We start from the raw sequence: 72,089 nt of genomic DNA on the forward strand, positions 1-72,089 counted from the left end.
TGAGGAAGACTTGTGTTTAAAGATTTTCAAATCAAAACTATCTCAAGCATATTCCTTTGATCTGTCAGTAGGAATTACCCAACATCTTTGGAGAGTCTTTCCTAATATAGCAATACAAAGCAGAAAGAAAATGCAAATCTTCCCAAAAGTTTCAGAAGTGAAAATGCAAATTAGAGCATAAGAGTGAAGGCCTAGAAGATAATTTCTAATGATGAAGTGAATGTTAGATTTATTAGACAATTACATGTTATGGTAAAAAAGGAAAAGAAAATTCGGATTATGTTTCATAATGCTAAAGATGAAAAGAAACACTAAAAGCAATTTAAAGTATAAGATATACAAGAGGCTTCTTTCAACAATAGAGTAATATTAACAATAACAAAGGAAAAATAAAAGTTCATTGATAACTCTTCTAATATCTTCCTTTGTTATTTGACACACTAAGATTTTCTACTTCTTCTTTATAACTTTAAAGTTCTCTTTACTTTTTTCTCTTCCAAGTACAGTTTTTAAAACAGCATTTTAGATACAGAATGACTAACTGAACACAAGGCAGTGCTGGACCATTTCACAAAGGCTATTTCTTTAGCGCTTTACAAGAAGTCCAGAGCTTTGGGGGGTTCACTGAAAGGGAGAGACTTTCCAGCCTTCTTCAGTGAAACAACATAATTCTTTAGAAACAGATATTTCAATTTTGTGCTCTTTGCTGTCATATGCTCAGATAGTGCTTTAGCAGAAGCAACAGTGTTGTCTAAGGAATAACTTTTCATATGGAAGGATATGCTTCTTCCTCCTAGTTAATTCAGATTTTCATTCTAATAAAATCTCACCTTTGATCTCTAAGAACATCTACTACAGAACACTGGCAGAACTGAGGTGTATGAAACCATTGCCCAGTATGTCTTTAGGAGGTCTTTGGTATCTTCCAGATTGCAAATTATACAAACTGTAGAAAAATATGGTGATAGGTTTGTAAACTGAAAACTAATTCACTAATCTCTCTGCCATGATGCTTATCTTATCAACTGCAAACTCCAAATGTCCTCCACAATTTTTTAAAATAAGTACAGCCTGCCAAACTACCACCAGTCCATGGTTAGATTTTTCTAAAGAATTCTATTACTGCTCTTTATTTCTGCAAAAACAGTGTTACTGAGGAAAATGACATGTGAAACGCTAGATGAAACTATGTCTCAATCATCTTGATTTTGTCTGTACTTTCCACATCACCCTTCAAGGCACAAGTCTGAATAACAGGGTTACTGCTATCTTAGAATTAATCTGCCTCAAATTCAAGGTTTCTTTTAGCCTGTGAAACTCTCTCAAAATGTCTCATCCTTAGATCCCATTGTTATTAATTTTAAAATGGGATTCCAATAAAGTTTTATTCTTCAATTCAAACCAAAAGTGACCATTACAAATAACCATGGGTTATAAAGTTATTAATTTCTATTTTAATAGTATTTTGATTAGACTATCATCTGTACAAATTCTGATTTTGAAATAGAATTTTCTTTGAATTCTTTAGAGATTCTTTTATAACCATATTGTGTTATAAAGAAAAATAAATGTATGTGGTATCCAGATTTACATATTTATAAATTACATTAATCTTGATAATTATCTTATGTGACTGTTTTCCCTCAATTTTACTAAATTGAATATTTAAAATCTAAAATTAGTATACTAAGGATATTGACCAAATTGGTGGAGTAGGAGGACATGGAGCTCACCTCACCCCAAGAACACATCAAAAATACATCTACATGTGGAACAGTTCTCACTGAAACTGACTGGAAACTGGCAGAAAGACTCCTGTACAACCAAGGCTGTGAGAAAGATCCATAAGGAATTGTGAAAGAAGGGAAGAGAAGCGATCAGTCTGGGACTTGTGCCCCAGGGAGGGGAGTCAGAGGAAAAGGGAGATTACATGGGTGGAGATCTGCCCTAGGGAGTGAGCAGTTCAAGCCACATATTGGGTGCCCCAGTCATGGGATCCAACACAGGGAAGAGGAGCCCCATTGGCTGGTTGAGAGCCTGCTGGGATCAACAGTAGGGATGTGGGAAGCCTGGACCTCACTCCTAAGGAGCATGTGAGAATTGGCTTGCTCCTGAGGTAGGGCAGAGAGGGGAGGATTGAGGACTGCTCAAGTGGCTGCCTAGTTTCCAGTGACTACCTCAGGGCGTGTCCCAGCCTGAGCCAAGCAAATGCTCCAACCGTGCTTACTTCACATGGCAGGTATACAGTGGACCAAAGGCTGCCATGACCAGGGATCTACCATGGGATGCAGAGGTGACTTAGATCTGGGTCAGGGTCTGAGTGGGACTAGGGTGGCCATTGCTGGTGCTTTTAAAGGCAGCATATCCGGGGTGGTACCAATCTCTAAAGGAAACCTGACCTCCACAGCCCACATGCCAATACATGCTGAGAGCCCATTCAGGCCCCATCTGCCTTGAAGCATGGCTCCATAAGAGGGCAGGGGTAATGGAGGCTTGGTGTAGTGGTTGGCTGTAAGGGAAAAAGGAGAATCAGACCAGAAGCTGTGACTAAGCAGGGTGGGGCATCCATTGCGGGTGCTTGCACAGGTGGCACATTTCAGGCATCCTGGACCTCTGTCTGTGGCTGGCCAACTGCAATTCATCTTCATCATACACAACCCCCTCCTGCTCCAGCACTGCTCACCTCTGGGGCAAGGGTGCAGGTGCTAGGAGAAGGGAGAGCACACATCTAAAGGGAAAAGAGCCAGATCAGACCTAATACTCAGGGCTTCTGCGTCAGCAACTTGGGATATGCCCTCACCTCCAACAGGGTGGTGACAGCCACCCAGCAGTGGGGAAGCTCTGCCTCACACTTGGCTCAGGCCCTAGTCCCTCCATCTCCAGTCCTACCTCATACCAAGGTTATAGCTGCCAGCATACCCAGGGAAAAGACGTGAATTGTGTTCATGTCAAATCCAGCTTTTTCACCAAAGTCACTGGGAACATGCAGACTCTATAGGGACACTCCCACATAAGGACACCCCTTCAAGAATGCAATAACTAACTATTTCACCTAAATTCATAGAGAGAGAGAAAGTTAAGCAAAATGAGAAAACATTGGAACTGGTCTCAAATGAAAGAGCAAGACAAAACTGAAATAATAAATAATGAAACAAAAGTAAACAAGTTATCAGATAAAGAATTAAAAGCATTAGTAATAAGAATGCTAAGTGAATTAGGGGATGGAATAGATGAACACGTGAGAATTTTAACAAGAAACTAGAAAATATAAAAAAGAACCAATCAAAAATGAAGAATACAATAAATGAAATGAAAACTTATGGAAGGAATTAAAAAACAGACCAAGTGATACAGAATAATACATAACTGCTCTATAAGACAGAATAGTGGAAATTGCCCAATAAGAAGAGCAAAAAGGAAAACAAAATTTAAAAATGAGAACAGTTTAAGAGATCTCTGGATAACATAAAGCATACCAACACTTGCACTATAGGGGTCCCAGAAGGAGAAGAGGAAGAGAAGGGAGTCAAAAATGTATTTGATGAAATTATGGCTGAAAGAGTCCTAATCCTGAAGAAGGAAACATATCTAGGTACAGGAGACACAGAGGGTCCCAAACAAAATGAACCCAAACAGAACCATACCAAGCCATATCATAATTAAAATGGCAAAAGTTAAAGATAAAAAGATAATTCTGAAGGCAGCAAGAGAAAAACAAAGAGTCAAATACAAGGGAACCCCCATAAGACTATCAGCCTGATATTTTGCAGAAGGTTTGCAGGACAGAAGGGAGTGGCAAGATACATTCAAAGTACTGAAAGGGTAAAGCCTACAACCTAGCATACTCTACCCAGCAAGATTATCATTTAGAATTGGAGAGACAAAGAACTCAGACAAGCAAAAACTCAATGAGTTCATCAATACTAAACCTACCCTAAAAGAAATGTTAAAGGGTCTTTTCTAATGGAAGAGAAAAGGCTATAACAAGAAGTAAGGATCTATAGGAAATGAAAAAATCCTACTAAGAAAAGCAAATATATAGTAAAAGCAGAGGATCAACCATTTAAATAAGCTAGTAAAAAGATTAAAAGACAAAAATTTTTAAAGCAACAATAACTACAATGAGCAGTGAAGGGATATGCATGAAGATGTAAAATATATCAAAAATACAAAATGTGGGGGAGGGGAGTAAAAAATGTAGATCTTTTAAAATGTGTTTGAACCTAAATGACTACCAGTTGAAAACAAGTAAATATCATTATAGGTCAACATATATGAGCCCCATGGTAACCACAAATCAAAACCCTACAATAGATACACAAAAACCAGAGAGAAAGGAACACAAACCTACCACTGAAGAACAATCAAACCAAGCAAAGAAACAAACAAACAAAAAATGGGAAGAACTACACAAACAACCAGAAAAGAAGTAATAAAATGGAAATAAGTACATACATATCAATAATTGTTTTAAATATCAATGGACTAAATGCTCCAATCAAGACATAGGGTGACAAATTGGATGAAAAAATAAGACACATCTATGTGCTGCTTACAAGAGATTCACTTCAGACTAAAGACACATGAAGATTAAAAGTGAGAGGATGGAAAAAGATATTTCATGCAAATGGAAAAAACAAGAAAGCATGGGTAGCAATGCTCATATCAGACAAAATAGACTTTAAAAAAGTCTATAACAAAAGACAAAGAATAGCATTATATAATGATAAAGGGATCAGTACAAGAAGAGATATTACACTTGCTAATATAACAAAGTTGGAGGTATCACCCTTGCCGAATTCAGACTATAGTACAAAACTACAGTAATCAAAACACCATGGTACCAACACAAAATCAAACACATAGATCAATGGAACAGAATAGAGAGCCTGGAAATATACCCACACATTTATGATCAATTAATCTCTGAAAAAGGAGACAAGAATATACAATGGAGAAAAGACAATCTCTTCAATAAGTGGTGTGGGGAAAACTGGACAGCTAAATGTAAAAACATGAGATTAGAACATCTCCTAATACTATATACAAAAATAACCTCAAAATGGACTGAAACCTAAATGTAAAACCTGAAACCATGAAACTCCTAGAGGAGAACCTAGGCAGAACACTCTGACATAAATCACAACAATATTTTTTTGATCTGTCTCCTAAGCAAATGAAACAAAAGCAAAGATAAGCAAATGGGACCTAATTAAACTTAAAAGCCTATGCACAGCAAAGAAAACCATGAATAATATGAAAAGACAGCCTACTGAATGAGAGAAAATATTTGCAAATGATATGACCAATAAGAGGTTACTATCCAAAATATATAAACAGCTCATATAATGCAACATCAAAAAACCAAACAACCCAATTAAAAAATGGGCAGAAGAACTGAGTAGACATTTTTCCAATGAAGACATACAGATGGGTAACAGGCACATGAGAAGATGCTCAATATTGCTAATTATTAGAAAAATGCAAATCAAAACCACAATAAGATATCATCTCATACCTGGCAGAATGGTTATCATCAAAGCCTCTACAAATAACAAATGTTGGAGAGGATGTGGAGAAAAGGGAACCTTTGTAAACTGTTGGGAATGTAAAGTGGTGACACTATGGAAAACAGTTTGGAGATTTTCCTCAAAAAACTGAAAATAGAACTACCATATGATCCAGCAATTCCACTCAGGAATACAGCCAATAAAAAAAAGAAAGAAAATACAATTCAAAAAGATACATACACCCCAATGTTCATAGCAGCATTATTTACAATAGCCAAGATATGGAAGCAACCCAACTGTCCACCAATAAATGAATAGATAAAGAAGACATGGTATGTATATACAATGGAATACTACTCATTCATAAAAAAGAATAAAATTCTGCCATTTGTAACCATGTAGATGGACCTAGAGTATTATACATAGTGAATAAGTCAAACAGAAGACAAATACTGTATGTTATCACTTATATGTGGAATCTAAAAAAAAAAACAAACAAATGTATATAACAAAACAGAAATAGACTCACAGATATAGAAAAAAAAAAAACTCATGGATAACAGTGGGGTGAGGAAAGGGGGATTTTTGATTTAAACCATAATGCATACTGTGATATTTTTGATTAATAAATGCATTGGAACCTAGTAACAGAAAGAAAATCTCATTGTAGGCATATGGGTAGCAGTCTTTTTACAAGTACCTGAATATGCTCCTAATAAATATATAATACATAAATATATTCCTAGTTAATACATAGACACTGAATCACAGTAATTATTTTTACTTCTACATAGGATTACTAAATTTTTTTTTATTTGTCAGGGTTTATAAGATTATTGATCTTAAATTTAATAAATGAAAGATGACTCAAGATAAAACGCTGATAACATCAAACAGAACCAGTTATTTCTACTATGCTTTATTTTATAAGCCAAAGGAACAAATATTTTTTATTTGTGGTCATTTTAGGAAACCTTGATTAACTTTTGTGTTGAAAGACAGTTTAACAGGTTTTTTGTTTGATTTTTTAAAACTCCAACTGAGTGGCCCAAACTTGGGACAAACATAATAAAGTATGATTGTCAAAGGAGGCAAAATACAAACAAAAATCATACTCTTCAAGAGCAAAAGAATTGATGTACTTGACATTTTGATAATATACAACTAAAGTATACATGTTTGGAACATAATGTTATTTTCAAAATTAAGAAACTGTAAAAATGAAAGTTCAGACTTAACAGAAAATCTTGGTGATAAAAAATAATCTCTGTAACTTGGCTACAGGGAAACTTGATGATTTTATAAAACGAAAACCAAAATTCTAATTTTAATTTTTTTTCTTTTGGCTGCACTGAACAGCATGTGGGATATTAGTTTCCCAACCAGGGACTGAACGCACATCTCCTGCATTGGAAGCACAGAGTCTTAACCACTGGACCGCCAGGGAAGTCCCTCTAATTTCAACTTTTTAAATATCTGCCATGTAAAAATTTACGGTTTAGGATCCCTAAGTTCTTTACTTTCTTAATATATGCATTAACAATGAACCAACTAAGTCATCATATTTAGGCATTATAAATCCACATTCTGCATTCCTCAGATATTTTGTATTTACAAAATGTCCATAGGTTTGTTTTTAACTATTATTTATAAACTAAAATATTAAGATCAATGATCTTAATATACTTTTATATTTATACAAACAAAAAATGTACATATGTAAATAATAACATTTAGTCATTTACATTATGCTTAAAATATAATTAAATTTTTAGCATATTAAATAAAATGATGCATGTATTCATATTTATAACAATTTACTCTCTTAATAGAGTATAATTGTTTCCTAAAAAGCCAATAGACAAACATACTTAATATCTTGTGTTCATTTTCAAATTTATTTGTAATCATTATATTGCATGTTTTCTGAGCCATTTATATTAATTACCACCTTTAACCAAAGTAATCAATTTTTGTTTTGTTTTTCTGGACAGAAGCTTACATTTATATCAGTTTATGTATCACTTAACAAATTTTAAAGTAAAGACATGTAAATATTGCTTAAATTTCACCTGTTTTTCTATAGCATGTCTATATAAAAAATTAGGAACATGGGTATGTATAGTCTAATAACTGACACTTCATCTTTTTTTTCCATCTGGAAATTGTCTAGGTATCCAAGTATTATATATTAATTAATTCAATTTAATATTATAGATATTGAAATAAAATTGACTAAAGATCTAGAAGTTACAATTTAATGCAACAAATAATTTCCTTTCCTTATTATTGTAGTATGCAAATAATTTACAATATTGAAACCTTTTAAAAAGATCTCAATGCAATTTCTAATTAAACATGTTTATATTTTACAGTCTTAAATAATTTGTAGAAACAATGATAACTTATTGGGATCATAGAATTAATGTAGAAATCATATAAAGTTTAAATCGTAAGTAATAAAACAAAAATCTTCTCTTAAATATCATGAAAAAATTATTTTTATATGGTGATAACTTTAGGAAGAGGACAAAGAGTATTTTATGAGTGAACTATAAAGCCTAATTGTTTCAAAGAGTAAACCAATTATCAGGAATATTACATGAATTATTTTATGTATATGTAAATATCTATATTTATATACCAAAAGATTCTCTCTCTTGAATTTATACTAAAAGCTTTAATTGTATACTATTTCTTCTTGTCTGGGAACCAAAACTATTTTCCAAATTTACAAGCAATATTTTTTCTAAGTTTCAGTTTTGCAAGGAGAAAACAGAAAAGATGCACAATGAATTAAGTTTCATCTTTCTTTTAGAAATTACTAACCATTTAACTTGAGTAGATACTCTTAGGGTATACACATAATGGAGAGAGAATTCTTGTTTATTGAAGTAATCTTCATAGTTTTCCCAGAGAAGATAAAAAGAGATGCAATGGGGCTTCCCTGGTGGCGCAGTGGTTGAGAGTCCGCCTGCCAATGCAGGGGAGACGGGTTCGTGCCCCGGACCGGGAGGATCCCACATGCCGTGGAGTGGCTGGGCCCGTGAGCCATGGCCGCTGAGCCTGCGCGTCCGGAGCCTGTGCTCCGCGACGGGAGAGGCCACAGCAGTGAGAGGCCCATGTATCGCCAAAAAAAAAAAAAAAAAAAGAGTAATGATACTCTTATATAATTAAAAAGCTCTTACTAATGCAGATGATGGAGAAGATAGAGAATATCCTCACAAGTTTTTCTTCCTTTGTTTTTCTTTTTTACTTTTTCCTAATTTGACTCAAATCCTCTGCATGGTAAAAGTTCCTGAAGTTATCACTGTGATTTCAATATTTTTCCTAGATTTTATATGAAGGAAGCAGGTCTTTGCCCTGTTGTGCCAGGTAGGCTGAAAACACCCCATAAAACTGTACCAGTTTGTAAGGATAGTGCCTGTGCAAATTCTCATCTCCAGTAAGCTATTTCCTGGAGAAAGTAGCTAGATAATTTTACTTGTTTTTAGGTTCATTTAAGACAGGGAAGGAAAAAATGCACACTCCAAAATTATTTAACATGAGGACAAGACAGAGTGTTTAGCCCTATCTAAAAGAGGGACAGGAAATTATGTTGTTTCAGTTCTTACAAGGTTGGGTTATAAAATTTTTCCATGCCTCTTTTGGTATGTGTGGCAAAAACTGTTGATCTCTAAAGTTCATTTTTGCCTCTTTCATAGTAATAGGTTTTTTAACTGGTACATGGTTTTGGGGGTACTGAAAACTACATTATTAGCATCTCCAATGGTCCGATATAAACATAGTCAAAGAATTGTTTAAATAAAAGAAGAAGAATGAGAAGAAGCAGAGGTTATGGTAAAGGGGTCAGTCACCTGCACTTGCATTTGGCAGAGACTCAAAGACATGCAGAAGAGTGGGAAATTTTTTAGTGAAAAAAATGTTAGTGCTTCAGATATGCCCTGATTATAGGTGGTTTGCAGGGGCAAGCTCCAAGAGGGCTAACTACATGAGGGAAAACTTACAAAACTGGGTTGAGGAACATATTTTACTTTCCCGGGTTTGTTCTGAGATGCAGGTGGGGGCAATAATTAGGTAATCAAGGAAGCACTGATCAAGTCTTGATTGTTTTCAACTGATTGATGAAGAAGCCGCAGTTTAGCTTCCTGGAATGACTACTGCAGAGGCTGTGGGTCAGAGCTCTATGCTCATGTATGGTCAGGCCATTGTCTCTTGTACAGTCAATCTCTCAAAATGAAGTATTGATAGATGTATCCTGTGCAAATGTCACCCAGGGGAGCAACCAGAGTGTCCATAACCTGTGCCTAAAGTGTGTCTATAAAACACAAGTACACCCGCCTTAATCAAGGAAGCAAGGAAGCCTCCCTTTTCCCCATTTCTAATAAAAACCTCCCTCTAGGCAAACGTACAGAAAGCCCAAACTGACTGTGTCTCCAGCTGTGTTTACATGATGGGAACAAGAGGGCTTAACCACAAGAATATGGTATAGGCTGGCTGAACTTCAAAACTGGACAAAGGTCACTCTAAAGCTCATTATCATCTCATTTTAATGCTACCCTCCCATCTCCGTGGCTCCATGTTAGTTCAGCCTCCTTCCAACCCAAACCCTAAATGACCATAAAAGGGCAGAAAAGAGGCACGGACCCCATTCCAGGAAATTTCCACCCATTTCCATGAACTTAAGTGATAATTGTCTCTGCCCCATACCACTCCATACCTATAAAAAGCTTGTCCTTGCCTAGACCCAGGGAGAAGGGGCTTTCAGAGCATGAGCTCCCCTTCTCCATTCTTTGGCCAATGAAGTTTCTGCTGGCTGCTACAAAAAGAAAAGGCTATTTCTTCTTATTGATGCGGATAATAACTGGGTAGGGAAAGAGTTGAAGGAAGGGTAGGCAACACAAACTTCCGAGGACCTTTTCTAAGAGACAGATGAAACACACACACACACACACACACACACACACACAACACACACACACACACGCACACACACACACAAACTGTATCTCTTCTTTATCTTTCTTTTGGTTGGGTTGCCTGAAACATGAATATATCTTAAGTCACGAAAGCCTAGGCTATATTTGGAATGATGGAGGACAGGCTGAACGTTGTCTGGATCCCTAAGGAACCTGGAGAGTAAAGGTACCTAGGGAGTAAAGTCACACCATGACTGCTTTTAACCACACCCTTTTATGTGAATAATAAATTTTATTTTGAGTAAGTCAAAATTTTTGGCATTTCTGCTGTTTGTAGCCAGATTTTTTAAAAAATTAGAAATGATTATGTTTAGTGGAATCACTACAATATCTGCAAAAGAGGCTGATTTCTACTTAAAGATACAGAAAATCTTTAAAGTAAATGTGAAAAATTGTTACCCTCCCCCAAACACAAAACAGAATTGTATTCTTTGATCATTTTCATCATATATTTTAAAAATTGAAGCCTCTGTTGAATTTAATAATTATATGTTATCTGTGGAAATATTTTTGGACACACAACTAGTATAAAACTTTGAATTGGGGCTTTGCTTGTGACAAACTTGCTTTTTGATCAAACACACCCATGAACACTGGTGGGATGGAGGCACATTGGGACACACACAAGAGAAGGTAGCACAGGGCTGGCAAATTTTTAATTTGCTCACAGTGAAAGTTATGTCCAAATTCTCCCTCCTATTTAAGAATATTCATAATTGAAATCCCCAGATGTGGGATAAAATTGTCCCCCAGGGGGGAAAAAAAAAACTAATCAATTTTATTTCTGGAATATCATTTATCTTTGAATCACTTCAAGAAATTTAAAATCGCTGAATTTTATATTCCTATAGGATTTTTTTTTTTTAATTGAGGCTCTTAAACTGTTCTTTATGCTTCAGTATGTAGTTTGGAGCTTTTAAAGGGAAATTGAGCCTAGTGTTTGTTAGGTATTTTTCTAAGCTTCTGAATAGCTGTGCCATTCATATTATTTATATTATTCCTGTGCATCCTAAATAGTTATACAGAAATATATAGGTACCTAGTCTCAAATTCTAAGGAAATGAAGTATAGAAAGCTGTAAATTAATGGAATGGTAAAAAGCATACAGAAAGAGGCTTCAGCTCTTTTTATATTTCTAAAGAGCCAACTTCAAGTGACAATGGCTCCAAGTACTGGACTTAGGAAAATTAATGTTGACCACTTTTTTTCGCCCTGTTCATGTGTCATAATTTTATTTATTTCCAATAATTCCATCTTCTTAATTATGTTTTCAGTCTATTATATGTTTGCTTTGTTTTTTCTTTGCATGAACTACCTGTAATGGAGATAGATTTGTTAATATCTCCCATTATGGTAGCAGATTTTCCAATATCTCCTATAGAGCTTTCAATTTTTCTTCTCTATATATTTGTGCATAAAATCTTCCCAATCATTAAAAAATCTGTATTGCTATAGAGTAACCTATTCTTTCCCTAATATTTTATGCCTGGAAGACTATTTCCACTAATATTAGTCTATATTCTAGTTTTATACTTGTTAGTTTTTTTCAGTATATGCTTTACTATTTAATCGCAATCTTTGTTTTAGATGTATCTTTTGTAAACAAAACAAATTCTGAATTTCATTTTTAATCCAATCTGACAATCTTTATTTAAAAAATGAATTTAATACTTTTATCTCAATCATGACGTTCTTATACCATATTTTTACTTTTCTACAATATTATGTTGTTTTATACTTATTCTTTTTTTACTGTTATCTTAGAATTTTTGACTTTTAAAATTAATTTTTTTTAAAATGTGGAGGTTTGATACTGTTTATAAAATTTCATTTACTAGTATGGAAATTTTATAATTTATTTCTTTTCTTTTAAAAATGTCATTGAAATATTGCCTTGACTAATTAAATGGATGATTAAATATCTTGCCTGTCCTCAGGAACATTCTAAAACTTTTATAAAAACTAGTTCAAAATACCTCCCCTCCCACATTCAATGCTATTTTTATCTAGGATGGTATTTCTTAATTTTTCTAGTTCCAAATTAAGCAACATTATCATTGCTATTACTTTATTTTTCACACACTATATCCTACCTACTTTACTAGTAGATTTAGCTTTGTTTTGCCTAATTTGTTTCTTCTTGAATGTTACCCTTTTTTCCTTCCTTCTTCTCTTCTTCCAATTCCAGATCATTTGCCTTCCTGTTTAAATACATTTTTGGGGGTCAAAGATTTTATGATTATGTCTGTTAATTAGCAAACTCTCAATTTTTATTCACCTGAAAGCACTGTATTTACTCTACTTTTTGAACAATAAATATACTTTATGTACAATTCATGAATGAAGTATTATCTTGCAAATTTTAAATAATAATAATTGCAAACCTGTTTAGCATTTAAAATTTACCAGAGCCTGGGAACATATAATTTCTGAGCCTGGGAACATATAATTGCTGTTCTGTGCCTACTCTAACATATGTATTAGTTATTATTTTTATCCCTCTTTTACTGATGAGGAAATAGATGCACACAAAATTTAATTATCTTGCCTATAGTCATAGTTAGTAAATGACAACCATGGAATTTAACCTTGGCACACCTGCACTAGAGTCTGCTTTGTTAAGATTTGATCATCTATGGTCTACTGTTTTTGTTGAAAAGTCAGCACAGTCTAATTTTTGTTCTTCTTTTGAGTAGGGGATACTTTTAATATCTTCTCTTTTCATTTTGTATTCTGCCCTTTTAATAAAATATGTCTACAAATTAATTTATCCTACTTAACACATAATTCCTATGTCAATAAATTTATGGCTTTCTTCAGCTCTCAAAAATTCAGTTATGGGCTTCCCTAGTGGCGCAGTGGTTGACAGTCTGCCTGCCGATGCAGGGGACGTGGGTTCGTGCCCTGGTCCGGGAAGATCCCACATGCCGCGGAGTGGCTGGGCCCGTGAGCCATGGCCGCTGAGCCTGAGCGTCCGGAGCCTGTGCTCCGCAACGGGAGAGGCCACAGCAGTAAGAGGCCCGCGTATCTCCCCCCAAAAAAAAAAAAAAAAAAAAAAAAAATTCACATTTATTACTTTTTCATGTATTGCCTCCCATCAATTTCTCTATTTTATTCTTTAGAAGTTCTGATTAAATGTATGTCAGAATTTGTCACTGTATCTCCATATATTTTGACTTCACTTTTATAAACTACAACTGCTTTAATTTCTGCTGCATCCTTTGTAGTTACTTATGACCCAGTTCCCAAGTCACTAATTCCCTGTTCAATTCTGTCTAATTTATTGTTCAACCCACTCACTAAGTCCTTTTTTTTGCGTTTTAACAAATATATTTCTTTCAAACCTTTTTTTCCAAAGGAATTAGTCATAGACGTAGCTTCTTGTGATGTGCTCATGATTCTCATCTTGTATTCTTTAAGAATTTCCCATATAAATATTTTATACTCTTTATCAGATAGCTATGTTAGCTTTAGCTTTTGTGTTTGCTCAGGAAAATATTCATTCAATATTTAATATTGCTATTGCCTCAAATAATAACTTCCATTATTTATAAATAAGAGCAGAAACATTTGGCTATCCCAAGTTAAAATTTTTATAAATATCATTTTCCATGAGAACACTTCTATAATTTTTATTAATTTTCTCAAGTTAAAGATGAGTCCTGAGGTTATTATAATTGGAAAAGCATGCTTAAGTGTGGGGTTCATACAATGACTACCTACCTGCCAACATAGACTTGTCTATAAACTTGACAGTTCAGTTGTCCATAGGTTGACATAGGTCACACAGTATTATCATGCATAGTGAAATCATCTGTTCATTAATTTGAATGTATCATACATACTCTCATAGATACCTTATAAGGTGATAAGAACTACATTACACGTCTTACAGACTCAGACAGGATATCAGATAGCTAAGAAAATTTGTGAATGCCCCTTCAGACTTGGGGGTTCTCCCTCAGTCTTAAACTGCCTCATATAAGCCCCTGTCATCAGGTTCTGTAAATCAGAGGGATTAAATTTTGTCACACATATCACTGTGTGTTATTTCAATCACATCTTGTTACATCTCTGTATGGATCTCTTTAAATAAACTCTTTGCCTATGGTGATACATGTGAGAAGTTTGAATTTTAGTATTTTTAAATGTTTAGAACATGTATTCTCAGTGAGCATACATATATACAAGTTCACACAGCTCTCATATAAGCAGAGACATTAACCTCTGCATCTTTTAAAATACCATCTCTTTTATGTAGGTATAATGATGTATTTCAATAAAATCACATATTTAGAATTTTATTTGTTGCAAAACATATATTTATTAAGCACTCATAAATAACTTCTTGCTCTTCACACATTAACAGAAGATACTGAATTACACTGTGCAGAAGAATTACCTACATTTATTGACTAATTTCCTTTTAGCCCTACTACCTGGATTGCTTAAGAAACCAACTGGGGTTTCATTCATACACTCATCATTAGATTACATTCTCTAAGAGTGTACTTTTTTCCTAAAATTTTATTTTCTTGATTTTGCAGCTGAACCTCTAAATACCATTACATTATTATTAACCATTGTTTACAGAAAAGAAAAACATGGTATTATTGGTAGTGACTTTATGTATTATTTTGGAATCACTTGTCCTCTTCAACATCTCATCAAAATTTTTTATTAAAACAAATTGTTTCTGTTTCACACACACAAATTTTCTTGGGAGACACTTTATAATTGGTTGTAAAAAATAACCAACATTAGTAAGGTTTATCTTTTGTACCCTTACTAATAAACTCCTTTGTTCTATGTATAGAAACAATAAGAATGCGAGTATAAAGGCTGCCAAAAATAAAGTAATGGAATGACTTAAATCCCATTTGTGTTGAGTCAAGGAAATATGGATATAATCAGGAATTTTTTGTTTTTAATATTTATTAAATCTATGACAATTTTAATCAAATGCTCAGTGATTTGAAGTCTATTCATCTAGACACTTATGAGAAATTAGTTTAATTTAATAAATGAACTTATATATAAAGAAGAAACTAATGTGTATTCTAAAGAAAAATAAAACATGTTCATTAAAAAGGGATACAACCTCTGCAAAATGCTGCAATTCTAGGGAATGTGAGGGAATGTGAGGTCTTCCTGCTTAGACCCCCTAGTCTGTCTCATCAGTAGCACTATAAAGAAATGTTAAGAGTATATAATGTCTGTCCCCAGTCATGAAGTTCATAGAGAAAAACTGTTTTATTCAGAAAATTACATTTTAGCCCAAGTCCCAGAAATTGAAATATGTTAGGTCAAGTTCATAATTCTTTAAGGGTCCCTAAATGCTGTATATAAAAACGTGAAGACTGGGCTTCCCTGGTGGCGCAGTGGTTGAGAGTCCGCCTGCCAATGCAGGGGAGACGGGTCCGTGCCCCGGGCCGGGAGGATCCCACATGCCACGGAGCGGCTGGGCCTGTGAGCCATGGCCGCTGAGCCTGCGCATCCGGAGCCTCTGCTCCGCAACGGGAGAGGCCACAACAGTGAGAGGCCCGCATACCGCAAAAAACAAAAACAAAAAGAACCATGAAGACTGTATTTATTTCCATACCAATTTACATATGAGAGTTCATAACTCTTACTGTAACCTGCTATGCTCTCCTCCACTTTTTTCTTTTAAAAAACAGCCAAAAAAATTCTATTAAGACACCTTCTAAACCATTTCATAGATTTTATTATAAATCTAGATTTCAGCAATAGGAGTATTATATAAATTATTCAAATAAAGAGCATAAACTTGTAGTTTATTACTGTTAAAAGTAATAAATCTGCTCTGTTATACAGGCTCACATGCTGAGAAGAGCATTATTATTGTGGGAAAAGATGGCAATATATAATGTTATTTAAAATTCAGCTTTTTCTCCTGTTAAGTTTTCTAAGTAGATAGTGACTAAGTATCTACACCAGTATTGATAGTGTATTGGGTGCCTGAAAGAATAAAAATAAAATAGAAAATAGAAAGTAGAAATTAATGTGTAGAATTGAAAGAAGCTTTACTAAGTCTCAGTTTCCTCATCCGTAATTTGTGGAGATTGAACTAGATCTTCTCTAAGGACATTTCTGCCTGTTAATTATTATGATATATATTTAACAGTGTAGGAGAGAGAGAAGGAGTCACTCAGTTTTGTCATGCAGAAAGAACGGCTCTATTTAAACTAGATGGATGTTTCATTAGCATTACAACTTTTCAGTGTAAGAAAGAGAAGCTTGCCCTAAGTGGAAATATAGGTCCCTCTTGACTGTAAAAATTATATAATTATGGTTGTACCTAAAACACAATCTTTCTCATTGGTGAATCACAAAGGGACTATAAAGGACAGTTGTCCCTGTGTTGTCAGATGTAAGAAAATGATATTATGCTCAGACAGATGTGTACACTCTACATTTACTTAGTATGTGCTGTGTGAAACCCACACCATTATTTGGACTGAGGAGAAATATAAAATTAAAAGGAAAAAGAACTGAGAAAGGAAAACAACATTCTTGGGACCTCTGAATTTAATATTGATTAATTTCATTAATTCCCCTCTCTTTTCCCTCCTATCCATTCTGTAGTGCTTCTCTTTCTAAAACACAGAAAAGAAAATATTATTTTCCTTCTCTAATAGCAAGGTGTCAAAAGCTAAACTCCTTCACACAAATATAAGTTTCTAATCTGGTCCCTACGCAATCTACCTATAATATTTCCCATTCCCAATCCATCTCCTCCTGAGATTAGCTTCCTCCTTTTAGACTCAACTCAAATGAATCATCCTACAAGAAACATGCCCTAATTTCCTCAGCTGCAAATAGTTGGTCTTATTTCTTTTTACCACAAGATAGTATACTTATTTTTCAAGTTATATTCATTTCAATTTTTCTTTCCTTATACCAATGTATTCACATATCTGTCGCCCTTCCCTGCCCTGCCAATTAGGTATTAAGCACATTAAGGTTCTCATTGGTTGTATTTATATTTGTTTGCTTATCTCTGGAAACAGAGTAGGTACTCAGTAATAGATGTACTATTGAATGACTTGATCATCAAAGAAGTATATTGGGCAAAGTTGGGGGAAAAGGAGGGAATATGAACTTAGTTTCTGAATGTTAACCATATTAAACAGAGCGTCTGCTAAATTGTACCTATACTCTGACTCAGCTTGTGATTAAATAAGAAAAAAAGGCACAAGCATGTGCTTTGAGATGGTAATAAACATATTCAAAACCTTACTACAACAAAAGCAATCATTCAGTCTAGATGAAGCAGACACAGCTTCAGTAGGTTCCTTTATTGTAGCACTTATAAAATCCATAAATCTTGAGAATGAATCAAGTAAGGATGTTATGCTACAATGAAGTTTCCAAAGTTAAAAATCCATGCTGTTAATCAGAATGAAATTTTACAAGCGGGTCACACTCATACTGCTTACACTCTTAAACTGTGTTTTAAGAGTCTCCACTTGAGGTTAGGGGGTGGGGTAGAATAGCAGAGAATCTGTTAAAGTACTGTCTATACAGATTTGCCTGAAGCACTATTAAAATATAGCAAAAAAAAAAAAAAAAGTCTCTTAACTGAGGGAAGTCCTGGGGGAGAACTAATCCTGATGAAAGAGAGAACCAAGCTTGATGAAGTTACTCACTTAACATGCTGAATACAAAAGTAGAGGTAATTTGGAGAACAGAATCAGGACTAAATCAAATGTGTATGTGTTCCAAGTTCCTACACAAATGTCTGAAATCTTGAGGGAAAAGGGGTGTAAATAAACCTTAAAATCTCTGGTCTCTAAACTCTAAAAATTACAAAGCATACTTGCAGGACTGAACAGCAGAGAGAAGTGATGAATTCTCCTTCCATAGAACTCTGTGCTCTTAACAGCACAAGTGATCAAAGCATTACTAGTGGGCTTCCTGGAGCAGTAGCAGGCACCTGAGAAAATGCTGACCCATGGGAAAACTTCACTCCTTAGTCAGGAAATGGTAAAGTCGCAGCTTTACCCAGAGAGATTCAGAGACAGGGAAGAATTTGATTCTCAAGATGTATGCAGGTCTTTTGAGTAGGAGAGGGCAAATATCAGGGGAAAAATGCTGATGATTCTATAAAATTCCCACTAGTTTTATTCAAAATAATGACATTCATTTCAATATTCCATTTACACTAGAATCTAATAGAAGGCAGAAGGTGTAAGACTACAGAATTTAACTTGAATGCATGCCCTTTCCATTTTTTAAACAATGAAATATTTTAGATTTACCAAAAAAAAAGTGTAGAATATAATGAACAACCGCATACTCACATTTATTAAAAGTAAATCAAAACAAATTAAGTGCTGCAAACAGCCATGGTCTGAATGCACTATCCACAACGTAAAGTGGAGGGCACAGGACCAAGCACACTGGCAGTACCAACACTTTCCATCATCTTACACTTATTTCAACCCTTACATTTTAATTTTTGCCATGTTTTCCAAGTCCTGGTCAAAACATGTTTATTTGGGATTTAGACTTAGTCTCCCAAAAGTAGGCACACTTAGTATAGGGCTGCTTACACCATGACAGCCATTTTCCATAGCATGGCAAATCAGTCAAGACCACATGGGAGGGTAGGTAAAGGGGAGAACACAAATGAAAGCTTTAATGCTTGGTATACCTTAACAATCTTGAAAGTAATATACCATCACTTCTGCTATATTCAGTTGACCCATCACACAGAGTAATCATACAATGTGGAAGGACAATATACAATGGTGTTAATACCGCATGGCAGGGATCATTGCTGACCATTTTGAGGTTAACTACTGACAAAGATTCTTTGCTTAACCAAACTTTAATCAGGCTTCTGAACCTTCTTCTAGGTTCATCTGTGCACTTTCTTAAAAAAGCTAATTTTAATGAGAACCCTGCTAGGTCTGATTAACCAGATACCCCACCCTCCATATCTGATCACCCTCATTATCTGACCAGGTCTTTCATCCTTCACCATCCCCCAGGTGATGTCTGATCTCCCTGGCCTGTCCTCACTGTCCTCAGCAAGAATCATGCTCAGTAAGTTTAACCAGAATCCCCATTATCCTTGATGTTTCCTCTTAGTAATTTTTCATCCACTGCCCTCCATCCTATTCCTTGGCTATAAACAAATTCCCATGTGTCCATGCTATATTTGGAGTTGGACCCAATCTCTCTCATCTACTGCAAAATTCTATCTTAGTTGTCCCTATACCTATCACCTATACCTAACAGTCCTGAATAATGCCTTACCAACTTTAACAAGTGTCACAAATATTTTTTTCTTTATTACTACCTGCATTGCAGCTGACACTAACTACCCAGAGTGAGCACAGATATTACAGGTTAATGGCCCAGAGCCCACAAGACTGTCCTCACTTCAGACTACAGCTGCAAGCTCCAGGTTTCTCTGACCAACTGTGTTCCAATCTGGGAGTTCCCACTACTTCCTCAAGTTTGGTAATTTGTCTGAAGGATCTACAGAACTCAGGAAAGTGCCATATTTATGATTACATTTTTATTCTAAAAGATAAAAGACAGGACCAGTCAAATGAAAAGACATATAAATTAAAGTCTGGGTGGTTCCCAAATGTGCAGCTTCCATTGCCTCAGTACTCATCACTCTCTTAGCACTCCATTTATGATTACCAGTGAGTAAAGTTCACTGACCTTCAGGTGTGCAGTTATTTTATTGGAATTTCATCTTGTAGGCATGATGGATAGAGTCACTGGCCACTTAGTTGGACTCAATCTCTAGCCCCCTTCCTTCTCCAGAGGCCTAGCTGATGTCACTCAAAGGCCTGTCTAATCATCACATGGTCTTTCCCACACGTCCAGCTCCCATCCTGAAACCATCTAGGTGCCCACCATTAATAAATGCCTTAGTGTAAACTCGGGTGTAGTCTGAGGAGCCCATCATTAATAAAAAAGATACACATGTGGGGAAATTCCAAGGATTTAGAGTTTCTCTTCCAGGAGCTCAGAACAAAGACCAGACAAATTCTTTATTACACAGTATTATCCCACCCTGCCTCTTTGTTTTCCTAAAGGAAGTAAACTGCCTACAGAGTGAACATGCCATTATGGCATATGGAAATCTTTCAATATGAAAAGAAGTACATAACAGTAGAAGATAAAAGTGTTCTTCCTCCCAAATCAAATTGATCAGGTTATCATAACTCAGAATGCATTAACACATAATGTGTTTAAATAATATCTTATTGCAATTTCTCTAAAGAAAATAATGCAGATCATGATTTTTATTTTCATTTTAAGATGAAAAGAAAAATGATTGAAATACCAAACAAGTTGTATAATAGCCAAGACTCATAACTATCAAAATGAAGTATTGTAATATGTATTCAAATTAACCTCCAAACTAGTACTATTTAATCAATAATGTTTGGACTTAATCCAGCCATTTTGTTTTATCATCTGTAGTATACTATTATCAACAGAGTATTTAAAGGAAGTAAAATTTTCTTGGTCTACTTGTCTAAACCTTAATTGGCAAATCTTTATTCATTCAGGAGAAACAATGTGATTGTTTTTCACTTTGTGTGTATATAAAGTTGGTATGTTGATTGATTTGTGTACTTGCTCAGCTTTTATTCATATATGTTTTATATAATTTAGGGTTACTTGTTTGATATGAGTTTCTAGAAAGCCAAGTGTTATATATTTAATTCTCTTTGTCATGCTGCAAGAACTACATTTGGATTTTTTTAAAAATATTGTAAATGCCATTACATGATAACAGCATCTCAAACTCACTAATCAGTTTATGCTTTTCCATTCTGAAGCATTAAATTTTATCATGTAAATATTATGTGTAAAATTCAAATATTTTAAAAACAATCAAATGCAGTACAAAATTAGAGGTGTTTATTGACCAACAAAACTATGGTGTTTTTTTTTTTTTTTTAAATCTCAGACTTTTATCTTCCAGTGAACACTGTTGCATATCCTGAAGAACTATGTTAACTGGCAAGAACTGAACTTTGATATATATGTAATATAAATTAAGCCCAAAGTCATTATATCTTTTTTTTTTTTTTCCAGTTTTGAAATGGAATCTATTTGAGGGGGCTTGAATAACTGCAGTGACTCCAAGGCAGTTAAGCAACTAGTTGGTTACCAGATCATTACTTTAGATGTACTATTGGATAATATTATGAAAGAAAGCACATTACCTATTATTTATTTGAAGGTTAATACCATGAGGCCCTTATCTGTACCATGATCTCTTTTAGGAGGCAGACTTCTTCAAATGTGTAGAGCAAACAATTATTTATCTAGTTATTTGTGAATAACAAATTGTGAATAACAAATAATAACTGCACACTTTTCCAAGAGGCAGTCTTTTAATGAACATTGAGATATAGATATGAGTGATTGACAATTACTACTTTAAATATTGTTATAATTAAATGCAGATTATAAGAACTATGATAGTGAAATACCTGATAAAATAGAGGTAAGAAGATGATAAAATATGAGAGAATCATTATGGAAAAAATAGTAATTGATTTAGATCTACAAAAATGTAGATGGGCTTCTGCTTCCAGGACACAGAGTATTTTTCCCTATTCCACATGCTAAGTACAACTAAAAAATGTAGATATTACATATAAAACAAAAATAATACTCTAAGGAGTGAATAGAAGAAATCAGACTTTCTGGGTTACTTCAGGACACAGGGAACAACATGGTGGGGGTTACTTGGGTTTTCTTTTTGTCTCATATATACAAGGCTGGGTGTTAAAAAGGCTGCTATTATGGAAACTCAAAAAGACAAAAAGAACTACATCCAAAGCCTATTATCTCTAGCCAGAGTAGTAAGAAAGCTTTCTAGAAAGAAAAAAAATTAAAAAATGAAAAACAACTTTACATAATAACTGCTCTACTCCAGCTAAACATCTCACACACACACACACACACACACACAGAAATATAATCCTCTATCCCCACACATGTAAGCAAAGGCAATGTGAGAATCCTAGACTTCCACCATAGAGAGACTCTATGAGGTACACCCAACATGTAATGTTGGAAAAGACCAAATAGGGAGCTAAGAGTCTCACCTCCACTGGAAGTAGAAGCACTGTGCTTTCAGTAAACTCCACTTGAGTAGCCTGGATTTCCTTCACTTGCAATAATGAGGTGCTCCTCCCTCTCTCTGCTAGAGTGATATCAGAAAAGTGATATCTCTTCTCTAGAGAAGAGCCATGACTTTCACATTCCCTTAGCAATAATGAAGCTTTCCAACCAATGTTAGTGGAGACCACCAGGGAAGTCAGAATTCCCATCCCCATCCAGCAGTAATGAGGAGCATGCCCTTGTTGGCTAATGGAGGCCCAATGAGAAACCTGATGTTCTACCTTCATCTGGCAGTAGCAAGGTGGTGCCCTATCACTTGCCAAAGTAGTATCAGAAAAATCCAACTAAAACAGAAAGTTTAATTAAGATCTATTCTCATAATACTCAAAATGTCTAGTTTTCAATTAAAAAAATCACTCATCATGCCAAGAACCAAGAATATATCTCAAACTAAATGAAAATGGCAATGAATAACACTAAAATAGCAGCATGTTAGAAGTATCTGACAAAGATTTTGGTATAGCTATGATAAAAATGCTTCTGTGAGCTATTACATACATGCTTGAAGCAAATGAAAATATACAAAGCTTCAGCAAAGAAATATGAAGTTGTAAGCAAAGGAAAAAAAGACATGACTAAGAACCAAATGGAAATTTTAGAACTGAAAAATACAATAACCAAATAAAAAGCTCAGTAGAAAGGCTCAACAGCAAAATGGAAACAATCAGGAAACTCGGAGATCAAAACAAACTACCCAATATGAACAAAGGAGAGAAAACAAACTAAAAAAAGTTTAAGAGAGCCTCAGGGACCAGTGGGATTATTTTTTTAAAAATCTAACATATGTGTCATTAGACTCCTGGAAGGAGAGGAGAGAAAGAGGGCAAGTCTGAAAAAGTACTTAAAGAAATGATGGTTGAAAACTTCCTCAAAATGACAATGAATATAATCCTATAGTTTCAAAAAGCTGAACAAACTCTAAACAGGATAAATTTAAAGAAACCCAATCCAAAACATATGTTAGTCAAACTTCTAAAAGTTAAAGAAAAAGAAAAATATCTTTGAAGCAGCAAGAGAGAAATGAAACCTTATGTAGAGGAAAAAAAAACCAATTTGAATGACAGAGGACTTCTCATTAGAAACTGGAAGCCATAAAGAGGTATCACAATATTTTTCAAATATTTCAAAAAGAATTTCCAACTCAGAATCACCTACCCAGTGTAGTATCTTTTAGGAATTAAAGGGAAACAAAGACATTCTTAAATTATTGAAAAGAGAATTTGTCCCTAGGAGGTTTACCTTAAAAGGATATATAAAAATGTTCTCTAAACAGAAGGAAACCAACAAAGAAGGAATCTTGGAAGATCAGAAACAAGAAAAGAACATGATAAGCAAAGTATGCATAGATAACTAGATTCTCCTTCTCATGCATCTTCTCAATTATTTTTGGCAGGTGAAACAAAAATTAGAACACTGCCTGATGAGATTATAAGTGTTTGTACAGAAATTATGTAAGAGGATTGTATTACAAATAGGGGAGGGTGAAAGAACTTAAAAAGAGCTAAACTTGCTGCACTAGACTTGAACAGGTAAATGTCAAAATAGAATTTTGACATTCTATTTAAAATAGAATTCTCAAAAATGTTTGCTCAAGTAACTAAAGAGAAAGTAGAAAAAGTCAACAGATATGCCAAAAAAGACTAGAGAGAACAAAGAAAAACCAAAAAAATAAATGGCAGAATAAACCCTAATATATCATAGTTGTATTAAATGTAAATAATCTAAATGGGTCAATTAAAAGGCAGATACTGCAGAGTAGGTTCAAAAATATGATTCAAATATATGTTGTCTATAAGAAACTTGCTTTAAATATATTGAGATAGGCAGGTTGAAAATTAAAGGACAGAAAAACATGTATCATGAAAATATTAATCAAAGGAAAAAAGGAGTAGATAATTTAAGTTAAGTAGAGTTCAGTACAAAGAAAGTTAACAGAGAGAGACTGGAATAATATATAATGATTAAAGGGTAATTATACAAAGTAGACATACCAATCCTAAATGTGTATGCACCTAAGAAGAAGGCAGCAAAATAGTGAAGCAAAAACTGATAGAATTCTAAGAAATAGATAAGTCCACAATTATAACTGGAACGACAAATACCCTCTACCACTAATTAATAGAACAACTAGACAGAAGACAAAGAAGGACATAGAAGAACTCAACAATAACACCAACCAACAGTATATAATCTATACACATTTTTAAAAAATGTGACCCAGCAACATCAGATATACCTTCTATATAAGTGATCCTAAAAGTGTAGTAAGAATGACCACTTTCTAGACCATAAAGTGCACATACACACAACAACAAATTTAGAAGAACTGAAATTATACAAATTACCAATCTCAGAAATAAGACAGGAATAGGAGGACGTGGAGTCGGATCTCCTCACAAGTACATCAAGAATACATTGGAATAATTCTCACAGAGCACCTACTGAACACTAGTGGAGGACCTCAGAATCTAAGTGGACAAGAAAAATCTTCAAGCAACGAGCTGTTCTTTTAGTTTGCTTTTTTTGCTTTTTCGTTTTTTGTTTTCTGTTTAGGTTAGTTTCGTTTTTATTATTGGTTTTGATTTTTGGATTCTCTTGTTTATTTGTGTGTCTTCTGTTTTTTGCTTTCCTTGTTTGCTGTTGTTTGCTTGTTGGTTTGTCTTTTGTTTGCTTAGATTTGTTTTCATTATTTTTCTTGGGTTTTATTTGTGCTTTCTTTTTTTTGTTTGTATGTTTGCTTTTCTTTTTGTTCGGTTTTGTTTTATATTTGTCTTGGGCTTTGTTTGTCTGGGTTATTTTTTGTCATACTATGTGGCTTGGGGGGGGTCTCGGTTCTGAGGCTGGAGATTGGGCCTGAGCACCTGTGGTGGGAGGACTGAATCTGAGGCACTGGACTACCAGAGAACTTCAGGCCCCGAGGAATATTTATCAGTGTGAGCTCTCCCAGAGGTCCTCATCTCAGCACCAAGAACCGGATCGATCCAATGGCCTGCAAGTTCCAGTGCTGGAAGGCTCAGGCCAAACAACCAGCAAGACAGGAACACATCAACCATCAACAACTATGAGACGACAGAGAAATATGTTACAAACGAAGGAGCAAGTTAAAAACCTACAAGACCAAATAAATGAAGTGGAAATAGGCAATAGACCTGAAGAAGAATTCAGAGTAATGAGAGCAAACATGATCCAAAATCTCAGAAATAGAATGGAGGCATAGATAGAGAAGATACAAGAAATGTTTAACAAGGACCTAGAAGAACTAAAGACCAAATAAACAGTGATGAACAATAAAACAACTAAAATGAAAACTACACTAGAAGGAATCAATAGCATAATAACTGAGACAAAAGAACGGATAAGTGACATGGAAGATAAAATAGTGGAAATAACTGCCGAGGAGCAGAATAAGGAAAAAAGAATGAAAAAAAATGAAGAAAGTCTCAGAGACCTTGGGACAACTTTAAATGCACCAACATTTGAATTATAGTGGTCCCAGAAGAAGAAGGGAAAGAGAAAGTGTCTGAGAAAATATTAGAAGAGAGTATAGTCAAAAAACATCCCTAACATGGGAAAGGAAATAGTCACCCAAGTCCAGGAAGTGCACAGAGCTCCATACAGGATAAACCCAAGAAGAAACATGCTGAGACACATAGTAAGCAAACTAAAAAAAAGTAAATTCAAAGAAAAAATATTAAAAGCAGCAAGGAGAAGCAAAATAAAAAACATACAAGGGAATCTCCATAAGGTTATCAGCTAATCTTTCAGCAGAAACTCTACACGGCAAAAGGGAGGGGAAAGATATATTTAAAGTAATGAAAGGGAAAAACCTACAACCAAGATTACCCCACCCAGCAAGGATATCATTCAGATTTGATGGAGTAATTAAAAACTTTACAGACAAGCAAAAGTTCAGAGAATTCAGCACCACCAAACCAGCTTTGCAACAAATGCTAAAGGAACTTCTCTAGGCAGGAAACACAAGAGAAGGAAAAGACCTACAATAACAAACCCAAAACAATTAGGAAAATGGTAATAGGTACATACATATCAAAATTACTGTAAATGTATATACACTAAATGCACCAATTGAAAGACACAGACTGGCTGAATGGATACAAAAACAAGACCTGTATATATGCTGTCTACAAGAGACCCAAACAGAACTAGAGACACACAAAGACTGTAAGTGAGGGGGTGAAAAAACATATTGCATGCAAATGGAAATCAAAAGAAAGCTGGAATAGCAATGCTCATATCGGACAAGATAGACTTTAAAATAAACACTATTACAAGAGACAAGGAAGGACACTACATAATGATCAAAGGATCAATCCAAGAAGGAGATATAACAATTATAAATGTTTATGCAACCAACATAGGAGCACCTCATTACATAAGGCAAATGTTAACAAGCATGAAAGGAGAAATCGACAGTAACCAAAAATAGTAGGGGACTTTAACACACCACTTACACCAATGGACAGATCATCGAAATAGAAAATAAATAAGGAAACAAGATTTAAATGACACAAATGACCAGATAGACTTAATTGATATTTATAGGACATTCCATCTGAAAAAAGTAGATTACACTTTCTTCTCAAGTGCATGTGGAACATTCTCCAGGATAGATCACATGTTTGGTCACAAAGCAAGCCTTAGTAAATTTAAGAAAATTGAAATTGTATCAAGCATCTTTTCTGACCACAACACAATGAGATTAGAAATCAATTACAGGAAAAAAAAACTGTAAAAAATAGAAACACATAGAGGCTAAAAAATATGCTACTAAATAACCAAGAGATGACTGAAGAAATCAAGAAGGAAATAAAAAAAAACCTATAAACAAATGACAATGAAAACGCAATGATCCTAAACCTATGGGATGCAGCAAAAGCAGTTCTAGGAGGGAAGTTTATAGCAATACAATCCAAGAAACAAGAAACATCTCAAATAAACAACCTAACCTTACACCCAAAGCAACTAGAGAAAGAAGAACAAACAAAGTCCAAAGCTAGGAGAAGGAAAGAAATCATAAAAATCAGAGCAGAAATAAATGAAATAGAAACAAGGAAAACAATAGCAAAGATCAATGAAACTAAAAGTTAGTTCGTTGAGAAGATAAACAAAATTCATAAACCTTTAGCCAGACTCAACAAGAAAAAAAGGCCTCAATTCAATAAAATTAGAAATGAAAAAGCAGAAGTTACAACTGACACTGCAGAAATACAAAGGATCATAAGAGACTACTACAAGCAACTATATGCCAATAAAATGGACAACCTAGAGGAAATGGACAAATTCTTAGAATAATACAATCTTCCAAGAGTGAACCAGGAAAAATAGAAAAAATGAACACACCAATCAGAAGTAATGATATTGAAATGGTGATTAAAAATCTTCCAACAAACAAAAGTACAGGGTCAGATGGCTTCACAGGTAAATCCTATCAAACATTTAGAGAAGAGCTAACATCCATCCTTCTCAAACTCTTCCAAAAAACTGCAGAGGGAGGAACACTCCCAAACTCATTCTATGAGGCCACCATCACCCTGATACCCAAACCAGACAAAGACATCACAAAAAAAGAAAATTATGTACCAATATCACTGATGAACATATACGCAAAAATCCTCAACAAAGTACTAGCAATCAGAATCCAACAACACATTGAAAGGTCATACCTCATGATCAAGTGGGATTTATCACCAGGATGCAAGGATTCTTCAGTATATGCAAATCAATCAATGTGATACACCATGTTAACAAAGTGAAGAATAAAACCCATATGATCATCTCAATAAATGCAAAAAAAGCTTTTGACAAAATTCAACACCCATTTATGATAAAATCTCTCCAGAAGTAGGCATAGAGGGAACCTACCTCAACATAATAAAGGCCATATATGACAAACCCACAGCAAACATCATTCTTAATGGTGAAAAACTGAAAGCCTTTCCTCTAAGATCAGGAACAAGACAAGGGTGTCCACTCTTGCCTATTATTCAACATAGTTTTGGAAGTCCTAGCCACAGTAATCAGAGAAGAAAAAGAAATGAAAGGAATACAAATTGGAAGATAAGAAGTAAAACTGTCACTGTTTGTAGGTGACATGATAATGTATCTAGAAAATCCTAAAAAATGCCACCAGAAAGCAATTAGGGCTAATCAATGAATTTGATAAAGTTGCAGGATAAAAAATTAATGCCCAGAAGTCTCTTGCATTGCTATGTACTAATAACAAAAAGTCAGAAAGAGAAATTAAGGAAAAAATCCCATTTACCATTGTAACAAAAACAATAAACACCTAGGAATAAAACTACCTAAGAAGGCAAACTACCATATTCAGAAAACTATAAGACACTGATGAAAGAAATCAAAGATGACACAAACATATGGAGAGATATACCATGTTCTTGGATTGGAAGAATCAATATTGTGAAAATGACTATACTACCCAAAGCCCAAATTAAAAAAAAAAAAATTCTCTGTCTTTTCAACTTGCATTGAAGACCCATCCAACCATACGGAGGCTCTCATCAGTTCTTAGTGCCTCACTCCTAATGTGTGCAGCTGGCCAAAGATTACCAGACACTTGAGGAAATCTCTGACAAGAAAGACAACAACCAAAACAAACAAACAAACAAATTAAGAGGGAAGAGATACAATTAGAGGATGAAAAAAAAAACCTTTCAAAAGAGTAACGAAAAAAACACAAAATAAACAAATGAGACCTAATTAGACTTAAAAGCTTTTGCACAGCAAAGGAAACCATAAACAAGACAAAAAGACAACCCTCAGAATGGGAGAAAATAATTGCAAATGAAGCAATGAACAAGGGATCAATCTCCACAATATAAAAAAGCTCATGTAGCTCAATATCAAAAAAACAAAGAACCAAATCAAAAATGGGCAGAAGATCTAAATAGACATTTCTCTAAAGAAGACATACAGATGGCCAAAAGGCACATGTAAAGATGCTCAACAGCACTAATTATCAGATAAAGGCAAATCAAAACTACAATGAAGTATAACCTCACACCAGTCCAAATGGCCATCATCAAAAAATCTACAAACAATAAATGCAGGAGGAGGTGTGGAGGAAAGGGAACCCACTTGGACTGTTGGTGGGAATGTAAATTGATACAGCCACTGTGGAGAACAGTATGGAGGTTCCTTAAAAAACTAAAAATAGAACTATGATATGACCCAGCATTCCCACTACTGGGCATATACCTTGAGAAAACCATAATTCAAAAAGCCACATGCACCCCAATGTTCATTGCAGCACTATTTACAATAGGCAAGACATGAAAGCAACCTAAATGTCCATTAACAGAGGAATGGATAAAGAAGATGTGGTACATATATACAATGGAATATTACTCAGCCATAAGAAGGAACAAAATTGTGCCACTTGCAGAGACATGGATGGACCTAGAGACTGTCATACAGAGTAAAGTAAATCAGAAAGAGGAAAACAAACACTGTAAATTAACGCATATATGTGGAATCTAGAAAAATGGTACAGATGAACCTATTTGCAAAGTAGAAATAGAGACACAGACGTAGAAAAATGTATGGACACCAAACGGGGAAAGGGGGGGTGGATTAATTGGGAGACTGGGATTGACATGTATATGCTACTATGTATAAAATACATAACTAATGAAAACCTACTGTATAGCACAGGGAACTCTACTCAGTGCTCTGTGGTGACCTAAATGGGAAGGAAATCCAAAAAGGAAGGAATACATGTATACATATAGCTGATTCACTTTGCTGTACAGCAGAAACTAACACAATATTGTAAAGCAACTATACTCCAATTAAAAAAAAGAAAGAAATGACACAGAGGATGTTACCAAGGTATCAAAAATATAATAGGGAAATACTATGAATCAATAAACACACATACATTTGACAATAGATGAAATTATCCACTTATTGAAAAACATGAACTACCACAACACATACAGTGTGAAATCAATAATTTGAATAGCCCTAATACAAGCAGAAAATTGAATTTGTAAATAAAAATATCCCCCCAAAATTATTTTATCCAGAAATTTCAGTAGAGAATTCTTCCAAATTTTTTTTTTTTTTTTTTTTTTTTTGCACAGTACGCAGGCCTCTCACTGCTATGGCCCCTCCCGCCGTGGAGCACAGGCCCCGGATGCGCAGGCCCAGCCGCTCCGCGGCATACAGGATCTACAGTGTGAAATCAATAATTTGAATAGCCCTAATACAAGCAGAAAATTGAATTTGTAAATAAAAATATCCCCCCAAAATTATTTTATCCAGAAATTTCAGTAGAGAATTCTTCCAAATTTTTTTTTTTTTTTTTTTTTTTGCACGGTACGCAGGCCTCTCACTGCTATGGCCCCTCCCGCCGTGGAGCACAGGCCCCGGATGCGCAGGCCCAGCCGCTCCGCGGCATACAGGATCCTCCCGGACCGGGGCACGAACCTGCGTCCCCTGCATCAGCAGGCGGACTCTCAACCACTGCGCCACCAGGGAAGCCCCCAAATTTTTAAAGAAGAATTAAACTCATTACTAAATAATGAATACTTCCAGAAATTAGAAGAGCAGTGGTCACGTTCCAATTCACATTTTGAACCTAGCATTGTACTGATACAAAAAATCAAATGCAAAGTAAATCAAATAAAGAAAATATCCCTCAGGAATTTAGATGTAATAATGCTAAACAAAATATCAGTAAATAAAATTCTGCAATATTTTAGAAAAGACAAGCCATACACTAGAATAAAATATTTGCAAACCAATATTCAGAAAAGGACTAGTATCTAGAATATATAAAGAACACTCAAAATTCAACAGTATTCTGTTTTCAGTATTCTGCTTTCTCTGCATCTATTCAGATGACCATATGATTTTTATATTTTATACTATTAATGTGGTACATGGCCTTTGTTGATTTGCATATGTTGAACCATCCTTGCATCACAGTGAAAAATTCCACTTAGTCATGGTGCATGATCCTTTTAATATATTGTTGAATTTAGTTTGCTAATATTTTCTTGACACTTTTGCATTTATAGTCATACCTCATTTTATCATGTTTTGTTTTATTGTGCTCTGCAGATGTTGTATTTATTACAAGTTGAAGATTTGTGGTTACCCTGCATTGTCAGATGATGGTTAGCCTTTTTTTTCAATAAAGTGTTTTTAAATTAAGATATGTAGTTTTTTAAGACATAATGCTATTGCACACTTCATAGACTACAGTATAGTGTAAATGTAACTTATATACAGACTGGGAAACCAAAAAATTCCTGTGACTTTCTTTACTGTGGTAGTCTGTAATCAAACTGAAAACATCTCCAAGGCATGCCTATATATTCATTAGGGATATTGATATATATTTTTTCTTTCATTTTATTTTGTCCCTATCTGGCTTTGGTATCAAGGTAATGGTGGCCTCATAGAATGAGTTTGGAAGTGTTCCCTCCTCTTCATTTTTTTGGAAGAGTTTGAAGATAATTGGCATTAATTCTTTAAATATTTGGTAGAATTCACCATTGAAACCATCTGGTTCTGGACTTTTTTGTGTTGGGAGGTTTTTGATTACTGATCCAAAACTGATTACTCCTTACTCACTATCGGTTTGTTCAGATTTTCTATTACTTCCTGATTCAGTCTTGGTAGGTTTTATGTTTTCTTGAAATTTATCCATTTTGTCTAAGTTTATCTAATTTGTTAGCAAATAATTGTTCATAGTAGTCTCCTATATTCTCATGTATTTTTCTAGTATCACTCATCAGAAATACGTGTCCTCTTTTCATTTCTGATTTTATTATTTGTCTTCTCTCGTTGTTCTTATTTAATCAAGATTTGTCAATTTTTTTAATCTTTTCAAAAATATCCTTAGTTTCACTGATTTTTTTATTGCTTTTCTGATCTCTATTTCATTTATTTCTGCTCTGATCTTTGTTATTTCTTTCCTTCTGTTAAATTTGGGCTTAGTTTTTCTTCTTTCTCTAGTTCTTTGAGATATTAAGTTAGGTTGTTTATTTGAGATCTTTCTATTTTCTTAATATGTGCATTTATCACTATAGACTTCCCTCTCAGAACTGCTTTTGCAGCATCTCACACTTCTGGGTGTGATGTCTTTTCATTTTCATTTGTTTCTAGAGACTTTTGTATTTCCCTTTTGATTTCTTTTGACTGCTTGCTGTTCAGGAATGTGTTAATTTCCACATGCTTGTAAAATTTCCATATTTTCTCTTATTGCTGATCTCTAGTTTTCATATCACTGTAGTTGGAAAAGACACGGTACAATTTCAGTCTTCTAAAATTTTCTAAGACTTGTTTTGTGGGCTATCATATGATCTATCCTGTAGAATGTTCTATGTGCACTTGAGAAGAAAGTATGTTCTGCTACTGTTGGCAAATACAACACCCTTTCATGAAAAAAAATTTCTCAACAACCTGGGTATAGAAGGAACACAGCTCAACATAATAAAACAACAAACCCACAGCTAACACTATACTGAACTGTGAAAGACTGAAAACTTTTCCTCTAAGACCAGAAAAAGACAAAGGTGCTAACTCTCAACTTTTATTCAACTTTATGCTGAAGTCCTAGCTAGAGCAATTAGGTAAGAAAGTAAATAAAAGTCATCCAAACCAGAAAGGAAGAAGTAAAACTGTCACAATTTGCAGATGATATAATTTTATACATAGAAAATCCTAAAGATACAACCAAAAAACTGTTGGAACTAATCAATGAATTCAGTAAAGTTGCAGAATATAAAATCAAAATACAGAAATTTCTATATGTTAACAAAAAAAAATCTAAAAAAGAAATAAAGAAAACTATCATATTCACAATACAATTAAAAACAATACTTAGGAATAAATTTAAATCTAAGGAAGTATATGTAGAATGAAAACTAGAAGACTTTGATGAAAGAAATTGAAGAAAGCACAAGCAAATGGAAAGACATCCCATGTTCACAGATCAGAAGAATTAACATTGTTAAAAATTCCATACTACTCAAAGCCATCCATATATTTAATGCAATCCCTATCAAAATTTCAGTATAATTTTTCACAGCAATAGAAAAAAATAATCCTAAAATGTGTATGGAACCACAACAGAACTTGAATATCCAAAGCAATCTTGAGAAAAAACAACAAAGCTGGAGGCATCAGACTTCTTAATTTCAGACTATATTATAAAGCATAACAGTCAAAACAATATGATATTAGTGTAAAAACAGACAAATTAATGGAACAATACAAAAAGCCCAGAAAAAGACACATGCATGTAGGCACACTTTATTTTTGACAAAGGAACCAAAAGTATACAATGGGGGAAGAACAGTCTTCAATAAATGGTGCTGAGAAAACTGGAGAGCCTCATGCAAAACAAAACAAAACAAAAAACTGGAGCTCTATCTTACAGTATATATAAAATCAACTCAAAATTGATTGAAGAATTGAATGTAACATCTGAAATTATAAAATTTCTAGAAGAAAATATAGGGGTAATTACCTTGATATTGGTCTTGGCAGTGATTTCTTTGAATTTTACCCCAAAGCCAAAGGCAACAAAAGCAAAAATATACAAACAGGACCACATCAAACTAAAACGCTTCTGCACAACAAAGGAAACCATCAATAAAAAGAAAAGGCAACATTTGGAATGGGAAAAAGATATTTGCTAACCACATACCTGGTAAGGGTTGATATCCAATATACATAAATAACTAACAAAACTCAATATTTAAAAAAAAAACAACAATTTAATTAAAAATGGTCAGAGGAACCGAACAGACATTTTTCCACATAGGACAATAAATATGTGCTCGACATCACTAATCATCTGGGAAATGCAAATCAAAACCACATGAAATATTACCTCACACATGTTAAAATGCTATCATCAAAAAGACAAAGGATAACAAGTGTTGTTGAGGATGTTGAGAAAAAGGAACCATGTGCACTATTGGTAGGAATGTAAATTAATGCAGCCACAATGGAAAACAATATGAAGGTTTGTCAACAAATTAAAAATAGGACTACCAAATAATCCAGCAATCTCCCTTCTTAGTATACAGCCAAAGGAAATGAAAACAGGATATTGAAAAGATATTTGCACTACAATATTTATTGCAGCATTAATCACTATTACTAAAATATAGAAATAACCTAGGTTCCATCAACAGATGAATAAATAAAGATGATGTGGGATATATATACAATGAAATATTATTCAGGAGTGAGAAATGACATCCTGCTGCCTGAGACAACATGGATGGACCTTGAGGGCATTATTCTAAGTGGAATAAATCAGACACAGAAAGACAAATACTGTATGAGCTCACTTATATATGGAATCTAAAAAAGCTGAACTCATAGAAATCGAGACTAGAATGGTGGTTACCAGGGGCTTGGGAGTCGGGGGAAAGAGGAAATGGTGGCCAACGAGTTCAAATTTACAGTTATAAGATGAGTAACTTCTGAGGATCTAATGTAGAGCATAGTGATTATAGTTAATGATATCTTATCATATACTAGAAAGCTGCCAAGAAAGTGAATCTTAAATGTTTTCACCACAAAAAAGAAATGATAATTATGTAATGTGTTGTAGGTGTGGCACTATGCACTAACACTATGTTGGCAATAATTTTGTAATATATAAGGGTATCAGATCAACACCTTATACACTTTAAACTTACATGATGTTATATAACAATTATATATCAATAAAGCTGTGAACAAATGAAAAAAAGGAAGATCTAAAATCAATAATCTCAACTTCCACTTTTAACTAGAAACAGAAGAGTAAATTAAGTTCAAAGTAAAACAGAAAAAAGAAAAAATAGAGCAGAAATCAATAAAATCAAAAATCAATAGGTGAAATCAACAAAATTTAAAGTTTGTTCTATGAAAAGACTAGTAAAATTGATAAACCTCTAGCTATGAACTAAAAATAGAGGGAAACACAAATTACTAATATCAGAAATGAAAAAGTGGACATCACTACAGACACCATGAACATTAAAAGAATAATAAAAGAATACTATGAAGAAAACTATGTTCACAAATTTCATAACCTGGATAAAGTGGACCTATCCCTTAAAAGACAAGATTTGCCTAAACTCACACAAGATTAGTCTATCTAAATCAACCTATATCTATTAAACAAATTAAATCAATAATTAATAATTTTCCAAACCACAAAACTTCATGCTCAGATGGGTACACTGGTGAATCCAGCAAAATTTTAAGAAAAAAATTAAACCAGTTCTCTACAAACTCTTTTAGAAGATAAGGCAGAGGGAATAGTTCCTAAATTATTCTATGACCCAGGAATTACGCTAATACTAAACCAGACAAAAATATTACCAACGAAAAAGTTACAGACCAATATTTCTCATGAACACAGATGCATAATTCAAACTGACAGAATTAAGATTAAGCATCTCTGTTACAACAATAAACACAAATGCTTAAACCTGTACATATATTGTTGGTTATATAACAGGAATAGAAGTGATTTCATTCATGCTATTACTTCTTCACATAGTACCTTTAAATGTTCATGCTAGTATATTTAAACTAACTTTTTATGTGAGTGTCTGATACATTCAAAATAATGCTTTCATAGTCACCCCAATCCTTAGATTTGAATCCTAAGTGCTATATATGTACCATATGCTTCTCTTGATTTCACACCCCATCTAGGTTCTCAGAGATAGGTGACTGGGCCACTTGGGCATTTGGACATTTGGCCAAAGAAAGAACAATCACATTTTCTCTGTTAGGAATATTAAACTGATCTAAATACATGATAGCTTAGTTTGAACCATAATGAACATTGTAAGCTTGGTTAGCCTGGAATGCCACTTTTCATTCAGTGTAGATTGAGAAACATAAAATGCTGATAGGCAGATTTTTTAAAAGTAAAAAATAACAGTACTTCTCTATAGGAGAAGTTGCCTAGATTTCTGTTGGATGTCTAATTCGTTTTAGCCCTTTCCTAAGGCTTGTCTGCAATGTGTGTAATTAAGTTCACAGAGAGATAATTCATGTAGCTCTACATGTATTAAATATTTGAAGAACCTACTATGTGCCAAACAGTTTAAAATTGTGGTGATAAAACAAACAAGAAAATGCCTCTGCCTTCATGGAGCTTCCCACCTAATGAGAGAGACAAGTATTAATCAAGCAAATAGATAAATACTGTGATTTTAGGTAGTATTGATAGGAAGAAAAATCAAGGCATATTTGAGAAGAGTATGGGTAGCTGTAGGGGACCATTTTGGGTGTCTTTGAGGAAGTGCCTTTTGAGCAGAGACTTGAATATTGTGAAAAAGCAAGTCCTACAAAGATTGGAGGAAAGTATTAAGACAAAGTAAACATTTAATATAAAGAGAAATAGAAAGGAAGAATTTAAAAAAGATAAAGAAAACTACAGCAAAATACCATCTTAAAGAACTTTAACAACAAGAATGCATTAATATATTAACATTTTAAAATATGCATGAAATGATAAAAATAAAATCAGAATGTTAGGTTATATGTGTATTGGAAATGAAGAAATTAGATCTAGAAAAAATATACAGTACACTACAATGTTAACTTCAATTAGAACTGTGGGTTCTTGGCTGCTTCTTGATTTGTTCTTTGTACCTTTCATATATATTTGATAAAACTCATTAAAAGTATTCTTGACAGGGAATATGCTCAATTTGTTTGAGAAGAGCCAGAAGGCCAGAGTAAATAAAGTGATCTGAGCAAGTAAATGAGTAGCCAAAAATGAGGCAGAATAAGTAAACAGAGGCCAGGTAAGGTAAGGCTTGTTGCATTGAGCTAAAGAGTTTGGCTATTATTCTATTAACTGGGATGGGAAGACATTGTTTGCTTTTAAGCAACAAGAGATATATTCTAGATTATGTTTTTACAATCAAATAAATTGAGGAAAATGTTATGAGTAGTCCTACTCAGATGAGTGTCAGTCCATGAACTGTTTTTATCACTCTATAATAAGCACAAGAATGGAGAGTAAACATTTGAAAACTTGTGTAACATTGTGATGTAATGGCAAGATAAAAGTGTGTGATTTTTTTTAAGCTCATTCACTTTCATTGTATTTTTTTAAAGTGACAGTGTAAGATACACTGAAAACAAACAAAAAAAGCTGGTCATTCACCACAAAACACTTGAGAAGCACTTCCATAGTACAAGTGCAAAAACACAGAAATCAAAGTTTTATTGCAGTAGACCCAGAATGGTAGATATATTTTGAAAATTAAGCCAACAGAAAGAAATGGTCAAGTGGTATGAGGGAAAAGAGAAATCGTGGATAGACTTTATATCTTTATAATAACTCTGTTTTTAGAATAAGTTTAGGTTTCTCCTACTTGAGCTGGAAGAGCTGTGACTAATACAGTTCCTATTTTATAGATATTAATATGGGAACTTAGAGTGGATGAGTCACTTCTCAGAATAACACAAATAGCAGGCAGTACTGCTATGACTTAGATCCAAATCTATTTAAAAAAAAAAAAAAAACCCACAGACTTCTGCCATTATTTTCATCACTTTGTTTAAAAATCTTACTATAAGAAAGTTATATGATTTCCCCTTTAGATTTAATACTATGTTGAATGATATATATGCCCTAACATTGAACTACCTAGGGAAAAAAATGCTAAGGCGGATGTATAATGCCCAGTTAAATTGTTTCACTATTTTATTTAGGAATTTTGTGTTTCTATTCATAATTTAGATTGGTCTGTAATTATCTTTTTTAATCAATGCTTATTACCTATAAGTATCTAAGTCACTGTTTCATAAAGGTGCTTGGAAGTTTTCTACCATTTTCTAGGTTCTGGAGTAATTTAAATTGATTTGGAGATATCTGATTTTTGAAATTTTAGTAGAATTCTCCTATTATCTTGACTTGGTAGTTTTTTGTATTTTTGTTTGTTTTGAGAATAGCTCTTTCATTTTTAAAAAAATGTCTTCTTTAGAAATTAATGTGTTTAAACGGTCTATTTCTACTAAAAACAGTCAGACGTACTACAGAATTCATAAATTGAATCAATCGCATAGTAAGAATATTTGTAAAAATCTGAAGCATTGACACTTTTCAGAAATCATTAATTAGAAAAAGTAACATTAAATAATGATAAGGCTTATGTGTGGAATCTAAAAAAAGACACAAAAGAACTTATATACAAAACAGAAATAGACACAGACATAGAAAACAAATTTATGGTTACCAAAGGGGAAAAGGAGGGGATAAATTAGGAGTTTGGGATTAACAGGTACATACTACTACATATAACATAGATAAACAACAAGGACCTACTACTGTGCTGTACACCTGAAGCTAACACAGTATTGTAAATCAACTATACTTCAATTAAATTTTTTTTAATTTAAAATTTTTTATAAATCCCAATCATAACATCACAAAACTATAAGGTACCAACAAATAATAACATGTAAAATTACAAAACACTGTTAAGGGTATGCAACTGAATAAGTAGTGAGCCTTACTTTGTCAATATTGTTTTCATTTAAATTTCTCCCAAATTAATCTATAATATTAATATTATTTTATTAAATTCCCAATAGACTACTCATAGATCTAAACAAATTGATTGTAAAGTTAATTTAAACCCAAAATGAACATAAATATTTAAAAATATAAATGAAGATAAATTTGGAAATTAACATCAAGAAAATAGGCATGTTATAAAATTTACATTAGATATCAGTGAGAAAACAACAAACTATTCAATCAGTAATATTGAGAAAATTGCCTTGGTAAATGAAAAAATTTGAATTTTCACAATATTTATCAAGTAAATTCCAAATGATTTAAGGACTGCATGTGAAAAAATAAATTAAAAAGCACCTTTAAAACTATTCAAAGAAATAAAAAAAATTCATTTGTAGGGTCAAGTAAAAAAAGAACTCTTTATACAGGAGGGAGAATATCATAACTAATAAAGAAAATATTGATAAAGTTGGTAAACATTAAACATGTTCACATGAAAAAATAAAATTTTATACTTAAATACTAAAATAATTAAAAATAATATGGAGATATACTAAATGTCTCTACAAATCAATAAGACAAAAAGACAAACACTCAATGGAAAAAGAAGGTAAGAATTTAGGCAATCTGCATAATCAAAATCTTGAATAGCTAATAAGCATACAAAAGATATTAATTAGTAATTAAATACATGTAGTTGAAAATAAACATGAAATATAAATTTATACCTATCAAGAATACAACATGAAGGAAAATTTGATAATGCCAAGTTTTAGTGAGGGTGAAGCACAGACTCTCACACTGATGTTAGAATTTTAAATTGTATCTCTCTTTGCAAAGACATTTGACAATATTTAGTGAAGTTAAAATTTTTGTTATCACTCAGCATTTCAACATTTAGATGCATGTTCTAGAAAAGTGAGTATGTGTAACAGAAGTGATGTTCATTGCTTATAATAATTTTTAAAATGTGAGAAACCAAATATCAATCAACAGTAGATAGATGAGTATGTTGTTTACTCTATACATATCAATGTATAGAGATTATAAATAATCTTGAGTGAAAAATAAGAGGAAGAGAACATTTGCTCATACTTTCAAAGAACATACCAAGCACTGTAGTGTTACATAATAAAGTATAAATATAAAATCATGAAGTAGAAGGGTACATATTAAATATATACAGTTGACCCTTGAACAACACAGGGGTTAGGGGCACCAACCTTCCCACCCAGTGGAAAATCTGCATATAACTTAACAGTAGGCCTTCTGAATCTGTGGTTCCTCCACATGGTTCCTTGGTATCCTTGGTTCCACGTCCGCAGATTCAAACTACTGTGAATTGTTTAGTACTGTAGTATTTACTATTGAAAAAAAAATCCACAGATAAGTGGACCACTGCATCTCAAACCTGTGTTGTTTAAGGGTCAGCTGTAGTTGGTTACTTCTTTGGAGAGGAAACTGGTCATAAAATTGGAGGGAGAGAAATATCTATTTTATTTTCAGTATACTATTTGTTTCATATATAAAATATATTATAAACTAGTACATCTGAATATTTTAAAATTCTGGGTATTGAGGTCCAGAACCTATTAAAGTAAAAAAAATAAAATAAAAGACAAGTATGTAGTACACAAATCAAGCATTGGGTCTTGGTCAAAGAGTACTAAGTAGCAATTATGTAAGATGAAAAAGTCTAGAGATCTAATGTATGGCATTAAAATCATAGTTAATAATATTATATTGTATACTGAAAAAACAAAATAAAATGTTTTATATATGTGTGTAGATACATAAAACAAAAAACAGTAGAAAATTAATAAAATTGCCAAAAAAGAAAACAGACATAAATTACAGCCTGAAAAGAATTGAACTCAGGGACAAAAACTCTTCCCCATTTGTTTTGTGTTGGCTGTTTATTTTTATGACGAAAGCATTAGTATCATAAAAATGGAAAATATCTCATTCAGTGGAAAATAATTTTTTTTAAAGATTTACCACTGTGAAACCACCTCATCTGGGCCAGGTGCAGCTCATTAATCTTATTCCCACTCAACATGAAATGGCAGGGCGCAATACATTCAGACATAAAAATCCATCCTTTGCTCCTCCCCACCACCTTTCTCTGGTCCTAATTCATTCCCGAAACTGGAGTGAAACTCATGTTTAGGAGCCCTTAGACCAGCTAGATTTCTCATGTTGCCTTTGTTTGTACATCCTGAAGTTGAATTTAATTCATACCAGCCTGAATCATTACCCTGGTCTTTCTAAAATAGCTGAATCCATCAATGCCCAAACCTCATTTATGAGAGGGTATAAAATTTCTACCTATTTTTGTGGTGAATTACTGTTATTAAATGAATAAATATAAACACACATGCACATATTTCATAGCAGAAGACCTTCACATTTTTCTCCACTGAAGAATTTCATTATTTTAATACAGTTTAATATCTTAGGTGAATAAACACTTTTAAAAGCTTAAGACAGTGTTTTGTAATTATGCATAGCCACATGCTCTGAGTCATGTATTTAGTTTAGAATGCTAAGCCTACAGATTTACAGTTTTTCCATGTAGACTCTGAATTCTGGCCTGAATCTGTCACATAATTTCTAAGTAGTTTTATACACAGAGCAGCCTGAACCACAGTCCAAATCACTAAAAGCAAGCCACCAGTTGTGATGGAGGCTAATGTCTCCAAGTCAGAGGGCTTTTATCTGCTATTTATATCAAAGCATGTCCAGCGGCTGAGTCAATATAATAGTGCACTAAAAGTGAAGTGGATAAATATTTGTTAGATAATGGTTTTCATATGTATAAATTTATTTTCAACAATTTACTAAGGTGTAGTTATTCTATTTCCCTTTCAAAATACAGAAATGAAGCTTGAGAAAACTGAACAGAGAAATCAATTATAGCTTTATTGCTTGGTCTTTAGCCACTAATAAATCCTGAAATTTATTTATTTTAAAAATAAGTTATTAACTAGGAAATATAATTTTGAACATCATGTATACAGAAAATATGAGTGCAGAAATGTGAGTGATAAGCATATAAACACTTCTAGCTTTACAAGTCTGTTACCTTTTGTAACAGCAAATAAACCCTCAAATTGCTTTAATTAAAAGTTTCCTTTCTTTGCAGCATTTTACCCAAATCACTGGAGCTGAAAGTCAAGAACACCTCACCAGTTTCAACATGCTGAAGGTTGATGCTAATATTTCAATCTTATCTTAAATGCTATTTCAATGAAAAGGTATTTTTAACTGAACATATAGGGAAGGTGAAGTGAGTTGATGATTTCTTTTAGTAATGTGACAGAAAATAATAAAAATATATGTGATCTTGATTCTTATGTAAGCTGAGCCTCCCATTTTTGGTCAAATATACTCAATCTGATCTCAAAAAGCAGCACTAACAAGTCAGTTTCTAATTTCATACCACAAAGATAACCATAATCCTTTATTTTAATGTACTCTGTGTTAAAACTTAATGCCATCTGTAACTTTTTTGAGAGTAGAAATGTCATTGTTATTTGTTCTCATTCAGCTCCCACCTGCAATGCAGCATTATCTGTGAATGATGCTTATATGTGGTGTCCAGGATATTGTAGTTAGATGTAGCCCTGTGGCAAAGAGGTAATCATATTGATTTTTCACTACTGCAGCAAATACTCTTGTGTCCAACTGCTAAGCTTTGGCAAAAAATAAATAAAACCACAACTCTCAGATCTGCTGTTGAAGCAAGATTTCAAGTGCCTCCAAATCATCTGCTGCAAGGTCATTTCGGACAGTATTGCCCTCACAAGTGGGATGCATTGGATATTACTTGCAGCTCTCCAAGCTTTCCACTGACCGGTTATTTTGGGCTATTTTCTTCCCGACTATTTTTAAAGGTGTCAGCAAAAAATGTTAAGGAACAACTTGTTTTATAAATGAAGATATAAGCAATATGTGTGCTATTCTGAGTACTAAGGAAATAGAGTTAATAAAGCAAGGCTGTGTTTTAGTTTTCCTAGAATAACTAACAAAGTGTTTTTACAACATGAATAAAGTATAACTTTGAAGGAAGGAATGATTTTTAAAAATGTTTTAAGAAAGGCTTGTTTTAAGTGTGGTCAGTGAAGAAGTTTTTTATTTGTTGATTCTAAATGTTTATTTTGTTCTGGTTTCTGTTGTATTACTAGTATTTCTGTTCAGAAATATAGTAGATAAAATTATCTGATTTCCCTCTGACTGGGAATTATAAAGTATTTTTGCAGTTACTGCATTCTTCCATTTAGTATACCTACGTTGAGAAAAATGATTTTTATATATAATATTAGTCTTTGTTCAGGCCATAAGTAGGGATATAAAACTACTCACTAATTTATTAGTTATAGAACTCTATTTTAAAGCCCTTGAAGTTACTTTCATTCATTTCATTTCTTCATTCAATCATTCCCTTGTTCAAAATGTATACATTGAGTATATAGGATTCTCTCTGCCCTCAAGGAGCATCATATGTGGGAGGAAGCATAGACATGTAAAGAAATTAATGCAATATCAAGTCAGCTCCAGAATAGAGACATGTCATGATGATGAAAGACCCTGTCACTTGCCTGTTTAACACCCTCTAATGGTGTTCTGGTGTACTTAAATTCCACTTTTCCTATTAGGTTCTGCATAGTTCTATGTGATCTGGGCTCTCTCTTGTTATTGATACTGTCACTAGAGTCCAACCACACTGACGTTTCTTCTCTGTCTCCTCCTTGTTCTTATCCTGGACCTCTGCCTCTTCCTATCCAGCCTCATTCTTTCCCACCTTCTCTTTCTCCTTCTTCTTCCACTTTAATCAAAAGTAAATCTTTGATTTCTTGCTTAACATTTGGAGCTGATTCCTGTCAACTTTGCTTGAATTCCCAGAGCCGTGTGGCTCACAGGGTTTCGGTGCTGCGGCCTGGTGTCAGGCTTGATCCTCTGAGGAGGGAAAGCTGAGTTCAGGACACTGGACCACCAACAAACGTATGGACACCAAGGGGGGAAAGCAGGGGTGGGGGGGGGGTGTCCGAACGTCCATATGTCTCTCCCCTGCCCCCCTCTATCTCTCTCTCCCTCCCTGTCAAATATTATCTCTCCTCCATTGAAATGTACTCTATCTAGAATGTCCACAACTACAGTGCTTTGTTCAGAACACTGGAGCACCAACAAACGTATGGACACCAGGGGGGGAAAGCAGGGGTGGGGGGGGGTGTCTGAACGTCCATATGTCTCTCCCCTGCCCCCCTCTATCTCTCTCTCCCTCCCTGTCAAATATTATCTCTCCTCCATTGAAATGTACTCTATCTAGAATGTCCACAACTACAGTGCTTTGTTCAGAGTTGGTAATCAATAAATATTGTTGAATGAATAGGCAATATTTAAAAACAATTCTTTGTATCCCTAGTGCCAATTTTAGAACTTTTTAATTACAGGTACTCATTAAATGTTTAGCAAATTATTGAACTCTATTTTCATAATATATATGAAAGATAAGCCAACATTTCAGGTTAGATATGTATATAACAGACAGATAGAAGGTAAACAGACATGACAAATGATAACATATATAGAAATATAGAGCCATGAATAATTTATGTAACTTGAAGCTATATGTAACTTTATATGGTTGGGACAAATAGTCCAATTTCAGGGTAAAAAAGTGCTGGATAAGTATGATGTTAAAGAGTTAGAGAACATGAATGTGGAAATTTGCAATGAAAGCAAATTTGGATTTTGTCTATTAAATGATAAGGATTTATAAACAAGAGCAGATGAGAGTCATCAGAAGTTATGATATTTTTTGAGTATTATTTTATTTATTTCTTATATAGCAAGTTCTTATTATTTATCTATTTTATACATATTAGTGTATATATGTCAATCCCAATCTCCCAATTCATCCCACCACCACCCCCCACCCTTGCTTTACCCCCTTGGTGTCCATACGTTTGTTCTCTACATCTGTGTCTCTATTTCTGCCCTGCAAACCAACTCATCTGTACCATTTTTCCAGATTCCACATATATGTGTTAATATACGATATTTGTTGTTCTCTCTCTGACTTCACTCTGTATGACAGTCTCTAGGTCCATCCACGTCTCTACAAATGACCCAGTTTCATTCCTTTTTATGGCTGAGTAATATTCTATTGTATATATGTACCACATCTTTTTTACCCACCTGTCTGTCAACGGGCATTTAGGTCGGTTCCATGACCTGGCAATCATAAATAGTGCTGCAATGAACATTGGGGGTGCATGTGTCTTTTGGAATTATGGTTTTCTCTGGGTATATGCCCAGGAAGTTGTTACGATTCTTGACTTTTTTTCTGATTAAGAGAATAGAAATATCATCCTACTGGTAGTGTAGAGGGGGATGAGACTAGGAGAAGTGAGCACAGGTAGAAATCTAGTATAATAATTAAAGAAAAAGATGGTGAAGGTCTGAACTAAGTCATTGTCAGAGAGGAAGACTTGGATTTAAGAGATACTTCTGAGAGAATGTTAATAAAATACAGAGAGACTATTGTGAAGTAACAGAGGGAGAAAAGAGTAAAAGATGAAGCCCATGAATTTGGATAAGTTACTGGGTGTGTAAGTTAGCAATGAAAGGAAAATATTTAGAGAATAAAGGATAATGAGTTTGATCTTGACAATTTGGAGTTTAAGTATCTGTTGTCATCTCAAAATGAGGACGTCTAGATAACCGGTAGGTACTGGACACATTAAGAATCAGATTTCATGTGAAGAGCAACATGGTCTGCATTGACTCAATAAGTATTATTTTGTGTGGTTAATTAATAGATTTTGCAAGGGTAAATAAAATCACTTCATCAGATCATATAGAGTGAAAAAGGAAGAACCATGTAAACCTTGAAAATGTCTACATCTATATTTAGGTTCACCACTGTCTCCTACCAATGGTAATTGTTGATCACTGTATTTGGCAAAAATAAATTAAAGAGTCAATAATTTTATCAAGTTACTGTATGAACTTACTTTCCCAGTAAAACATTTACAGACATTTTTCTCGCTAAGTTAAATATATAAAATTTAATGCTATTAGTGAGTTTAGTCAAATGCCACCATACAATATATAATTTATCACTTGGTTTTACTTAGAAACAGTTAATTAACTGTCCCTTAATTCTCAATGTGTCTAGATTTGATATGGATGAAAGTATGTTCTGAAATAGAAAAGACACATCAATGTGTAACAAAAACATTTAGAGGTTACGTTTTCAAATTTGTTGCCTATATTTTGGAAGACGATCATTGGCCAAATGATGAGGATTTCTCTTTAGGAGAGCTATCCCTTTTTTATCCAGACATTTTCAACTGGCTCAAATAATGAGCAGAATAAACTATTGTATAGGTTCCTGAAGGAACAGAAAAAATTAAAATATATGGATATAATGCAAATATGTATCTATACTATGCAAATGATGTGGTGAAAAATATTTCCCTTAGAAACTTTTAGTTAACTTCTGTGTCCCATATCTACAAATCTAATAGTGAAAGTCAGCTCTACTCATGCAAGTCTCCTTAAGAAATGTCAATGAAAAAAGTAATAACTTTGTAACCCTTAGTCAGAAAAGAACTTTGCAAACAGAAAGCTACAAGGTAAATTTCACTTGATGACCCTGGGTTGTGTTTGTCTTCTGTTACACCAAATCAAGAAAAGTGTTGCCAAAAGAGCATTTGGGGTAAGGAAAAAAAAACAAAAAATACTTAGACATTCTTGCCAAAAATCTAATTCCTAATACTAGTCTCTACAGTGAACAGTTGTTGGAAACTTGTGATTTATTGATTCAATTACAATTAATTTAGTAGTAGTAACCTCTGAACCATTTGATTGAATTGAGGTAAAGGTCATAATACAAGTGTCTTATTTTATTTCATAATTGCCAAGCTTCAATTTTGCTTTGCATTTGATGAAGATAGAATGGAAGTGTACTATTATGGAATACTTTAACATAAGAATAACAGAAAAGTATACCAACCATTTAAAAAGCAAAAAAGACTGTCTCTAGGTCTATCCACATCTCTGCAAATGGCACTATTTCATTCCGTTTTAGAAAAACAAATATCGTATAATATTACTTATACGTGGAATCTAGAAAAATGGTACAGATGAACTTATCTGAAAAGCAGAAACAGAGATACAGATGCAGAGAACAAACTTATACCAAGGGGGGAAGAGGGGGTGTGATGGATTGGGAGATTGGGATTGACATATATACACTACCATGTATAAAACAGATAACTAATGAGAACCTACTGTATAGCACAGGGAATTTTGCTCATTGCTCTGTGGTGACCTAAATGGGAAGGAAATCTAAAAAACAGGCGATATGTGTATGCATATGGCTGACTCACTTTGCTGTACAGTAGAAACTAACACAACACTGTAAAGCAATTACACTCCAAAAAATTAAACAAAAGCAAAAGAGCATCACATTATAGTATAATTTAGTCATGTGTTCCATCATCAAATTTCAATGAGTTACTGCACTCAATCTATTCTCTTTTTGAGCTTTGTTGTATTTCATCAAGATGGGGAATAGCTTGGAGAACTTATGCAGGTAGAAAGGTTAGTCCTCAAAACTCATATCTTTCAGAAGAAGATGTGGAGGGAGCCACTGCTGATTAAAATTACATCAGTATTAACTATAGATAACTATAGATAGATAGATGCATTCATTTTTGTATAAACAGAGAAAGAGTGAACATACCCTATTGTGAACAATTCCACTCCTGAATATACTTTACAGACAGGTGTGCTTATGTGTACCAGGAAATATATACAAGAAAGATCATAGGGTAAACTGTTCACTGACAGTTAAATAATGTGTGCTATAATCACCAATGGCATATTATGCAGCAATAAACATGAGTGAAAGAGTTACATACAATTATATTGATTATTTTTATGGAATAAAGTTTTAAAAATAAGGGAGACATACAATATAATATATGCTCTATGATCCCATTTATATACAATTTAAAAACTGAGAATACTTAGAAAAATTTGTGTCTCCCCGAAATTCATATGTTGAAACCCTAATGCCCAATGTGACGGTATTTAGGGATAGGGGCTATGGAAGGTAATTAAGTCATGGGAGTAGAGTCCTCAAGATGAGATTAGTGCCCTTGCAAGCAGCGATCTCTGCCAAGTGAGAATGCAATGGGAAGACAGCTGTCTGCAAACCAGGAAAGGGGCTCTCACCAAGAACTGAATCTGCCAGCACCTCGATTGCAGACCTCCCGGCCTCCAGAACTGGGAGAAACAAATGTTTCTTGTTGAAGCTACTCAGTCTATGGTAATTTGTTACAGCAGCCTGAGCAGACTGATACAGTACCCTAAAATTAAAGGCAAAAAGAACTGCAATAAAGTCAGTTAGGGGAGTTAATTTTAGAGGAGAGGCTAATTATTAGGAAGAGACACACTGGGGGAGAGGTTTTGTGCTGTTGACAGTATTTCATTCCTTGATCTTATATAGTTGAACATTTTTTGATAACTGGTTAAGCAATACATTTATGGTTTTATGTATTCATCATGTGTTGTACTTCATAATAAATCTGGTTAAAAACAAAAAGAAAGATCAAAAAGACAATAAGAAAATCAATAATTTTAAGATACTATATAAGGGGAGAAAGTTAATTAAAGGAAGGTTACACTCAAATATGATAAAGTAGAACTGAAAATGACCTGTGTGTATTTTTCATCTATCAAGAGGTTTGTCTTGCCAGGTTGTGCTCAGTCTATTGCTTTGCATATAAGCTAGTTAGCTGAAATATAATGCATGCTACAACTACCAGGATGCTAAATACAGAGTCCTTGTAAGACACATGGCTGGCAAATCTAAAACAAATGAGTTACTTTTATTAAATGAGTGAGAAAAAAATTTAAAAACTATAATAGGACAGTAAAGGGAATCAATCAGAAGAGAAAATGCTTGCTTTAAAAAAATTAACAATAAAGTTGAGTCAAAACTAATTAATGTAGTTTACCTCTAAAATTAAAAGTAATTATAATTCCCTTAATTTACAATGTTTAAAGATTTATGAGAACTTTCTAAGAATCTAATTATGTTCAAATACCATGATACATGTTTTTGCTAATATAGTTTATTAATATCATGGATGTCACATGGTTAGCACTTCTTGCATATCTGAATAGAGCAGGAAAAATGTTGCAGGTCGATGTTTTACTAGTATGTGTTTTTATTTCTTGTTATGAGAAAAGTAATTTCTTGATTTCTTAGTGTTCATTTATTTCTATTGTATGAGACAATTTACCAAATTAATTCCTAGAATGACTCTGAATAATGTGGCATGTAAACAATTTGCCTCTTTCTTTATTTCTTGTGCAGTATTAAACTTACCAGTTAAGTAAGTAGAGTTTCTAAATAGTATGTATACATGAAACTGCTTAGTGACTTGTGACAGAAAAAGTATGATTAGGGAGAAAGCCAATGAGGTGTTTGTCACCATAGCTAAAGTGAAGTGAAGAGTTTAGGTAATCACTTGCTTAATTCAAGCATTAAAACTGTTTTTGCTTCAATTGCCTAGATAATCAAAATCAAGCTGCTGGAAATTTTGCCTAAATTTTCTTAGCACTTTGTTCCATTTTTAAGTGGATTTGGCCACAGAAATGTAACTTCAGAATTTTGTAGTGTTATTATTTATAGTGAAATCAATGTAACTTGCTACTCTCATCACTCAAATGTTTGGGTAACTCTGGATTAAAGGCAAAAATGAAGAGTTTCCAAACTTTGTTTTGAATTATTCAGGTTATCTTCTGTTCTTTGCCTCTACCAGTTGTTCCTCCTTTGTTCTTTTCCTTGTTTCTTATCTCTTTTATTTTCAATATGCACATACACACAAACACATACACGTTTGTGTACTACCTAACTCCTTCCAAAAAATTTAAGTCATTAATGTATACATTATATTATAGTTGAAGGTATGCATAGCTTAGTGAAAGACTGCAAGTTTAGTGACAAATTCCCTGAAGAATCAAGAAGTATTAGAAGTCAGAGCTGGAGTTACTCAAGAGAAAGGACAAGCAGCTTTCAAAGAACATCATGATATGTTCAAGCATATCATGTAAGAATATCATTGTGAACAGAATATAATGATGATCGTAGCACAGGGGTAGACAGAATACAAAGTAGAATGTCAAGAGATGGTCATAGATAAAAGTAGAGGCTTGAGAAGGAGCTGTGTGGACCTCCTGGTCTGTTCAATAGATCACCACCAAAGTTCTTTATGTGGGAAAGGGATACAACCAGAGTTTTGAGAGGATCACACAGGCATCACGGAAAATGAACTAATGTAGAGAGAAAAGAATCACAAGGAGATCAATTAGAAGATGGTTAAAATAGCCCAGGCTTGAAATAAGGGAATAGCAATAGGTACAGGGCAGAGAGTGAAGATTTTTGGAATAATTCTGAAGGATAATAGACAGAAATTGTAATGTATTGGTTATAGATCATCTAGGGAAAGCATATATATATTAGCAAGAAGAGAAGCAGAGCAAGAGCAAAATTATTGGAATCATAAAATTATAAGGAGGCAACGATGGCGGAAACACTAATGACCTAAACTGCCAATAAACAGGGAAGAGAACCATAGGGAAATTAGTCTTTGTCCATGAATCGTTTCTTCAAAATGTACGCATGATTAAAATTATACTGTTCAGTAATTATTACTCAATATTTTTGCTTGCTTCAACTGAGGACTAGCAAGTGAATGGGTCAAATATTTAAATGTGCAATAAAACCTAAAAAAGGTAAATTGTTAATAGTCTTAAATATATCAATTAGATATTAACATTTATTTCCTATTCACATTTATTGGAATTTCCTGGGATAACTAACCACAATTATTTTTTTGATTTATGGAAAAGTTTTTGCAGCATTTTGGTGTAAATGTATATACTTTTCCAAAATCAAGAATTTTGAAAATTAGAGTTATCAAAGGAAATGAGAACTTTTCCTCCAGGCAAACTTCTAATCTTTAACATCTCAGTACAGGTGTAACATTTGTTGTGAATACTATCTGATATCCATCTGTACTTTTGTACTTATATGGTTCCACTTTTTTTTCTCTACTATAATGCTCATTACATGGTAGTATTATTCTGCACATCTGTCTTGGCATCCTTTAAAACCAGCATAGTGTCTGGTACTTATATAACATAGGGAATAGCTAAAATATTTTTTAAAAACATACTAACAGTTTTGCCAGACTAGGGATGACTCTTAGATAGTATACTATCAAAAACAGTACCCAAGTCAAAAAAAAAAAATTGCTATCTCTAGCCTTCCTAATAAATCATATTTTTTAAATTATTTTCAACTTATGGTCTTTAAATAATTTGTTTTTCTAAATGTATTTGATAATCAGAATGAGAGTGTGGCTTGCCTAGTAACTCAGTAGTTACTAGGTCCTTAGGGGACTTCAATATCCAAGTTAATTCTAGACTTAATATAGTTATTACCTCATAAACAGGAAGCACTTACCCACCCCCATTATCATTTAATTCCTATGGTACCTGTACAGAAAAGGTTTCAATTATAAATAAAAGTCGCTGCTGATCAAAGCACAAACAACTTTGCTGACAAAAATTCAATAACAAAATGAGTGAACCAATTGCTAGCATAATTTCCCAACAAAATGAGCGAACCAATTGCTAGCATAATTTCCCTAAGGAGCAATCCTTCCCATGAAGCTAGCCAAAGAGCTCATGTCTTTTTCATGTTGCACCTATATTACATAGAAGAATATTGATTTCTATATTAATTCTCAGAGAGCCTGACCTCCTTATACCAGTGCATGTGTGTTTCCATCTGGAGTGCCACTGAGAGGGGCTGTGCACTTGAATCATTTTCCCCACTACCCTTGGGCTCTCCTTGAGAATAAACACACATACATATTTATGATGTGGTTTCATTTATTTAGGAATCAAAAAATAGCTGTATAATAAAAGCAATGAGATATTTTAAAATGAATAGCAAATCTCATCATCCTTAATACGGATGCATGCTGTTAACCCTCAATCCCTAAATTTTTATGGAAGCAGGCTCCTCTCATCACCCTTAGGGTAAGATGTTTAACTTTCTGCTTACAGGCCTGGATTTAAGAACACAGGATGTATGAAACACTACATTAAGATGGTCCTGTGACATATTTAGCTCTGAATTCTGAAGTTTTGTCTCTGGCAGTCGTACAGAGTGGCATATTTTCAGGAAAGTGTGGGAACTGAATCCACCCTTAGCCAGAAATGTGAACTTTGTCATCTTTATATTCAATTCTCTTTCCCCTGTTCTATGGCTCTGGGATTCTGTATGACTAACTCTTCCTGCAATAAGTATGCAAGGACACCAGGCTCTCTCTCTAATTCCTTAATCTCATTTAAGTGTTGTATAAATTTAATTTAGTTTGAAAATTAATTAAGGGAAAGTCTTATATGATTTCCTTCACCAAGTTATTTCATCTCAATACAGGCAAATTCTTACTAACAAAATAAACAAGAATGGTTGAATTTCAGTCTTCAGGGGCAATTTTTTTTTTTTTTTTTTTTTTTTTTTTGGTGAGCTACTCTCAAACAATTACATGTATTTAGACATATACCCTAATTGCCTCATTGGATCCCATTATCCCCCAGAATATCTCTAACCTTAGAGAGGGCTCAATGACACTTCTGAATGCTTTCATCTGATGAGGTCAGGGCCAAAAAAATAATTTTTATTCACTCAAAATTAACTGATTTAAGACTTTAATTATATCTGCAAAATCCCTCATCTTTGCCATATTTTACTGGCTAGAAGAAAACCACAGTCTCACCCACAATCAAGAGGAGGGCATTACACAGAGCATGAGCACCAGGAGATGGGGATCAAGGGGGTCATCTTAGATTAATGCCTACCACAGAAGCACAGTCAACAGAAATCCCCCAAAGATTAGATAAGTGGCTCAAGTAAAATAGAGAGTAAAGGACAACTCCTTGATTTTTGCAGGAAGAAAAGGAGGGATAATGAGTGATGTTATTTACTGAGATGGGGGTGACTAGAAGAAGGAAATAAAATAATTTGCTTTGGACATGTTACATTTAAAATGTCCATTAGAGGGCTTCCCTGGTGGGGCAGTTGTTGGGAGTCTGCCTGCCGATGCAGGGGACACGAGTTCGCGCCCCGGTCCGGGAAGATCCCACATGCCACAGAGCGGCTGGGCCCATGAGCCATGGCCGCTGAGCCTGCGCGTCCCGAGCCTGTGCTCTGCAACGGGAGAGGCCACAACAGTGAGAGGCCCTCGTACCGTAAAAATAAACAAACAAACAAATAAATGAATAAATAAATAAATAAATAAAATGTCAGTTAGAAATCAAATGGGATATTGAGCAAACCATCTACCACGCAAGTATGGAACACAGAGGAGAGTCCAAAAGAATAGCTAGATTTCAATTTATACTGTTTTATTAAAAAAATATATTATATAAAGCATTATAAGGTAAAAACAAATCTAAAAATAGATACCTCAAAATGACAGACTAAGCACACACAGAGAAATATATGTGCTTATTGCATTTTCATAAACCTTTCCTCAAATTTTACATTCCAGAGTAACTGTAACTCTAAATATGTTAATAACTTTATCCTTTACTTGGAAGTCTCTGGAAGTAAACACATATTGCCAGCTTCATTATAAATGATACAGAGAGTAACTTTCATGTTTACTATTTCACATATATCTCTTTTCATACAATGTTATTGTCTTATTACCCTGTTTATTTCATTTGGTTTTAAGAGTTACAACAATATAATATGTTTAGATGCATATTTAAACACTAAGATTATGAAATTACTAGATTTGATCCGGATGATTTGTTATTCTAGGTGAATAAATTCTTTGTTTTAATTATTTCCTGAGAACCAATAACATGGTGGATGAAATGAGAGAAAAAAATTAATATTTATGTTTACCTTACCTTTCAGAGAAAGAATTTCTGTAACAAAGATTTCTTTATTTATATTTTACATAATTAAAATGTTCATGCTCAGAGAGCAAACTGGATCCCATTATTAAATTAACCATTATGATGATGTAGAATTGAAAAAGAAGTGTGTACTGCCAGTGAGCATTCAAATGGCTAAGCTTTGATGACATTCCAGATAGTAAAAACATCAAAGATTAGAGCTATGTGGAAACAACCTATTTCTGGCAAGTGTGACCCCAATTAATGTGTTTATTTGCAAACTATAAGTAATCATGTTTTATCATAATTTCATTTTTTTGTGCAAAACTGATGTATTGAAACAACAGTCTAGTCAAAACCCAGTCTACTCTGATATTTCCAGTGAACTGAATGGCTTAGAATATCAATCTCTGAACAGATATGGAAGCCATATGGTTATCACAAAAGGAATTTTAAATTTTAAAGAATGAGCATGACTTTGCTAAAAATTTCCCAGGAACTCTGCTCTGTGTGTACATGACTGATTTGAAATTACTCTCATCTTTTCTAAGGATTTTAGTATTTCATTCAGCAGATTGGTCTGAGACAGAAATAGACAAAGTAATAAGTCCCTACCTTTTCTGAGCTTCAGTAAAGCAGGAGAAAAGGGAAAATGGGGTGATTTTTAAGTACATGTTTTAACCCCAAAGTTAAAATAATATTGCAAGTACAATAATATTCCCAGATTCATTCTAACCATACAGATTATAATACATATTTATGTGTGCCATAACTTATTAAATTATACTTTTCTCCATATCTTACTTATATACCTCTCAAAATAAAGTTTCCAAACTATTTATCTTTCCCATCTAACTGTGGCTAATACACAGTATAGAACATTTTCTCTATTATTGCTAAATATTCTATAAGGTAAAAATTTTAATATTTTTCCTAACACCCGCTCATAGTAAATATTTCTTAGTGCCAGTTCTTTGAAAAAGTATGTAATTAAATACTGTTAAATTCACCAGCCTGGTAAAAAAAAAAATCAAGTATGCTGTTGCCACTTTTTATTCAGATTTATTTATATACTTTTCTTTGTAAAGCACCACAATAATTTAATGCATGTATTTCTTTGTTTAGGTCAGTAGTTGGCTGCTCATAAGTATTTGATAAGCATCTAATCTCTTATGCTTCTCCAGAATTTAGTTAAAACATCAATGTTGTTAAGATTAGAGTGAAACTGAGATATAAATATTCATTAGAGACTAAGCATTTTCTTAGAGATGAAATCCCCCTAAGTGTGATAGCACTGCAACAATGTGGCTCTAGTCATATAAATAATGTATTTTTATGTTTTCTAGAATCTATGCAACATATTGATATATATATATGGCTTCATCACTAAGGGGCAGCCACTTTTCTGATTAAAAGGACAGAATCACTAAAAAAAAAAGTCTTTTTGCAAAATTTTAAAGCATAGTAATAACAAATTCTGTCGAAAAAAATTATCATGTAATGGAACTTCTTCCTGACGTTATTGCGTAAGTGATTAAGGAAAAGAGAAATTTTAATGTCATTTACTACTTTAACACTCATTAAAAAACTTTGTATCTGCTTTAAAAAATTAAATAATTGCTCAAACATTTGAGTTTTCCACACAAATCTACATGTAATGACTATTCTGGGCCATTATAATTAAGACAATGCTTTAATTTTGAAATTCTATATGGAATAATTATGAATGGCTCTTTTAGATAATATTCTTGCAAAAAACCAAACTTTCTTCACTGAATCATACTGTTTTACTTTCAAACTTGCCCTGATGACAAGGCCATGTCTGCATACCTAAATACATGGCCTTGCCTCCCTTGTCTTTAATCACATTCCAATGAATTTTTCTTCCAGTCTTCCCACTGATACCTTGGACAGATCTCATAGCTTTCCAGATGCTTTCTACTAAACAAATTCTCCTATATTTAGCTCTTAAAAACCAAAGACAAGGCTACATTCAAATTTTAATTTTGCATATACTGGTTTAAATGTCTGCAGTCTGCCTAACTCAACTCTGACCCACATGTCTGGGGGCTAGAAGGGAAGAGAGAGAAAAGGTGATGAAGAGAGTAGTATTTTTCCTTACTCCAACTTAAATTTTATCAGATTACACTTTCCACATCTCCCAGTCCTCTGCCATAACTCTTATTTCCTTATTTCCTTCTTGCCTGGCAAGTTCCACATCCCTTGGCAGCAGTTCAAGCCATTTTCATTGCCCTTTCTCCAGTTTCTATTGGCTCTCCTAACATAAGAAATGTGTACAAGCAGAAGGGGAAAGTATCCTTGCCATGGATGACAGGGGTGGTGGGTTTGGGTATGGTCAGGTGCTTTACTCCAGCATGTGCCTGTCTACCCAACAAATATTTAAAATTAAATATACTCCTCTTATTAAGTACGAATTTATTTTATAAAATCATTTTTCTATAATAGCTTTTAACTACTAATATTTATGCTATTTCTTCAGAATGAATATATTGACATTATGATAGGTAAGAATTTACCTCTTCCTTCCATGAATTAAATTGCAAAATATTACAGTAACTGAGAAATAATGGTTCAATGCTCCAATTACTTTTAATTCTCAGCATTCCCTGACCAGAGAGAATTTTAGATCTCCCTGTTATATCTGTGAATCAGATAGCTAAAATAACTTCAGGGACCCTACAGGAAAGTAGATGAAGCAGGTTAGTTAAGAGCCAATAGGGAGGGATAGGAATTTGTCCAAAAGAGAGTATATATTCTACAGGAAAAAAAAACATAACAAATAAACAATAATACAGCTCCATATCCACCCTCCCAAAAAAACACAAATAAATAAACACATATATACATCAATTGAATTTATCTCTCTATTGTCATTTTGTGACCACAGTCTTAGAGCTGTAATGCAAATCAGGCATAACTTTTTTTCTAGTACTTATATGGTTTCAAATATTTACATTTATATGATTGATCTATGTGGACATCTTCACAATACATGGTGTGATATATAAATATATTACTATCTTCTTGGTTTTTTCAATTCAGTTTATTAAAACTTTCATCTTTTCACCAGTGATTTGAAAGGCCACATTTGACATATGCAAAATTTGGCGTATTGCTTAGCTTTCAATTCAGGTCCAATGGTAATATGACTATTCAGGCATCAAAACCATACTATTTTAATTAAAGCAACTTTATCATATATTTTAATATATGACAGAGCTTTCTCCCCCTCCCTGATCTATCTCCATTTTCAATGTTTTTATGTCTTTCCTACTCATTTATTTATCCATATAAAAATTAAAATTAACTTGTCTAGTTAGAAAAAACTGTTGGCATTTTTAGTTGGATGATATTAAATTTATATATAAACAGGGAGCAGTGATATTGCTTTGAAGTTGAGTACGAACTAATGTGAAAGGATAGAAACTGAAAAATACTGACACAAGGGTAGTTTACACCTACTCACAGGACCTACTCTACAGACTTTTGAGCAGGTGCTCACAGGATGTTGGGTGCAAAGTGGCCTCTGTTGGGGTGCAGGCCTGGAGAAGTATACTGCCACTGCTGCAGGAAAGACACAAAGTTCCCCTTAGACACTTCCACCCACAGAAAATAAGCCTTAAGCTCTGTAGGAAAATTAATGAAGTCCATACTGCCAGTATGCAGAGGATGACTCTTGGCAGTGCGAGAAGGGTAATAGAAAAAAATCCACCATCCCTGTGGGTGAAGTGTGACAAGCAACCTACACCAAATACTATTATAAGCCTCCAAACTTTGGAAGGACTAGCAGGAAATTCTCTACATAAACTCATTAAAGATACAAGGCAGAGTTTGGCTACCATTGGAAAAAGAGGCATGATCACTGTGAAAGCTGCATTTTTGAGACCTTAAGGACAAGAGCCTGCCTAGCTCTGAGACTGATGAAGATAATAGACAACATAGCTTGTCCACCACCACCAAGCCAGGAAACACCAGGAAAAAGAAATAGGAGACTGCACTGAAGAAGGGGCAAGAGGATGAAGAGAGACTTTCTCTGAAGTGCAGGTGCACAGAATAGGCTGAAAACTGAGGAGCAAGCAGAAACACAGAGAAAAACCCTCCATCACCCCAACTGCAAGAGAAATGTAAAGCCATTTGTGCACTAAAGTTAACCATAACCACTACAAAATCCAAACCTGGCTTAATCCATGACTAGATTAGTAAATCAAACCCCACACTAGCAGCCTAGTATAAAAGAAGATGTGACATTCCCTGGCAAGAATAAAAAATTATCACACATACATAACCACTGTCAACAATGACAGAAGCTGACTCATAGCAGACCCAGATGTTTGAGCTATCAGGTAAGGAATTTAAAATAACTATGATTAACATGTTAAAGGGTCTAATGGAAAAGGTAGACAACATTCATGAACAGATGGGGAATTTCAATAGAGATGGAGACTGTAAGATAAAGTCAAATTTTTCTAGTCACTTCAACTAACTTATGCCTAAGGATTTTACTATTTGCACTGGGCCTTGTACTTTAGTCAGATTAATTAGCCTGACTTTGTTATTAAGTGTTTACCACACATTTGTAACTTGGTCTTAGATTGATCTTCATCTTGAGATATAAACATAATTTTATCAATATAATTAATAATAAATACAGTCTCAGTCTTTTTTTTTTCCTGTGTTGTGACAACAAACAGGATAATTCGAAATCCCTGTGAGAGAACAATAAATGTCTTATGGAATCTGTCCCACATGAATGCAAAATAATAGCTTTTGAGATACGTATAAAAGAATGTATCAGCCCATTAATCACAGAATAACAATCTCCTTCAGCTTCTTGCAGTTTGCATCAACTGACACTATTGGATCTATGATATTATTCTGTCCTGTATAGTGTACAATTAATCTCTAGGATCAGTTTTTCTCTTAGGCCATATTAAACTATAGATAAAAAATTTGTGAGTATGAATACACCTGCCTCTAACATATTCGTAACTAAAGTTGAAATTTCTTGTTGTCAGGAATCTTAGAATAGTTTAAATTAACCAGCCTAATGTGTTTAGGTAATTGCAAATATTCTCATCTAGCATAAACAATTAAATAAAGATGAAAAGAATATTTTCAGCTCATCCAGAGTCACAAGGTTTGGTTAAGGAAGAGCTTCCCCTTAAGATTCACATAATTTTGATGATACTTTCTGGTAAAGATGATACAATAACCACACATATTAGCAAAAAATCTCTACTGAATGCTTTCTACCTTAGATAGTAACAAGGAAATGAAGTTCGTTCCTGCCATTTCTCATCATGACTGTACTGAACTGTATATGGCATTAGAAAATGAATAAATATATGACCAGACAAAAAAATTTTAAAAAGTAAAATTGTATTTATTAAAAAAAGACATTATTATCTATATACAAAATCTAAGTAATCTACAAAGAGCTAACAGAATAAGTTTAATAAGTTTGCTAATTATAAGGTTTTTATAAAAATAAATTGTATTGCTATATTATAGCAATGAATAAAAGGAAATTGAAATAAACATATTAAGTACAGTCACATTAAGTTCTTAGGATAAATTTGAAAAGATGGACAAAATTTGTATACTGAAACCTCTCAAAAATTGCTGAGAGAAATTAAAGATGACCTAAATGAATGGAGTGGTATATGATGCACACTGAGTAGAAGAGTCAATATTGTGATTTTGTTAATTCTCCCAAAATTCATTGCAATTCTGATTAAAACCTTAGTAGGTTTTTTGGTAAAAAAAAAAAAAAAAAAATAGCAAGCTGGTCCTATAGTTTATATGAAAAGATAAAGATTCTAGGATGGTCAAAAGAAGAACAAAATTGGAGGACTTTTACAACCTGATTTCAGAATTATGATAAAGTTACAGTAAGCAAGGCAGTGTCATATTGGCATAAAGAAAAATATATAGAAAAATGAAAAATAGTGTAGAGTATATAAATAGATTCACACATATATGTTCAACAGATTTGGAAAAAGTGCCAAGACAATTTAATGAGGAAAGGATAATGTTTTCAACAAGTGGTGCTAGAATAGTTGGGTAAAGCCATTGCAATTCTCCTGCACTGCGTGTAGAAGCATAAAATAGTACAATTACATTCTACCCCTAGGTGTTTGCACAAGATAAATGAATATATATGGCTATACAAAGACTTACACTTCAATGTTTATAGACAAAACTGAAAACAAACTAAATGCTCATCAGAAAATGAATAGATAACAATGAGATACCATTTAGCCTTAAAGGAGCAAGCAATGGGCAAATGTGACATGAATGAATCTTAAACCAGTAATATCAGATGAATAATGCCTGTCAAAAAAAACCCCAAACACTACATGTTATTTGATTCCATTTATACAAAATTCTAGAAATTATAAACTAATCCACTGTGATGCAAAGAGACTAGTGGCCACCTGAGATGGAGAAGGGTATGGATTACAAAAGGGCATAAAGAAACCCTTGTGGACAATGACTGTATTTATCGTCTTCATTGTGGTGATAATTTCCCAGGTTCATACAAATGTCAAACTCATAAAAATATATACTTTATATATGTACAGTTTATTTTATATCAATTATACTTTTTAAAAGTGGAAAAAATAAAGCTTATCCCAGTCACTCTCTTCCAAACAACAGTCCTAGAGGAATTATAGCTCTAATATGAAAGGTAAAACCATTCAGCTTCTAAAAGAGAATATATTTATAGCCTTGTGTAGGAAAATGTTTCTTAAACAGAGCACAAATATTGCTTACCATAAATAAAGGTACTAATAAATTGACCAGGGCATCAAAAGCTACCATTGAGAAAGAGAAAAGTCAATTTAGAAAATAAGACATTTGCACAACATTTGACCAAAAAAAACTATTATCCAAATAAAATAAACCCCAAAATATCTATAAGAAAAAGACAGATAACTCTATAGAATAATATAGGAAAGTTTTAAACATGTACTTCAAAGAACAGACTATGTAAACGACTAATAAAGTTATGAAAAGATACTCAAACCAATAAAATCACACTGTGAAACCAGTCCATATGTACCAATAAACATGCAGCAAAATGGCCCAAAAATGTCTGAAGGCCAAGTTTTAGCAAAAGCAGTAGAAACTCAAACACTCCTGATCAGAGTGTAAATTGCTACAAATACCATGGAAAACTCTGGCATTTTTCACTGAGTTAAAAGATATTCATATACTGTAACCCAATAATTTTATTCCTGGAGATATATTCAACAAAATCACAGACACATATGTATCAAAGGACATGTATAGATTCTTCATAATGGCATGCTTCATAATAATTAAACACTGGTAAAAAAAACCCAAATATCCATCAATAGTAGGATGGATATATAAATAATATTTTCATACAATGGAATATTACATATCTACAGTAAGGACTACTATCTATACATGAGCTACACATGTAAAACATAGGTGGATCTCACCAACATAATTTTGTGCAAAGAAATCAGACACAAAGAATACAAACTGTGTGATTCTATACATATAAAGAGACAATCTTGGCAAAACTAATCTACAGTGATATAAGGTTATACTTATTACATATATACGCATATATATGTATGTAACGTTGCTTTTATTATATTACTTACAAATATAGGATGGAAGAAGGGTTAATGATTGAGAGAGGCCATATCAGGAGACTGACAGTTCATTTTGTCTTAGGTTTTAGTTTTTCTATATGTGCATTATATTCAACAACATGATAAATAATCCAAAAAACTACAAAGAGGGATATAAAATTTTAAAGAGGTATGCTAATTTGGAAGATATCAGGAATAGAACAACCTACAAAGATGTGCCTATTTTATTTTATTTCATTTTATTTTTTGAGACAGCCTCAGGAGAAAGAAATCAGGATAAGAAGAGACGGAAGTGATTCCTACAATGAAAGTAGCACAGGGAAATCAACTTGAGCATATTATGAGCCAAATACCCCGTGGACCTAAGATTAGTTGGTTAGTCTTCTGTGGGAACATTTCTCACTCCCATTTGCAAAGAGGCAAAGAGAAATTTCAGCATCAAATGTATTTTTACTCTGAGCACAAGTGCAAGATAGTTGAAATTTTCATGTTTATTTTCTCTTTCCTGCTCTCCCTGATATTCACCACCTCTCTTCCCATACCTTTATTTTTCCTTTTAAAATTATAGATCGTTATACTGCATTATGTCCTTCAATTTTGAAAGTGATATACATTGACCTCTTTGCTTCAGTCATCATGGATTGAGTTGTACCATTATACCAGGCAAAGTTCATTCTATATTCCAGATATGCTTACCTGCCACCCTGACAAGTTTTAGCCAATTGCATTATTTCTTGGCCAAAATAATCCTTCCTTTGGCTTATGCCATCACAGTAGTTGAAAACCCCAGCTGCCTTCTGTGTTGCTGCAGCCACCATAGAAATAGAAGCCCTCACATGTAGGGCCGGCAGACAGGAGAGACTGCCTCTGCTTTCTCCCTGACCATACTGCATGCACAGCAAATCTCTTCTTCAGCGGGTGCCTGGAAGAGCTGTGCAACAGAACACAGAAGTGCCAGGGAGGTAATGCCTCTTGAGGTGACTCTGAGCAAGTGAGAAGGGAATCTAGGACCATCCAGAAACTCGATGGTGCCATAATGCATCTCTGGAGAGCTGGTACTTGACTGAGAAAGCAGATGTGTTTATTGGGAAGCTGTAGCCAGCTGGTTAACACACCACATTATATTTGCTCTTCCCTGCTTTTCCAATTTTTCAGTCCATTTTTCTTGGGATTGCATCCTTCAAATAAAGCATTATGATGTAATCTTTGGCTTCAGGGCCTGTGTTTTCAGGGAGCCCAGTTTAAGTCAGTCATTCATGCCATTTTTCTGTAGCCTCTCTTCTAAACAACAACAAGGTTAATAGGCAGTGGTTGTTATATTAAAATGGAGATTCTCTGTTTTAGAAGTTAATCTACATAGTGATAGACCAGTGACCCATTTTGTTCATTATTACACTAATCATCTGTATGGGTAAGTACGCTAAAGTAAGTTATGAATAAAATGTTAGAAAGTAAGATAACTGGGAGAAAAAAAAAATCCTAGTGCTTGGTAAACAATTATTTTGAAAGAAATGCTTGAATAATGAATGCTTTATCTTTTTTTCCTGCTTGTTACATGTTTCCTAGTAGTTTAACATTATTGTTAACTATAGATTATCATAGTCAAACATATTATATTACATAATGTACTATTTTCATATTAAGCACATTTTACAGGACAAACTTGGGTTAAGGTCTTAAGTAAATGATTTTTATTATACTGTCTTTTTTAAGGTTCTTAGAGCATTAGGAAAATGCGCTGACCCAGGCAGAGGCAGATGACATAGGATCAGTGGCAGCTCACTGGCATTAAGTCATTTATCAAATGCTGACAAATTACTGATAATTTGTATGGTTTACTAGCTGGGCTTAGTGAACTGAAAAGCCAGATCCAAATACACACTGAACTGGAATTGGAAACTTGACTGCTTTCATCAAATCAAAGTCAAGTTAAGCTGAAACTTTATTTCTGTACATTCAGCTTTGCATTTTTTATTAAACTGGACAAAACACTTGGTATAATTGCTCTAGATACAAGTAAGGTTTTGCTCTTAGAAACCAAAACTTTACCAAGAGTTTTATGAAGTTGCAGAGGGCCCCAAATTTACATTTTGAAATGGAATCTTTCTAACAAGATCAAAGTTTTATTGCTTGACACTAGCAAAATTTCACTTGCTTCAGCATAATTTCAAAATATACTTCTTAAAATTGTTGCTTTTTTTAATGCATGCTATGAAGTAATATATTTGATATATTACACAATATACTGAAAAAGCTCACACATTTTTACCAATAATCTATTATTTCCTGTTATTAGAATGTACCTATATTTTGTATATTGGATCATTTGATATAAATAGATATATATTCTTGAATTCAATAGCTACAACAAAAATCTATAGGGATCCTCTCCACATTTAAGGGGAGAGCTAAGCTCAAAAATTAGCTTTATTTCTAAAATAAAAATAAAATTAAAAACTATTTATCTATTTCTCGAATTCTACCACAACTTGCCCCTTTTCATCTTTACTAAGAAAACATATTTAAATTATATATTTTAATATACATTACAATACTTGTAGCTATAGATATTCTCTATTTATGGACTTTTCTGGAGATATATCTGAGAGGCATTACATTTTTTAGTATAAATTAATTTTCTGACAGTGATATAACACCTGTGTAATTTGACTCTCTGTTCTCCAGTGTAATAAATATAATGCCTTAGCAGTCTTCATTTAGGTCAGAAAGCATATCGTCAAAAATCCAGAAATAGCAAAATTTAAAACACTAGATCAATAAAATAGTATTTTGCAAGGATATACTGTGTACCTAAGAAAAGCTCGAGAACTGGGAACTTTCAAATCCAAACTGATAGGAAGCTCAGGGTCATGATGTAACAGGATGGCTTATAACCTGAAAGTTTAGTTGCTTAACCTTTATAATGATTGGTTATTAAAATGGGGTTTTCCAGACAGCAGGGGATTGGTTAAAAGTGATGATCTCATACCATTTTAGGAGGATGACTTAAGATTCTTTTATGATGAATACAAGTATTTCTAAGAAATAAACTAAGTTAAGTTTCAGTTACATTCATGAAATAAACGAGATGTGGTTTTGCTTACGTGTCTTAAGTGGTTTTGTCTGCTTGGGGGATTCTCAAGCTTGGTCTCCATTTTGGTTTATTTTAACAATATCAAAAGGATACTTGTTAAAACATTAGTTTTGAAAACTGAAAATTAGCACAATGTCTTTAATTTGTTAATCACTCTTTAAAGGTATTAAAATCATTCATTTGGAATAGAAATTCTTTAAAAAGGTACAATATACCAATTTTTGCATATTGCAAGAGTCACAAAATATTCCAGCTGGGCTTAATCTTCCTAAAATTGCATGTAGAGATGTGACATTGTTTGCTGTATAGGCCCAAAGTGTCTAAAATAAGGCAGTGTTTCCTTTTAAAAAAATTCACATAAACACAGGTCAGATAGAACTTAAGAAGCTTGTCTGACTCCCCTTGGCAGAGCATGTGCTCTCCATAGCCACACCAGGTCAGTTTTTCACATTGCTATCACTTGCATAGACTCTTAGCATTGTGTCTAGTATTGATTTTCCTTTTACAAAGAGTAAAAGTGGCTGCTATCCTCTCAAGTTATTTGTATGTTTTGAAATAGTTATAGAACTATTTATAGAATTTGTCCACTTATGAAGTGAAATTTCCTCAACAAAGATCTTTTCTTCCTATGGTTTTAATTTCATCAAGAAATTTAGATTATATATGACTAAACTTGTCCACATTTTTAAAATCATATTTTCCTTGAAAACAAAAACTTTCTCAAAAAAAGGGTAATATTTATGGCATTAAGAAAAAAATGTATTATCATGGATAGGTGGGTCCTTTTAGGGCTACTATTTGTCACACAGAATTTTGGCTTGGGTTAAGGAACAGGCTTTCTTGGAAAAGGGAAAAATTACAAGATCAGATTAGCAGCATGAAGATCCCCTAGTTCCTCTACCAACTCATGGAGAGGGGTGTCAGGGCCAGGCCGTCCTTTGGACGTGGTGTGGGTTTCACCTAGTGGGGAACACACTTTCCCACTGTGAGCTCCCTCAATATGGCAATCAAAGGAACACTACTTTACATTTGGAGAATACATGTGCAGCTTGACATCAGGCAGTATTGATTTAGGTGGCAGCTGTTTACAGGAATTGCTGGGAAAGCCAGCTGCTCTGTACCTGGAGATTGTGGAACAATCAGGCTATTGGAGCCTGTCTGTGGTTACAAATACCCCTGCCAAGTTGAAGCCCAGAGTGCTGTGGGAAACTAAGCTTGGGCACCAATCCTGCTGTTGGGAGAAGCGAAGCTGGGCTCTCCTATCAACTTGGGGTCTGCGCCACCCAGGATCCTCCCTTAAGGTCATTTTTCAGAAAATCTTGTTCCTTGTAGAGCATATTTTATCTTACTTGATAAACACACAGGCATTTGAAAAAGCTAAACAGAAAAAACTAAGCTCTGGAGAGATTTACTAAGTACATTTTAATTAATATATTTTGACCTTTACAAAATAGCTGATGATTCAAAGCAAGATTGTAAAATAAAAAAAAAAGAGAGAGTATCTTTTGAAGTGTGATAAGCTCAGCCTAGCTAGTTGCTTTAGAAATACTTTAGAAATAAAGGGAAATAATACAGTCTATGGGAGTTGTTCATTAATTTTGTTAATTCTGTGAATGAATGATACTATTGTAAAAAAAATTTTTAAAAGAAGGTTGTTAGAGAAAAATTTAGGGAAATTCTAATTTCCAGAAAAAATTTCAATAATTTTTGCATTTAGCTTAAAATATCCCAAAGACATTAATATTTTCACCAACTACTGGGATTTAAGATATAAGGAAGAAATAGCTGTGGCATCATTGGATTAAAATACTACTCATTAAATCAGGATTTATGTCTTCACCACATGCCCCTCAAAAAAGAAATATGTAAACCCATATAGTCATCTGTTACCCTGGTACATGGTGCTCAAGGTCATTAGGGTCATTGTACTCTTTTAAGTCTACAGAATCATCCTTTAGATCCATGGTAAAATGCTGAATTATCTTCATGCTCCCATTCTTTACATTTTCAATAGATGAAGAGAATAGTTATCTTTGAATTCCAGAATTTAAATTATTTATCTTTGAAACCAAGAGATATAAGAGAAGACGTCCAACACCTTAGCAACTTGGTAGCCTATGATTTGATTTTGCAACTAACCCTTGACTTGGTTTATAGGCAGGTTTTTAAGAAACAATCCAAGTGGCATAAAAATGAAGACATAGAGAATAAATTATTACAGTGTAATTTTGTAGTCCATTTTATAGGGAATTGCTAGTTTACCTAAATATTTTAATTTGATGTATCAAACATATGAATTATAAATTCACCTATTGTTAAAAGAGATACTCTCTGAAACAGGTTTAGTTTAGTTTGTTTTTTTAATATCCCTTGCCTAAAGCTGTATACCAGCTCCTGCAAAACAACAGCTGTTTTACCCGTGGGCTTCTATATAAAATCCATGAGAAATGAAAGAGCCCTGGCATTTGGGCAGAGTTCAGGCCAAATATATTTACATGACAAGGACTCTTACTCTGTTCCTGTTGACACCAACCCTGCAGAGGCACAATTCAGTCACATTTCCTTACAGAGAGCATTCCTGTTTGTAGCATATCAAAGTCTGTGTGTGGTCGGAGTATTTCCATAAACTGAAGCCACACGTCCTGCAACCTGCTGCTTCAGTAACTGCCAATATTTTGCTATGAGCAGAAAGTTCCAGCTGCAAACCCATTACATTACTAATTCTATATCAACCAGATGGAAAAAAAAATCCAAACTCTTCCAATTACCTTTCATATGTGACCCAGCAATGGCATTTGTTCCCTGAACATCCAAGTTTACCTCAAGAGAATATATATATATCTAAAATTTCTATCTCAGGTAAACATATAAAAGTCTGTATTAGCTCATAAAAAGTAAATCCAAGATAAGAAGCTTAGTCTATTACAGAATATTTAACCAAGTCAGACACTCTACTTTTTAACTGTTAGGAAAAACTTTTCAATATCTTCTGTGGAACTAAAAACGATCATATTTTCTGGGTAGCTATTAATAATTTTTTGTTGAAGTAATTAAAACCCATCAAAGAGTGAAAAAAAATCGTGAAACATCTAACTTCTGGAAGCCTCATCTATAGCTTGAAAATCAGACACCGAAAATATTCTAGGTAGTGGATTTCAAGCCAGTTTTGGAATTAAGGATCCACAACATTCTGAGTTTGTTACAGCTAACTTGTAAGTATTATACAATTTGCAAAGCACTTTCACACATTATCTAATAAAATTACTGTACCAATATCATGAGATATGTATAATTATCTAATGGATTCAAAAATAATGTTCAGAGTGGCTAAGTTTCTCTTCTAAGGTCACAAAGCCAACTAGTAATAAAGAGGATAATAAACCTAAAATTGCAACTCAAAGCCCTTATCTCTGCTTCTTGTTTCTTTTACTTTCAGCTGTTACTTTTGAATATTTTCCAGGCAAGATCCAAAAGTCAATTTCTTTAATTTATTGAAAGATATATCATCTTTCCTAGAATTCAAATAAAATAATTCTATTTTCTATAACATATTTTTCTTGAATTCAGATGTTTGAAATTTTGTTAACTCTCCTACTTGATGCCTTTTAAAGTCACAGATTTCTAAACTCTACTCAGTCTCCTTCTAAGGACCTGGCTTGTGCAAAATATCTAGATTAGGATGATTCAGTAGGATTTTCAGGTGCTGCCCTCTCAGTGCACTGCTTCTTTGATCCATATTCCAATTTCTGTCTTTGATATCATTACTCAATTATATCACAAATATCTTTTAGAAAGCCATAAAATAATATTTCCAGAGACTTGTCTGGTGATACATTAAACAGGAAGAATGTTAGTGTTCTCCTTGCTAGCCATTTAACTCCCAATAATACTTGTTAATTAACTGTTTAGAGAGAGAGACACTTAAAAAAAATTATGGAAAGACAGGAGTAGCAAGTTTGGTTGGAAAGGTTTTCAATGAGTTAAATAAATCACTATGAACTACCTCCATGTTCCCAAGCTATGGAAGATAGATTATCATACAGATTTCAGAAAACTCTAAGGCTGTCTTGCCTATTTGCCTTATTGATATCAGAGCACCTGTGTTCTGGCTCGGGTCAGTTTTTCCTGTGGAACTTTAAAAGTGGATTCCCTACTTGAGCACTGGACTTCAAATAGACCTCACTGTCTCAAAGTCCTGCATGACCTTCTCATATAATCATTCTTTCTTTCTTTCACATGTCTCTATATCATGATCTATTTCTGGTGTTGTAAAGTAATTTACTTTTCTTTGTGTGTTTCAAATGTGACCTTTTTCTTCCTTTTTCCTTAAAGATTACACTAGAAACATATTCAGCTTTTATTGATGTTAAAGACCACTAACTTTCTTTTGACTCTGCCCTAGTTTTAAAATATTTCCTTTTAATTTCTCTCAGCCTTTCTATCTATCCCTCCTTCCCTCCCTCCCTCCCTCCCTCCCTCCCTCCCTCTCTCTTTCCCAATGTGTCTAAATCTGCTGTAGGAAAATGGCCTAGTAAAAAATAAGGACTCTAGTTCTGACTCTGCCATGGCTTTTTATTTGAGCTTTAACAAATCACTTCACCTCTGGATATCACATTTCTTCATGTCTATAATGAAGAAAGTATTACCACTTTATTTTAAAAGGTTTTTTTTAAAGAATAACTAATAATCATAATAAGCCTACAAAGCATAAGGAAAGTGGTAAATAATAATTATATTTGTGAGCTGTAGATTTGAACTATCCAGGTTATATTTTCAAAATCAAAGCATGATTCTATGAAACAATTTCACTATACTGGTGAATAAAATTAACCATGAGAACCCATATTAAGACTGGCAAAATCTCAATATTTCCTTAAGTAATAATATAACATTTGGTTCATTGGCTTGCAGGGGCTCTATAGAGAAGTGGAGGAAAATGAAGGCTTTGGAATTATAATTATTTTCAAATTCCAGTAGACCATGTTCTGTCTGACCTTGCAAATTTGACTTTACTTCTAAATTACAGATTCTTTATCTTTAAAACAAGGAAGGTATCACTTAAATATGAAAGAAAATATGTGAATCATTTCTGATCATTTCTAATAATGTATGCCCATAACATGACATACACTTTGCAGAAAAAGAAACACCTCTGATTTCTTAAAAATAAATCTTTCTTATACTGGACTAAAATATTATTCACCTTGAAGCATATTATTTCTGAAAGACAACACTCCTTGATTCTTGGACCTCTGTAAAATTTGAGAAGTTACACTTGTATAAATTTTTGATTGTTTTAGTCCTCATTATTCAAAAGCTACATTTTTAAGAGAGAATAACAAGAGATTTTGCACTCATACTAGTTATATACCAGCGTGGTAAATGAAGGCTGGCAGATTTATAATTAACTTCATCTATCTAGTCAAGGGCTAGTCCTACTTTCTTTAAATACCTATGTTGGCAGCCAAACAACCACCACAGCTTGACAGAGTATGCAGCAAATATAAATACTCACAATTTAAAAATTCTCTCATTTAAAAAAGCAGTTAAAAATTAATCTATGGAAGAGATGAAATGGGAAATTAATAGAATAAATTTGGAGAGCTGAAACCACTTTTAGTAATCATTCAAATGTAAAATAAGTTCAAAATAAAAAACTATAATATTGAACTAAATATAAAAGAGTATTATATTACTAAACATACCATATACAATGCATCTAACATCAATTTTTTTTAAATGTCTTTTAAAAAAGCCAATTTTCTTAGAACATTCTTTATGTGCTAGAACGGTGCTACGTCATTTACCTGCACTACCCATTGAATCTTCATGTCGTTCATTTTTAGGTAAGAAAACTTAGCAGAAGATCTAAATAGACATTTCTCTAAAGAAGACATACAGATGGCCAAAAGCACATGTAAAAATGCTCAAGAACACTAATTATCAGAGAAATGCAAATCAAAACTACAATGAGGTACCACCTCACGCCGGTCAATGTAAAAATGCTCAAGAACACTAATTATCAGAGAAATGCAAATCAAAACTACAATGAGGTATCACCTCACACCAGTCAGAATGGCTATCATTAAAAAGTTTAAAAACAATAAATGCTGGAGAAGGTGTGGAGAAAAGGGAACCCTCTTGCACTGTTGGTGGGAATGTAATTGATACAGCCACTATGGAGAACAGTATGGAGGTTCCTTGAAAAACTAAAATAGAACTACCTTATGATCCAGCAATACCACTCCTGGGCATGTATCTGGAGAAAACCATAATTCAAAAAGATAACTGCACCCCAATGTTCTTTGCAGCACTATTTAAAATAGCCAAGACATGGAAGGATCCTAAATGTCCATTGACAGAGTAATGGATAAAGAAGATGTAGTACTTATAAATAATAAAATATTACTCAGTCATAAAAAAGATTGCAGCAAGGTGGATGGACCTAGAGATTATCATACTAAGTGAAGTCAGACAGAGAAAGACAAATATCATATGATATCACTCATATGTGGAATCTAATTTTTAAAATGACACAAATGAACTTATTTACAAAACAGAAACTGACGTACAGATATCGAAATCGAATTTATCGTTACCAAAGGGGAAACGTCGGTGGGAGGGATAAATCAGGAGTTTAGGATTAACATACACACAATACTATATATAAGATAGATAACCAACAAGGACCTACTGTATAGCACAGGGAACTCTACTCAATATCCTGTGATAACCTATATGAGAAAATAATCTGAAAACGAATGAATATATGTATAACTTTTCTGTACACCTGAAAGTAACACAACATTGTAAATCAACTATATTCCAATAACATTTTTAAAATTTTAAAAAAGAAAGAAAGAAAAAGAAAACTGAGGCAGGAGTAGGATAAACTGACCCAGGCTACTGCCCCATGTTACGGAGCTGGTCAGTGGAATAGCCTGAATTTAAACTCAGGTCCATATGAATCCATTGCCTGTGTTATATGTGTCATCCATGGATCATGGTAATTGCAGAATTTGCTTTGAGTGACCTCCCTATTGCCTCTTCTGCCTATTACCACTGGCTTACAAGATTTTTGTGGAGCTATAATTTCTGTAGTTTATTATGTGAATA

The sequence above is a fragment of the Physeter macrocephalus genome, chromosome 11, assembly GCF_002837175.3.
Source record: "Physeter macrocephalus isolate SW-GA chromosome 11, ASM283717v5, whole genome shotgun sequence".
In the NCBI taxonomy this organism is placed as follows: Eukaryota; Metazoa; Chordata; class Mammalia; order Artiodactyla; family Physeteridae; genus Physeter; species Physeter macrocephalus.